Source organism: Talpa occidentalis, unplaced genomic scaffold, assembly GCF_014898055.3.
Source record: "Talpa occidentalis isolate TD23 unplaced genomic scaffold, MPIMG_talOcc4v2.1 talOcc4.13, whole genome shotgun sequence".
NCBI lineage: Eukaryota > Metazoa > Chordata > Mammalia > Eulipotyphla > Talpidae > Talpa > Talpa occidentalis.
The window spans coordinates 32,630,559-32,683,778 of NW_023601322.1; the positions used below are offsets into that span (position 1 = coordinate 32,630,559).

The following is a 53,220-nucleotide window of genomic DNA, read 5'->3' on the forward strand; positions in this document are numbered from 1 at the left end:
CTCGCAGACCTCTCCTGCTGCCTGCTCCTCCCCTCAGCAGTGTATTTCAGTCAGTCTGCCAGTTCTGTTCCCTGCTCTGGCTCTGGTGGATTCTCTCACCCTTCCGCGCTTCTGAATGTACCCAGTGCTTGTATAAATAAATAAATAAATCTTAAAAAAAAAAAGGCAGAAATTTTTAAAATGGGTATGAAAGTAAAACACGTATTTATGTAACTATATATATATATATAACCTTTTATCTATAATTAGCATATTCTTTAAATGTATCAATAGGTTGAAAGTATGAAGATGAAAAAGATATACCACACAAACACTGTGCCTAAGAAAGCTAATATGGCAATACTGAGTAAGGTAAAAGATTTCAAGACAAAGAATATAATCAGTGATAAAAAGTGCTAATCTATAATTTGGTTAAAGGGTCAGTTCTTTAGGAAGACACAATAATGCCAAATGTGTTGCGACCTAATAACACAGTAAAAGTTTCAAAATATAGGCCAAAAAAGGAGAATTACAGGGGAAATAGACAAAGCCATAATCAGTTGGAAATGTTAACGTTCCTCTCAGTAATTAGTAGAAAAAGTAGATGAAAAACAATGATCTAGAGGACTTGACCTACACTAAAATAGTGAAATCAAGAAATTTTGGTTTGTTAAGAATTAAGATTTAAATATCAGGTAACAATATAAAATCTCATTTCTAGGTGACACTTGAGATCCTGTTATAACCATTTTGATGTAGTGGCAATTGAAACATCTGTAAAGATTTAACTAAAAGTTGTTGCCATGTGCAATTTGGGGTGAGAGCTTGGGGGCACAGAAATACATGTGTCTTCATGCTTTAGATGCTATAGGAGATCATGATGAGCTGGTGTTGTGAAATATTTATTAATGTGACATTATAATACAGGCAAAACAAACCTTCTCCCTTGTAAACTACAAGCAACTAAAGCAGGATCTCAACCTTGGTGGATTTCATCTCTTTGGGTCTGGTGTCCAAATAGGTCCGACAGGCCAACAGTTTCCTCCAGTGTTACCTTCTGGGTGGCAAGCTCCCACTGGTCCCTAAGGAACAAGTTTGCCACATTTTACAAATTGAAATATGGATTACATAGTCTAATTTGAATTTCAGATAAACAACTTACTACTGGAAATATTTCCCATAAAAACCATTCACACTTTATATGAACTTCCAATTTAGCTGGGCCTTCTCGTACTCTTAGGGAGGGAAATGATGCTCTTCCAAGGAGGCTGCCTGAGGCAGAGATAAGTGTTTTTAATTAAACGATCAAATTCCAACAAACACCTGCTTTCAGAGTGCCCTCTCCCTGTGAACAACCAGTGACACTCCTTTGTAAAACAAGAAGTAATAAAAAGTTATGTGGAAAGGATAGCTCTGAAGGTCATCTTTTTATTTAAATATTTTATGTGATACACATACAAATATAATTTCCCACAGAACACATGTAAAAACTAATACAAATCACCCTCTCAAGGACAGAGAAAACCATTTAGAAAATGTGAATACGCCATATACAGAGTCAGGCTAAGTTTTACGAGCCTGCCCAAGGAGGAAGTTTAAGAACAAGTTTTGTTTGTTTGGAATACAGATGTCATATTTACATTTTCACACAAAAGTGATATTCCTGTTCCATACTTAGTAAAATATTAACTACTATCTATAATGAAAAAGATTGCAACATTTACTAAGTAGTAAGTAAAAAATTTAGATCATCAAAGAGTGATCTTCATCTTGGCCAGATTTATATTGTGTCTGAAAATATTTGCCTTTACCCATCCACTGTCAGTGAGAACAAAGAGTATAAAGCTTTTGTGTAACAAAATTCAACAATGTTTCTAAAAATGTGCTACAATGAATTTTTAAAGATTTTCTTTTTTAGCAAAATAGCTTGGGAAAATCACAAAAATACAGTCTTTAAAATTTATAAAAATTACTTAGCTATGCAGAATATTTACATAAATCATTACTGATATGCATTTATACATCAAAACTTAAAATGTATTAGCTTTTTCAAGGAGCAATAAAAATACAATCAACCTAGGAGCCAAAACACCCCAAAAACTTTTCAAAAGGAAAAGCAAGGATATAATACAAAATTAGGTCAATTCTATATTTAATACTCAGGTAGTAAGTCACAACCACAGTGGCTTTATGACACAGAATAAACACACAATTTCAAATTCATAATTGCAGATACAGGGTCTTTCAATTTTTTTTTTTGGCAATAGAATAGTTTCCAAAATTTCATCTAATTTCCCAACTACTTATTTGATACCCATGTTAGGCACTGAGGATCTAACAGTGTAGTAGGCACAATTCCTATCACAGGAGAGAATGGAGTCTAGTGGGGTGATTTAGCTGTACTATTATAAATAGAAAATAATGCACCCTGAGATTTTTAATATTATTACTATTAAAAAGCAAATTACTATTATTTATGCATTTTGCCCTTGAATTTTCAACTGAATTTGAAGTGTTCAATATCTTCATGACAATTGAGAAAAGGGAAGGCATAATGCTATTTTTAAGGTCATACACGCAAATGTGTACACAAGTGTACACACACCTGCACACTCACAAAGAAACACACAATGCGTGTTTTTACCAAGTTAGTGTTCCAAAACTCAGTCAACTCAAGACAGAGTAAAAGGCCTCTGTCTAAGGAAACAAACAAAACTAGTAGCCCAGATTTTGCATGTTTCTTTAGATAAAAGAGTTGTTGACAATCTGCTAGATGCAGTTAAGTAGAGAATACAGGAAGCAATGTTAAAGTGTATGGAGGTCCAGGAAGCTTCATGGGTGGTTCTGTTGGGTGACTGATGAACTACATACTCTGTAAATTTGGTAAATTCAGAGCAGCCAGTTCTTTCTCTCTGGCTGCTTTTGTGAATACTATATGACTTCAGCTACAGTATCATCACTATGCCCTCAGTAAATCATGGGACAAATCTAAGCACACTCCTGGAAGCTGAGACAGTGAGGTCCTTTGCATATTATGACTCAGAAAAACTTTAAACCCAATGTGATGTGTCTCTTAAGTCTGTAAGGCTCAGGAAAAGGCAGGTCCATTGAAAACATGAACCAGTCACTGCTAGTTAACCTCTAGCTCAGACTGTGCTGACCACGTTTAGGAGTAAGATTGCTGGATGCGGCTATGCTTGGAGACTCTGGTGGAAGACGAGGTGACGGCAGAATGAGAATGGCCAACAGTTGTTAAGCTGGGCCTGGCCAGAGTGGCCTGTACCCCGGAATTGGGGGTGAGGAAGCTCTCTCTTTCCCTCATCATAACATAATCTGCATCTGCCAGATGCTGAGTGTCTTCCAAGGGCCCAGCGAGGCTACCGTTAGGCTGTAGTACTCTCTCGGTAACCATGACATTATCTTCACTAGCATAATGCTGATCTACCAAGGTAGAAGCTGGGGCATACACCCGCTCCGTCACGATCAGGCCCTGAGGCTTTCTAGGGGTCAGAATCACCATGCTTGGAGGCAGAGCAGAGTCAGTAGTGTAGGACGTTTCTGTCACTATAACATTACCGGAAGCCAAGGGATCAGGAAGGGTTGTAGCTACCTTCTGATTCTGCCTAGAAGACACAGGCCTTTCAGTGACTATTTCTTGAGTTACTGTCTCTGCATTTGCTTCATGCAAAGGTTTTGGAACCTGAAAGCTACTACCAGAGGCGTAGGTATTCTGTGAATTGACCCTCGTTTGCTCATAGTGTGAATGGGAGGGTGCCTTCGTGTCTGTTTCTCTGACAGATTTTTGCTCAATTTCCATATCTGTAAGTATTTTTCGACCCAAGCAAACTTCAGCTAAGGTCTTGAATTTAAATCCTAGATCATCTAAGGAGCAGTTATCTAGTTCGTCTTCAATATGACTGCAACAGCCAATGGAACCATGTAGAGAGTTAGTGTCTTCCTGAGCATACACCAGAAGGCAGTCTCTGGCCATGTGGAAGTCATTGTCCTCAGTGAAAGCAGCCGCTTTCTAAAATGGAAACAGACACAGGGTTAGTGACACAACTTCACTTAATAAGACTCTTATCCCAATGCTAAATCATAACCTGAGTCCAGGCAAATGCAATCTGAGAGACATGCTACAAAAAGGTCCATACTGTTAAAAAATATTGAAAACGGAGCCTCCCCAATGGAGCAGCGGTTGAGCGCTCGGCTGCAAAGCTGCCCGCAGCCTCTGCAGCCCCAGTTTGATCCCCGGCAGCCAGGCGAGGTCCCACATGGTGCGCCAACTTCTCCTGCCGCCCGCTGCTCCCCTCAGCAGGGTATTTCATCAGTCTGCCTGTTCTGTTCCCCACTCTGGCTCTGGTGAATTCTCTCACCCTTCTGCGCGTCTGACTGTACCCAGTGCTTGTATAAATAAATAAATCTTTAAAAAAATATTAAAAACGTGAAAAACAAAGAAAGGCAGAGGGACTGCATCAGATTAAAGGAGACTAAAATTTCACGACAACGAAATGGAATGCATGATGCTAGGCTGGTCCTGGGCAAGAAAATCCGTGGCACTGAAAGACTGGCTGAATTGACACATGGGATGCGTCATTCATTGTGAAATTTCGGAATTGTTCACTGTACTGTGGTAATGTAATATTGCATGTGGGGGGCAGAGGAGAAATGGGAAAACAAATAGTAAATGGCAAAATGTTAATAATTGGGTAATCTGGGTAGCATATACAACAGTTCAAAATTCCTTATAAGTTTGAAATGATTTCCAAAGCAAAAGCTGTACATATGAGCATAACCAAGATTTACTGGAGCAGGATTAGAGGAGAGAGGGGGAAATATATCAAAATTAAATAGGACATCATAACAGAGCTTGGCAGTGAGAAAAAAAAGGGCCATGGAGTGGTTTTCTTGACACTGACCACCCCAACACAAGCTAACACTTGGGGTGTGAAGATGGGGTGAATGGGAGGGGAGGAAGGTGGGAAAAGTGGGGAAACACCCCAAGCATTTGCAACCATTTAGAAGATAGGGGGAAGGAATCAAATGGCCTCCATGGAAGCCTGCCCATGGAGTCCTGACAAAACATCCTTCAGATGCTGACAGTCTAACTCTGCCCATCCCCACACTGGGGGCACAGACCTTGTTTTTGAGAAAGGCACCCAGCCCATTTCCACTTCCTAATTGCAGGCATGGGCTTCCTGACTTTGTCCAATCATCTTTCCTGTATCTTGCCTGCAATTTTTTTTTGGGTGTGGAACTCCTTAAAAGTGAAAACAAGTACTCTTATTTAGAAGAGAAAAATCAGTAACAGGTTGTATTTTTTTAGGTCACATACTTGCAACCCTCCTTTTGGGTCCATTCTTATCAAGTTGGCCCCTGCAAAAGGATTCTGCTATCTGACCCACTGGCAGGACTTAGCGCTGTGATTTGCTCCGGTGACGGAAGGAAGGAGCCACTGCCTGGTTCTGTGTTGCTGTTCCCTGCAACCCAACAATGCAGTTGTCCAGGTAAAATCTGCTCTATCTGCATGCGTCTTGGATGAAGACAACATGGTGCAGAGCAGGATGCATCAACTGGCAAAAGCACGAATGGAAGCGAGAAATAAGCCTCTGCAAGAAGATCTGTGAGATCGTCTGTTACCACTGCATAATTTAACTGACTGACTCAATGGCTCACAACTCTCTTTCCTCATTGGCAGAGAGCATGCTCTTAAAAATAGAACAAAGTCCCATTTTGATTCAAGGCAATGATTACCCTAAGACAATACTCGCATAGAAATAGTTTTGTTTCTTCCACATGTAAACACCAATGCTGACCTGAGAGAAATAATTTCTTAAGAATTCCTCGTTCACTGCAACAGTGTTGGCTCGAGCTCCAATGGCTGCAACAGAAGAGGTCATGTCTTTGGAAGCTGCTATGAATTGTGTGTTCATTATGGTTTGAGTGCCCGCCAGGGTTCCGATGGTCTCTGTAACCTGGGCAGCACCACCAGAAGTAAAGTTTCTATGTTCTTCCCATCTCCCATTCATCTCACTCTTGGGCTGCACTTTGCTGAAGGAAGCAGAGCTACTTCCTTTGATGATGGGGACACTGGGTGAGGTACCACCTCCAATTCTATGGCCCAGGTCGACGCTATCGGAGCGATTTGCTGTCAGAAGTGGTGGCATGTCCTGTGAGACCAAACACAGTTGAGAACTGAGTCAGAAGGATGAAGGGTCAGGATGTTTGAAGAATCTGAGCTAAGAAGGCATATTAAAGGAATATGCTTTTTCCAGGAACAAATAAGGAAAAATATTTTGGGTTGAATAACTTCTGCTTAGACTTATTAAAGATCTCCCAATTTTCCCTTCTTGTTTTGTTAGCTGATTATAACCTCAGGCAAGAACTTTAAAATATGATCTCAGCTCATGTATTTTACTGGCACTCAACTTTCCTCTAGAGTTCACTGTCTCCTTCTATGGCTACAGAATCCTCATTTTGTTTTCCTAGCTGGATACAATACAAAATACTGGCTCAAATAAAGACTGTATTTAAATATTTAACCCCCCACTACTACTGATTCTGGTTCACATGATTTTAAGCAGAAATGGCTTATTATGCATTTCTCATAAGTGTTATTAAAAAGCAGTTCTTCACTTCCTCTAACTGCTGGTTAGAATGTGAGGGCAGCTGCTACATCTTGAGCAGGAGGGGAGCAGGGAATGGGGCTCGTACATGTAGGACAAAGGAGAGAGGAGGACCCTGGGGCCACACTGCGAAGGAATCATTACCATGGTCTTGAACTGCCCACTTCTATATTTCAGCCACTGAGTCACTCTCTGACTCCTGATGACAGTTCATTAGCAAGTTACTCTATTACCTAATGCTCATTGCCGATGGCCACGTGACACTGGGGTGAAAAGGCAGTAGAGACAAGGGGAGATGACTGGTAAGTAGGTAGGAGAGGACAGAGACTTTGTAATATTTTCTTTCTGTCATTGGGGTCTGAGCTTTACTTTGCCAGCCATGGCAAAGTCGGTGGAGGGGAAGAGGAGTTGGACCGCCCATTTAACACAAAAATTTCTATCTTAAAGCCCCACACATTCTTCGTTTCTTTAACCTTTATTCTACATTCTGAGTCAGTATATGACTCATATGTTGTTGTCAGACCCCTTTGTGAATGTGTATTGTGCATAACCGCTTCATGCGCGCAAGACCTAGAATGTCAGAGACACTTTCCACGGCCGCTTTAAGATTAGCAAAGAAGACAAATTCCATTGATTTTCTGATTTTCTAACCTTGTCTTCAGGTGGTGCCCCTTCGTTATTCCAAGGATGTAGCATCTCTATAGTGCCAGGAATGGGCGTAAAGCCTTTGATGTCCACTCTACACCGGCACATCAGCAGAAGAAGCGGTACCACTGGACAGAAACAACATTGATTACAGAGAAGGTGAGGCCAGTGTATTTCTATATTTGTACTGCATAATTTTGGAATTTGTATATCACTTCCAGAGTTCACTCTTCATTTATGTACATCCCAAGTTTTCTTTTCCCACCCTATTCCAACCTCACCAAGCTTGTTTGGGGTGAGTTATACCAAAATCTAGAGGCAGGATGAGGAGAATGAGGAAGTCTTATAGATTCGGAGGCTTTGTCCAACACAAGAGGTTGTTTGTGGTTACTGAGTAGTGCACCAAGACTGGATTTGATAGGATCCAAATAATCAATACTGACTTAAAGTTACTTTTTAAAAAACCACTTCAATTTTTAATAGAGGAAAATTCACTACTTAAAAAAAAACATCAAGAGCCCCAAAGGGTAGAAAAAAATTTAACATATTCAAATACTTTAGGACATTGGAACTTCTGAAATATTTCACCCTGGAGTAGAATTTAGCACCAGGCATGGCTCACTGAGGTTTCAATTAACTTTAAAATTAACAAAGTACAACTCTCTAAAACAATTCTACATTGAAAACCCTTAGAATATATGTAACATTACATTTAGAATTCAATAAAATTTCAGGGCTCCCTCCTTTAATCTTATTCTACCTCTAGGAAGAAATGAAGTCAGCATTGGCCCCTTGATGAATGTACTAAAGCATTAAGGGCACTTGCAGCAGGCCACCTCAAATTAGCTTTTATTGCCACTCCCATTCAGCACTTCCAAAGATAAATTGACTCCACCCTAGATTCCTTTTTATGTAAAATAGTTGAAAGCATAGTAACCACAGCTCTGTGTATAATAAAAAGATTGAAATTACCAGGGGCAATTGAGCACCAATTTAACAAATTCCAACAAAAGATATCAGGGGCCTTGTGTCAAGTGCCTCCTTATGCCCTGGGGAATCTGAGACAGAACTTAGTGCATAGAATCCTGGAGTAAAAGATGTCAGTCATCCAAGTTGCCCTACCTACAAATTTGGTAAGCTGAGACAAGTCATTTACCTTGAGTCTATATTTTATGCCATAAGATAGAGAAAATGGTATAAAAGTACATTTTAAACTGCTGAGGTTGTGCTTCAACTGAACATCTCCCACTACTAATTTGATAAGCTCCTCCTCTGTCACTTGAATGGCCCAGGCAGCCTAGAGGCAGCCCTGCCCATGCTCAGCAGTCCATTGGAGCAACATTCCACTTGACTCCTTGACCCTGGGTTGTAGTCCTTTGTCTTCTGTGACAGGAAACCTGAGGTCTGGGGGGCATGCAGGGAAAGCAGGTGGCTGTCAGTGCTGGGAAGCACAGACGTGCTCAGAGGGTCTGGTTACTCTAAGAGCTGGTGAAGCCAAGGAGAAGGTATTGGAAGGAGGAGGAGGCGGGGCTCTGACAAGCTGAATGTGCAAAGCAAGGATCAATAGGAATAAAATGAGTTTGTAGAACAACCCTATATCCATAATCCAAATTCATGCAACCAATCTTTTCTGAATGGTCTAGGCACTGGGGGCACAGCAGTGAAATACAGACAACATGCCCCCCTTAGAGAACTTGTCAAAATGGAAACACCAACATTTTATGCTAAAATGTTGCTGAAGAGCATGCATAATAACCTTGGTGGTTTAAATCAGGAAAAATGGTTTAAATTGTGAAGAATTCTGCAATAGTTTTGCTGCATTTATCAATGATCAATTATCATTAGTCTACTCACTTTTCAAGTGTGGTTAAAGAACAACACTAAAGAAATCAATAATGACCATAGTAACAAAACATTAATCAGTACACTTAAATAACTAACAGAGCTAAAGTGGCTTTTAAATACTTACTTAGCAAGAGCAGAATGGCCAAAATTATGAGGGCAATTGCTTGGGATCCCAGGCCAACAGAGGATTGGAGTATCTCTTTCGTACAGTCACTGCCCTCCCGGCACTGACAGACAGTGAGTTCAAGGATCTGCTTCTCAGGGCAACTGTAGTCCTTAATGTCTGAGATCAGGAACTGAATTTCACTTCTCCCAGGCTTTAGTTCCTTCTGTTGCAGTTGCACACTGGTACCTGTAAAGGTAGGAGGCAACAGGAAATAAAATGAGTGATAACCAAGGAAGGGGCGAGGTTATATTTTGGAAACATTTTTACTTGCTAATAATACCTAGCTCCAGTTCTAAGCTTTTTTCTAGCTTAATGTCTCTATTGAATACCTACCAAGTGCATGTTAAAATTATCCAGATACTGCAAAACAGACAAGTTAATAGTGAAGGGTTGGATATAGGAATATTACTTTTATGACTAATGTGTGTGCCTAGAAAATGCTAGGACTTATCCTATGTACTGGGAACATGGTAACAAACAACTGAGTTAAATGAAAGATCCATTGAACAGCCTTTATTTTATCATTTATTCAATAATGCAACTATTATTGTCATACTTGAAAGTTTTTAGTGGGCACAACTCTGGTTGCTCAGAGCACAGTGAAGCTATCTGCAGCCTCTGCAGCATGAGTTCGATTCCCTTCCGGCCAAGGTGTTACCTACGTGGCACAGCAGATCTCTCCTGTCTCACCTGTTGCTCCCCTCAGCAGTGTATTTTGGTCAGTCTGCCTGTTCTGTTCCCCACTCTGTCTCTGGTGAATCCTCTCACCCACCACACCTTTGGCCTGTACCCCAGTTCTTGTATGCATCAATAAATAAATTTTTTTAAAAAAATCCACCAACAACTACTTCTGGAGTAATATGGAGAACACCCAGCTAGCTTTAAGATGTTAAGATGATTGTCCTTTTCTCCTTCTTCTGTTAATCCAAATAGAGTATTTAGGCAGATGATATACTATAGTTAAGTTCAGAACCTCTTTTCATAACCTCTTTTAAAAAGCTATACTGGAAATATACTTTACAAGAAACACAGCCTATATTACAGAGGCTTTACATATCTATCATGTTTAATATTTAAATACGTCAGCCAGTGATTTTGCTTACTTTCGTAGAGTACTATTTTCCATTGTTCTGCCATTCCAAGTGGTTTGTCAATAACAGAGAAACTGAAGGGAGCACTATTTTGGGGTCCATCCAGATCTTCTGCAGTCACGTTCACATATGGTCTATCATCACAGATAGATTGCACTGGGTTGACCAGTTTGGGACAATTGTCATTGATGTCTTCAACATTGATAGCAACAGTGCCAGTGACAGTTTTCCTAGGGTAATCTTAAAAGTTAAGAAAGAAAAAAAGTGGTATATTCTGGTTATAATGCTGACAACAGTCATAATTTGAATTCTTTTACCAATATTATAAGAAGGAACTAACAAATTGGGATACTTCCTATTTTAGATATGTTTTCATATCCAGATCAAATAATGTCTTTTAATCCACTCAATAAGTAGAAATGTGAAGGTTTAACTAGTAATCTGTTTTTGGGCCTCCCCGGTGGCGCAGCGGGTTGAGCACAGCGCTGTGGAGCTGTCCACAGGGAGATACCCACATGGCGCAGTAGACCTCTACTGTCTCACCCACTGCTCCCCTCAGCAGTGCTTTTGGTCCGTCTGCTTGTTCTGCTCCCCACTCTCTCTGGTGAATCCTCTCACCTTCCAGTGCCTCTGGCCTGTACCCAAGCTCTTGTATAAATAAAATAAAATATCTTTAAGAAAAATACATTTGTTTTATCTATAAAATCAAAAATTCTCCAATGTTGGAAAATAAAATCTGAACATATATAACCAAGAAAAATTTCCATTTAGTAACTTACCTTCTGATACAACCAAAATCTTTACAGTGTATGTACCATTTCGGACATATCTAGATTCAAAATCAGGAATTTTTGCAAGCCTCATTTCAGATGTGACAGAATCTATAGATATCCAATTGTCGATATCTTCCAGTTTTGAATACCTTTTATAAAAGAAACAAAATTAATTGTGAATTCTGGATAAATTGAGACCTCATATATACAACTTTTAAGTTCCAATTTTGCTTTATTATATATGTTCTTTTTACAGGCATTAATGGAGTGTTTTTAGTTTTTAAAACTATCCTAGCAACTGGTTTCTAACACTAAATGATTGAGAGGTAAAGGCCCACACCTTTTTAGAAGTATGTTAGTTAGCACACCATGCCCACTGCCAAAGCCCCAGTAATCCTCAGCACAGCACACTGAGCCTCCTCCTCCCTCTCTGCTTCTCAACCGGCCTTTCCAGTTTGGTAGCCTCCTTTCTGCAATCACATTTGTGGGGCTTGTTTTGATTTAGCTTTGTCTTTTCCTTTTTTTGTTTATATTCCACATGAGTGAAATCATCTCTTGTCTTTCTCTTTCTGATTACTTTCATTTAATATAATCCCTTCCATCTCCATCCATATTGCTGCAAATGAAAAGCCTCTCTTTTTATTGCACGTTACACTTTCTTCCTTACTTGTGTAACACACCCAAGACATACATGCAAAGACAACCATCCCTAGCCTACTAACCTAGGAGGTATGCAAGTTGCTCAGCAATCTGTCTTACAGTTTTTGATCTAATCTCCCTTAAATTTATGATAAATCTTTGGAGAATAACTTAGTTACCCAAGAAGAACTGATATTTATTGGCATGTTATTACCATTTGAAAATGTCAACCTTAAAAAATTACATTTGGATTTTTGCATGTATTTCTGAACTTCATGTTTGGAGTTTTAAAGCTTGGATTTAGTTTCTGTCAATGGTTTTCAATTTCAAACTTACAATAAAGGTGAGTTTTAATACTGAGGATCACAGTTCACAATGGAATATTTTTAATTTCATTTAAGGAATTTTTTAACCATTTTCTGTTGTAAAAACGAGACATTAAGTAGAGTGGCAGCTCACATGTGATGTTAAGTATCATAAATGATGCATATGAATCATCAGTAAAATAGTTATTTATGACAAAGCTAAGAATATAAATCTGTCACCATTGTCAGCACTTCTAAGTAGCAACCACTAAATAGGTGAACATAGGAAAATTATTTAATGTAGCTGTGCTTACCATTCCTTATCTATAAATTAGCAGATCTGAATTGATTTTTAAGATGTTTCTCATTCTCAAATTCTATGATTATAAGTTATTTCAACAAAAGTGAACATAGTTCACTTTCTCTAGACAGAGAAATATTTTTGATATATTCACAGCTCTTAAGAAAAAAAAAAAGTAGCCAAAATTAGTTAGGTGGGGAAATAGAAGTGTCAATACAATAGCTACAGTATTACTGGTCAGAGTTAATTAGGACATATTAGTCTCTCAATGGATAGCAGTGAGAAATTATCTTATGGAATGTTCATTCTGAATTCTGGGGATTCTGGGACTGCCTGGGAAGAATTAGAGGTGTGAAATAAAAATTAGCCTACAAAGCTCAGGAGAAGCATAGCTGGTTTCTGCAGGTAGGATAGGCAAAAAAGGGTCACCAAGACATTGCAGAAAACACAGTAGAAGCTGTCGATATTATTTTGGGAAAAGGTTACTTGCTACTATTGGCTGATGAATCCCATTAAAAGGAGGAGGAAAGATTACTGAAGAGTTCTCTCTACTTTCCCATTTACTATGGTTGCCTGTCATCTAGTACAATCTTTTCTGAAATGCTGGCATGTAGTGACTGACACAGGCATAAGCAGAATCAGCAACCAAATAAATCTGGAGCCAGCAGAGGAAAAGTGTTGTGTCTGTGCGGAAGGCAAAGATTCTTTAAATTCAACTGGAATCACTGTAAAAGAGCTCCATAAATAATAGCTCTTCAGAGTCTTCTTTGCATGGCTTCGCTTTGAGATTTAAGATGTAAACATTTACCTTGAAAATGTAAATGCATCATGCAACCCTAAGGTGTCACTATAGAGTAGGCACAATACAGTCCCTTCTAGCACAGTGGTGGTATCTAGTATGTTCTCAACTACACTAAGACACCTGGTATAGAAGGTCCATCAATTCCTGAACCAAAGCAGACTGCTTTCAATGAAGACTAATTCCCAAAATTTATGTGCAAATAAAACTGCCTTCCTCATACTAAAATACATTATGCAATTATTTTAACCAAACTTGTGTAAAATAGAATCCGCAGTAAATTTTACTTGCTCCTTTTTTTTTTTTTTTTACCTCTGATGTTCATTCTGGATATAAAGAGAGACTTCAGAATGTTTTCCTCTAAACTGTCTCTGTTTCCTTCAGCCTTCTCTAGGCAGAACTGTCTGCACTGGGGGACACAGCCTCAGTCTCATACTAGGCAGATCCTAGGCAGTGCCTTTCAATTGCAGGCTTTCTAGGAAATTTAATTCACAGACCTTTGGGGGTTTGAAGGAGTTTGAAGGAGTTAAGTGTTCAAATTTTATTATAATTTTTGAAAATAGGCACTTAAAGTAATTTAAAATGAGGAAAAATATTCACAACTTTCTCTTACCTTACATGGGCTACCTGTCCAGTATCTTCATCAAAAGCTTCAAATTTTCCAATTACTTTGCTTAGGCTTGATTTATCCATGCCCTCGCTAACTTGAACTGAGACTGTGCTGCTTTTTAAAAGAAAACCTTCTTTCACATTTTTCACCTTTACTTTGATGGGAACGGATACAGGTTTATATTTATTCAAAATTGACTTGTGGAAAGCTGCTTTGTTGGTGACAATAACACTCAAGTCAAGATGCTTAATTTTTTCATAATCTACTTCCTAGAGAGGCAAAATCAAAGAGAGTTATTTCAAAAGAGAGTCGAACACATTGAAAACACATACATGGGGTGGTTTTAATGTTATATATAATTTAACACTTGAGAAATACAGCAGCACTGAGTATTCCAACACTTGATATCATGTAATTTAACAGTCTTTGTCAATTGGATGACTATTTTATGTTTAATTTTTAGAAAACCTGTCAAACTGCATATATCATTTGGTCTCCACCAGTTCCATTTTCTCTATATTCTTGCCTTTATTTGTTACTGTTAGACTGTTGATTATGGCCCTATCTAATAGGTATGCAGTGGTATCTCATGTAGCTTTAATTTGCATTTTCTCTAATAACTAAGGGTGTTGGGTATCTTCTTCTGAATTTGCTATTTGTATATCTTTTTTGTCTTTCTTTCAGTGAAATCTGATTACTGCCCTTATAATTTGGAAGAATTCTTTACAGAATCAAGGGAGTAAGTTTATAAGTTTCTTAATCTGTAGCTTTCATTGTGATACTAATTTTACTAATTTTTTTCCCCAAAGCTGTGCAAGTTTACTTCCATATTATTTCACTCTGAGCTACAGAAAATAATCCTCATTCTACTCTCTACTTACGTGTAGCAATTTACAGTGGTATGATGTGCCCCTTAAAAGTTTTTATTTTTTTTAATTAATTAATTTAAATATTTTATTTTATATAATTCTTACATCTTTTTTCATCTTTGCACAATGTATGCATTTTCATTTTGGTTATATTCCCCATACAATTGCACCTCCCCTTATTTTGACTCTAGTCCTTCCTTTCCCCACCCCTCCCCCCAAGTGTGTCTCTGGTTTATAGTTGCTTGTTGATTTTGATTTTTACTTTGTATTGATTAGTCTTTTTCCTGGTCTCTTATTTAGTTTAGGTTTTCTACATTCCTGCTATGAGCGAGACCATAATTTTACTAATTTTTGTCCATGTCCCTCTTGGTAGAAAAAAAGTGCATCCTTTTTTGGGTGCTGCCATGGCACACTGAGACTACTTCAACAGTGTGTCTGTCAGTCATCATTTAATGACTGTTTCTGCTTATGTAGTTACTGGATTTATATTTAAAGTTTCATAGCAGGATTGAACCTATAATCAATGACTAAACACAGTTAACCTTTCTTTAATGTGTTATGCATTTATATTATCATTATTCCTCTTTCTGCTGTTAAGATTTCACTTACTCTGCCACATATAATAGGTTTTTTGTAAAAATTTGGAAATCACTTTTGGTTTGTGTGTAACTTAATGGAATAGTATTTTGAAAGCTGTTATTTTCCATTTTACTTAAAATCTGACAAGTCAATTTTATCATAAACCTTTTAAAAATAGATTGATGGTCTTCCTTACTTTGTCAGGTAAAAAAATCTATCAAGTGATATTTGTTTAAAGCATTCTGTGGTGCTTATGAGTTCCAATGTATAAGAACCATATGCTTAATAAGACAATTTAACTAAACTTCTTCACAGATTTAACTAAGCAGAAGCAATTAAAATGCTGCATTTCCAAAAGCCACCCTTATAGTACTTACATAAGAATTACAGTGCATTTTTGTTATAAAGGCAAGTTCCTGAGCCAAATCCAATCAGAATGATTGATGATGGGGCCCCAGGAATCTGCATTTTGGCATGTAGCCATTCCAGGCATTTCTTAGGTACACTTAAGCTTGAGAATAATTGAATTAAAGCTTTATCATGCTTTTATAGTTTTAGTTTTAAGATTTTTTTAAAAAGATTTTATTTATTTATTACTGAACTGGGGTGTAGGCCAGAGGTCAGGAGGTGGGTGGAGAGCAGAACAGGTGGATCTACTGAAATATACTGCTGAGGGGAGCAGTGGGCAAGACAGGAGAGGCCTGTTGCACCATATATGGGTTAGCTCCCTGACTGGGGATAAAACTCAGGCCTTGGAGGTGGTAGTGCTGAGACTTAACCGCTAGGCCACCAGAGAGGCCCTTTAAATGTTTTCAGTGAGTTTTAGCTTTACTGTTACATCGATCCATTAGGTGGTAGTAAGTTGAGGAATACTCAGGAGAGGCAAGAGGTCATGATGTGGGGACACTGAAGTCAGACACAGGTCAAAGCAAGACTGAAAGTATGCCACGCAATAATGATGCTGTTGTCTGCTGTCTGGCTAGGCTTAGCGGCCCTGACCTGAATTTGAACTATAGTGTGAGCACTAACTAGCCACAGAACTCAGGTCTGTCTCCTACCTGAAACAATTATGGTGCCAGTAAACTGAGTATGTAAAGTTCTTGCAAATATTTGGAGCTAAAATATATCAGTTTCCTCCTCTACTAACTTCTTCTATTCCAGTTTTGAACAGAAGCACTTACCTTAATAAGGGTCACAATTCCTTCATTAGTTTCAGCATCAGTTTCTATGTGGAAATAACCCCCTTCATTTCCTGACACAAATGTAAAATTTGCTAACCAATTATCAGAGCCAATTTCATCTGCATCAAACACTTTTATGCGTATAACTTCTACATTGGCTTGATTTTCTTCAACTTCCCCTTCAAACTGTAAAACACAAGCACACAGATATTTATTTTAATGTAACACAAACAAAAGTGATATATTACTAGTTAGGACTAAAATACGAACAAGTAGATAACTTGTTATAAAAGTAATAGTTACCACTTCATTTTGTACCACAGGTATATTGTCATTGACATCCAAAATACGAATCTGAACTTTAGCTTGTTTTGCTGGTCTATCCGTTATTTGTACATTCTCGTTTCTTGCATCTACTGTCAAACTGTAGCTGCTGTGTTCCTGCAGAGCAATAAAAAATAGCCACCTGGGGTGAAAATGAATCACTTTTAAATCTGTTTTCCTGATTGTAGTCCACTTTATCACCAAAGGAATTAACCAAAGTATATTTTACTCATAAATGTTTCATGATCTGCTGTTGTTTGCGTAAAGTTGTTGTTTATTTGCATTCAGAGCTTTTCCAGATGGACAGAAAACATTAGCAGAAGTTGTTAATGGCCAAATTCTTAAATATGTTATTGGTGATGTTATTAGGAGCGAGTCTCTTCTTAAAACTGTCTGTGCACAAGACTGCTGTTCAGTATGTACTTTTCTGTAGGAGGAATTGCCTCTCTGCCCCACACTACATTTTCAACAAAAGTCAAAGTGTGAAAATATTATTTCCAAGAAAATTTGGCCAATAAAGATAAAACTTGGTGAACTTTGTCTAGACATCCCGTTAGATATGATTCTTAGAAAATTATGTTCTAAAAATGACATTTTAGGACAGCCAAAAAAAAGGTTTCAGATATTACTGCCAAGGGAACCCTTAGTTTCTGCATGATCCCCTTATAATGGCCCCGTTCAATGTACCTAGAATTTAGGGGGCTAAGCAGCCAGTTCCTGTGCATAGGGGTCTTGTGTGGGGATGAACTGCTCAGGGAAAGGCAGGTCAGCCCAGGCTCTGGAGCCAGCTGGCTCTTTCAATCCCAGCTTTGTCACTCACTGGCCATTTTGAACATACATGTAATCCCTCTGACGTTCAGTTTCCTTTTGTATAAAAAAGGAATAATAATTGGCTTTGCCTTAAGGGTTTCTAGGTGGATTACATGGATTAATTATGTAAAAGGTAAGAATAATATATGAGGGCCTCCCCGTGGCACAGTGGTTGAGCGCTGGGTTGCGAAGCTGCCCGCAGCCTCTGCAGCAACGGTTTGATCACTGGCCGCCGGGCGAGGGTCCCAAATGGCGCGCAGACCTCTCCTGACGCCCTCCCGCTGCTCCCCTCAGGAGTGTACTTTGTCCATCTGCCTGTTCTGCTCCTTGCTCTGGTGGATTCTCTCACCCTCCCGCGCTTCTCACTGTACCGAGTGCTTGTATAAATAAATAAATAAATCTTAAAAAAAAAAGAATAATATATGACATGAGGTGAATGTCCAGTAATAACAGCCATTACTATTGGCTAATTTTTTCATACTTCAGAGACAGCAGCTTGTTAAAAAAATTATGCTATGCATTCAAAATACTAAATTTTATGTGAAAAGGTACAGAGCAAAATTTTAAAAGTAACAGTACTCCTGATTTTACAAAGATGCCAGTAGAAATGTTAGGCACAATCTGGGCGGAGTCAATCATTTTTCCAAATAATACAAATTCACTGCCTGCACTGGATGATGATTTATATGTGGTGACAATGTTCTTGAATCATCAACATTCCACTCATTGTTATGCATGTATGTAGCAAACGTGAAAATACACATATGGAAAAATCTTCTCTCTTCCTTTTTCATTTAAAACTTCCCCTTGGAGTTAGAAATAAAAAGTGAAATGCTTGCGAGAACAGCCTTTCTAGGAAACCTACTCAAATTTTCCTCTAATATGAGGTTTACAATAATTCTTTCCTTTCCAAATAATTCTATTACCCTAAGTACGACTCCTATTTCCATTTTCCCCCTCTCTCTATTATAGTAGAAAGGACTCCTGATGTTTTACTATATAACCCCAAATTAAGGAACATTGCTTTAGAACGCTGTAGCAAACAGAAACCTGACTGGAGAGGCCTTAGAACAATGCTGTCTTTGCGTAATTTTAAATTTTCTAGCATTTAAAAGGTAAAAAGAACAGATGATACTAGTTTTAAACAAATATGTTTAACCCACAGTGTCCAAAATATTATTTCAACATATAATCAAAAAAAATTATTAAGGTGATAGTTTGTGTTCTTTTTTCCTCATACTAACTCTTGTCATCCTGGTGACTATTTTATACTTACAGCGTATCTCGATCTGGACTAATCACATTTCCTGTGCTCAATGGCTACATATGACTAATAGCTGCCATACAAAACAGCATAAACCGATGAGAGGATAATTCCAAAAGTCATTCTATGAATGAGGAACATAGAACAAAGTCGGAAAAATAAAAAAAGAAATAGAGAGGAGAAACTGGAAAGAAATGAAGAGAATTTAAAAGATGAGCAACACAAAATGTTATTTTACCTCTCTGTCCAAGTTACTAATGATTGTATAAATCTCTCCTGTATCTTTATCCAAGTGGAATGCAGCAGCAGGTTGCTGAGATATGATTCTATAAGAAATTTTAGAATTTCGAGTATTGGGCTCATCTGCATCAGTTGCGTTGATTTTCATCACAAGGGTATCTGATATTAGAAACAGGGGTGTCCAGTTGAAACTCAACTTTCAGCATATTTGTATTTATCGTGTCATTATTTTATTTATAATTTTAGCTTGTTCAAAAGGAATTTCATGTATTTGTCAAAACCCCAGTTACCAAGATCAAAAACATTAACCAAATGAGGAAATAAGTGTAAATGGAATATAGTAGCTGGAAAAACAGGATGAGGGCAAGGCCTTTGTTATTACATTACAATTCTTAGGGTGAAATCCTAAAAATGTGCTATAGAGGGCTAAAAATTTGTTTGTAATAGGTCTAATAACCAACACAAAGAGAAGAACAAATAGCTACAAACACATGCTTATTAAAATACAAACAATTTAGGAGACATAATAGTTTTTTATTTTATGATCAAAGAGAAATCTCTCCTGCAAGTCTTGATAAAGAGCACTATATTGAACAATATTGTCAATAAACCTGATAGCAGAAATAATATGTCAAAGATCAGCAAACTGAACTGACTTGGCTAAAGTCAACCAGTCACCTGCTTTTGTAAATAAAGTTTTATTGGAACACACTCACACCTATTTGCTTAAATATCATCTATGGCAGCTTTCCTGCTATAGGGCAGAATTCAGTGGTTGTCAGAGGGACCCATTCTATCGCATTAATCTGTCCTATTTGTTCTTAAGGTAAAAAAAAACAAAGCAAAACCACATATGTCTCTGGAACTCATCACAAAAAAAGCAGTTCCAAACCCACAGCAATAGTTATTACTGTTTGTTCTGTGGGTAATACCTAGATGTCATTAAGACGCAGGATTTAGTGTTCAGTTACATAATGGGGATAAAATGACCTGGGCATTCATTCAAAAAAATACTAAGACTCTTACGTGCTGCACTCGATTCTTCAACAGACCCAACAAAGACCTCCTGTGTGAATACTGGTTCGTTGTCATTGATATCAAGAACTTTAATGCGGAGTTCTAATGGTTCTTCCAGGCTTTCTCCTTGTTCATTGAAAGCATAACCAGTGAGCTGAAATTGTGACATGAATAACAGAAGGAATTGAAGTTAAGGTTATTAAACTACCATAGTATCCAAACAAGAAAGCAATCATAACTGTTACCCCCAAAAGCTACAAACCAATAAATGTAATATATCATTCTTCTTACCAGAAAATAAGGTGTTTCTTCTCGATCAAGAATCCTGGTAATGTTCAAATCTCCAGTGTCTTTATTAAAGACAAATATACCAAAAGGTGGCTCTGTAATCCCTTTTCCAGTATATCTGTATGTGATTTTTATGAGTTGTTCTTCTGCAATATCAGAATGTATCTAACATAAAAAACAACAGAGGAATATTTAAGTTAAAACTGTAACTTTCAAGAAATCATTTTTAATGGGAAATTTCCCTCCAAAGCTATGAATCCCATGGGCTAAAACCCTCAGGGAGCTTGCACTCTGAGGAGGGAGCCAGACAAGCAAGTAGCATCCAACATAATGTCCTGGAGTAGAATGTGTTACCAAACAAGCTGAAAGGGGATCGAGAGAGATGGGATGAGCCATGAAAGGAGTGACACTGGAGCAGAGGCTTGAGGCTATGGAGTACTGCAAAGATCTGTGGGAAGGGGATTCTAGGTAGATGGAAAGGCAAGTGCCTATCTATCTATCTATCTATCTATCTATCTATCTAAAATATATAAATATATAAATTAAATCTATAAACATATATTTTATATATAAACTAAATTAACATATATATGTTAAATTTGCCAATGACACTCCATCTTCCAGAATGGGAAAGAAGATGTTCATGTTGGTACCTTCTGCTAAAAATTAAGTTGACGTTCAAAGTTATCTGGAATATCAAAGACTCACTAAGTCCACAGTATAATTTTCCTTAAGCTTAAAGAGAACATAAATGTTCTCTCACACCATATTTTAGTAACATGCACATATTTCCTATTGGCACCTTGGCAATTGGGTTCTTTCTGGACAGATCCTCTCCCTCCCGAAGATTCACAGGTGCAGTGATCCAGGCACGCTTCTGCCGCACTAAGTGAGTGTGTCTAGGAAGCAGCTTATTTTCATTTCTTGTGTTCAAGACCTATAACAATAAAATATTGCCAAAAAATTATTAAGTATCCTAAAGCAGTAGACAGTAAATTATAATTTACTAAAATTTGAAACAGTTATATGAAGTGCATTTCATATTTCTTTAAGGTTTCTTTTTCAAAAAGGACATGCATATATGCTAGCAAACTGTATAGGCATTCAGAGATTGTCTCCAAGCCAGTAAAGCAGTAGAGTTTTGTTATTACTAGTAAGCAAAGATTTCCCAGCGTAAAGGTTAAAAAGGCTAAAGAGTATTCATTGACCTCACAAATGGAGAATTTAAAAATAACATATACCATGCCTATTAATTTTGTTCTTTTAATTGAAAATGTCATTTCATTTTAAGGAAAATTAAGGCTAAATCTTTTTTAAGATTTTAAAAGGCTAAATCTTAACCTGATGATATCAAATTGTCAGGAAATGAATTTATTGTTTTAAAGATTAGCAAAGGACTAAATTGTCTATTTTTTGCTTTTAGAACCTTTTAAGTGGAAAACTATAAATTATCAGTTGGCTAATAGATAAGTATGGATTTTATCCAAGAAAGTCTCAGTATAGATTTTCTATTGTGTTAATAACTAGTACCTTACATTTATCATTTTACTCATTTTGTTCGTTAATCTATATACCATGTATGTTATTTCAAAATATTTACAATGATTAGTATCAGGTCATTGATTTTCTTTCTTTGTTTTTAGTTGATAAATAAATTTCTATAACTTAAAACTTTCTAAAACTTGAATCATGTAACAAATTAAAATAGCACTAAAGTTTATAAGTAAAATGCAAAGTATTATTTTTTCACCCAAACTTTACTGTTAACAGCTTGATGAATATCTTTTATTACTCTTTCTTATGACCACACAGTTCCACATGTATAAAGAAGGTCTTTTTCCATAAAAATGTAATTACAGTATACATTTCATTCTGCCTCTTGATTTTTTCATTCAGGATCTCGTTATGGACATGCTTCTATGTGCCATAAATTGTTTTACCATTCCCTAGAGATGGGCATTTATATCGTCAAAACATGTTTCACTCAACATCTTTGGATATATGTTCCTGTGCACTGCTTGATGGGAATAACAGGGTCCAAGAGAGTTCTATTTTTAATTTGGTAAGGCACGAATTGTTTTCTATGAAATTTAGCTTTTCATTCCAAAAGACAGAAATGATCCCCCTGGGTTCCTTACCTCTAAATGGAGTCCACTTCCAAAGGCAAAACAGATCTGGAAAACAAAATTATTTGTTGTTTTATAGACTTTATCACTCAATTCAATTTAGATATTTTGTTAATGAAACACCTACCACCTAGGAGATAACAGACAGTAGAAAAAAAAGTTTAACCACCAGTACTATCTTTTTTTGCTAAAAGGAAGCAAATTTTAATTTTCTCCTTTGCTTCCCACTGACAACCACGGCCAGAGGAATGAAGCTAAGTTCTACGGGGGGATGAATTTACCAAGCTAGTAATGGCTTGAGATCTGTATCTCATGTATCCCAAAGCAGTGCTTTCAATATTTATTTTCAAAGGGAGAATGGTATGAAAAAGAAGTGAATGCAATGCTGAAGGGATAATCTCTCTTTGTGTGTTCTCTAGGGGAAAACTTTTTTTTAAAAGATTTATTTATTTATGCATACAAGAACTGGGGTACAGGCCAGAGGTGTGGGAGGTGAGAGGATTTACCAGAGACAGAGTGGGGAACAGAACAGGCAGACTGACTGAAATACACTGCTGAGGGAAGCAGCGGGTGAGACAGGGGAGGTCTGCAGTCCGACGTGGGCGGCTCCCTGGCTGGCCGGGGATCGAACCCGTGCTGCAGTGGCTGCGGACTGCCTCACAGGCGCTCAACCCCTTGCGCCACCAGGCAGGCACTGAAATTTGAATTTATTCATGCCTTCAATTTCCCAAGCTCCTACAACATGCAAAGTAGCAGGATGCTATTTTCCTCTTGGATACTTACATGTTGGGGAGGACAAAGACAGGTTGTGATAAGAGTTGTAAAGGCAACTGAAGAGTGGTAGAGAGTGGTTTAGGACTGAGGGTACAGGGAGTCATTCAAGAGACATTATAGCTGCACAAAGACTGGAATGGAAAGAGGAAGCACTTCAGGCAGAGTCCTGCAAAGGGAAGAGCCAGACCACGAGGTAGGAATGGTAGTAGGAGAGCAAGGTTCAAGGCTGCTGTGGCTAGAGGGGAGTCAATGGATATGAGATTGGTTTTCGTGTACTTGTAATCTTATTTTTTGATCTGGTTGCTGGTTACATGGTCTATCCAGGTTCTGAAAATTCAGTGCACTTACATTGTCTGCACTTTTCTGTATGTGCTATACTAAAAATAAAAATTTTTGTGCATCTTAAAGCAGAGGGTTTCTTGGTATCTAACAGTTCTGCCACCTGCATATTCACAGCACCTTCTGTATTAATCTGTTTTCAGACACTTAATAAGTCATGATGAAATGAAATATTTGTTCCATAATCACTGTACAAAAAGCCCAAGAGAATTGTTCCAACACTTTGTTCATTGTGAAATTGTTTATTTGACTAAGGAAACAGTTAAGATCTTAACTACTCCTTGAAAGTAGTAATTTGGATGTTTCCTTGGGACTCTATCTCAGCATATTCTTAATTTAGAGCAGTGGCTTTCCACTAAGAGAGAATGTTTGCACACACCCCTCACCGACACTGGGGTCTCACGGAATATTCGGTAATGTCTGAGACATTTGTGGTTGTCAAATGAAGGTGGCGGTGGTGAGTGGAGCTCAGAGGGGTGAGTGCTCGCAACATCTAGAGATGCTGCTCACTATCCTAAAGTGCTCACAAGCAGCCCCTGCAACAAAACATCACCTGGCCCAAAGTGCCCAGGTTGAGAAACACTGATTTACACCACACTTCTCTGCAAGTTACTGTAAAAGGTCAAGGTCATGGTCAAGGGTCAAGGTCATGCAAGTTCCAGAGAACCAAAGATTCATGTAAATTTGCAAATCAGTAGCATACTGCAGTCAATGTAAATGGGAAAATTGACACTTCTGTCTTCTGGCCTCCATTCCCACTGCATCCCACTTTACTTTGAACATTTCCATTGATCTTTGAACATTTGTGTGATCTTATATGGGAATGTTGGTAAAAGGTTCCAAACATTGGAAGACGACCTACACACGAGCGATGACCATTTTGGTTTTTCCCATCTATGAAACTGGAAACATTTTTTCCTCACAAAAACCTTGGTAATAGAAAAATGTCATGTGACATGTCTTCACTTTCCTGAAGAGGAAATGTGAACTTCCAGTCTATTCAAAGAACTAGTGTCTTTAGATGAAACAGATAATCTTTCAAACACTTTCCCGATTTACTAAAGTTTAACAAAATTCTTTTATTTCTATCATGGGATCTTAGGCATCTTGTAAAAACTGGCCTTCTGGGCAACTGGCACGAAAATAAAAAATATATATATATATTTGGCTGATGCACCAGGGAAGGCTAAAATCACCGCAAAAATACAAGCAATCAATGTAATCTTTGTTCTCAAGGTCAGCACACCTTAAGAAAAGACTTCCTGTTCTGAATCACCTCACTGAGTTTAATAAGCAGAGTCCAGGCCTCTGAGTCACCAAATAGCTCCTTCTGGCCGGCAGGTTCTCAGTCTGAAGTAGACAACTTTGAACCTTTCTCCTGTGTTTCAGTGAGTCCATGGCTGATGAGATCCTCTAAACTTCCATACATCAGACTAACAGGTAGCTTATTACAGATGAGATATAGAGGAATACAAAATAGTTTAAAACAGTATTTTAACTTCGCTCATTGTCTCCATTAAGCTGGAAGGACTTCATCGAGGGTTGGCAGTATGATTTTCTGGTGTTCTTGAAGCTCACGCCACTTCTAGACAATCACAGAAACACCTGTGCTCCTTTTCTGACCCACCCTTGGAACTAGGCAGGATGTTTTACAATTCTTTGTTTCCCTTTTTACTGTACAGAAGGCAAAACCAGACACTGCCTTGAGGGTCCTTGGCTTATTGCCAGCCTGCTCTTAAAGAATTTTCAGCTTTGGCTGAAGTAATAGAAAGGAAAGAAAATGATGTAGAGGTCATGGCTGCCAGCTGTTTCTTTCCTCTAACCACATATACTGATTTTTCAATTTGTATAGAAAGAGTTAGAGGTCTGTCCCTTAGCAGCCTTAGTAGCTCCAAGAAGGGGGGACTCATGTAAAGGCAAAAACTTCCACATTCAGAGTAGGTCCAGTGGCCTAAGGCAGAAGGGATGGATTGGTCATGCTGGAGAGCTACTGGGATGACCCTGATATTGGCCAGATTTATGTTAGAGCTCTACCATCATACTTTCCCCTTCACGCTTCTTTTTAAAGTTTTATTTATTCATTTACACAAGAACTGGGGTACAGGCCAGATGCATGGGAGGGTGAGAGGATTCCCCAGAGACAAGCGGGGAACAGAACAGGCAGGCTGACGAAGTATACTGCTGAAGGGAGCAGCGGGCACAACAGGAGAGGTCAGCTGCACCATGTGGGACCCTCGCCGGCCGGCCAGAGGCGCTGCAGAGGCTGCTGACAGCTTCACAGCACTGTGCTCAACCACCTGAGTCACCAGAGGAGGCCCTTCTTTTTTTTTTTAAAGGATTATTTATGCATACAAGAACTGGGATACAGGCCAGAGATGCAGGGGGTGAGAGGACTCACCAGAGACTGAGTGGGGAACATAACAGGCAGATTGACTGAAATACACTGCTGAGGGGAGCAGAGGGCGAGACAGGAGAGGTCTGCTTTGCCATGTGTGTTAGCTCCCTGGCTGGGGATCAAATTCGTGCTGCAGGATCTGAGGACAGCTTCACAGTGCTGTGCTTATCCCCTTGTACCACCAGGGAGGCCCTCACTCTTCTTTTGTGGGGAGGGGAAGAGAGGTTGTCTTCAGAAAATTATTTTATGGCTAAACATTGGCACTCGTTTAGAAAAGTCCCAAATTAAAGAACCAACTTATAAATGACTCATTCACACAATTCCTTTACAAAGGAATACATAATAACAGTACAAAACACAACAAAGCAAAAAAGGACAATTATAAATCAGAGACATCCTGCAGGGGAGGAGGAGGGAGAGGGATCAGAGGGAGGCAGGGAGGAGCACAGGGGACTGAGGTGATGGTGCACGGGTGCATTGGTGAAGGAAACTCTATGGGGACTACACCTGAAGGGGTTGGGGGGAAGCAAATATTGTTTAAAAATGAACAATGATGTAAAAAATAAAAAAAATAATATTAATACAAAGGAATACAGGTGCAACTCCTAAAGAAGTCTCACTCATCACCTGATTTAAATATACAATTACATGTTTTCACTCAACAGCCAAGAAAAGCAAAATTTTGAACTTTAAGTTTCAAACGCTGACTTTGAATTTTAGATAGGAAAATTACATGCAGAAAAGTCTATTATAAATTATATGATTTATTATAATCTTTTGCCTGCTCTTCAGATATTGGGGTTAATCTTAATGTAACAAATATAACTTTGGATGAGTCATACTGGAGTCAGTTTCAAAGAGGAAGACATTTTCTTTGGAAACATTATTGCCCCAAAGAATTTTAAAATACGGATTCAGCAATGCTGGGCTATACTTGAGGTATAGAGCATGTCGTGAATTTTTTGTTTCAAGTTAGTTTTGTGTAACCACAGACAACTATTTTTCCTTTGGTTTCCAACAAGGGAAGGTCCAGAAAATTCAACATTATAGTGTTTATTTATATCGACATCACAGTGTCAGTTATATAGCATCAATTTCCTTGGTCCCCAAAACATTTCTGCAAAACTTAGAGTAGCTAACAAAGAGATATAAGAAGTCTTGAATATTTAATATTCTTTTTTACTCCCAATTATTTTCTAATAGGGATGTTAGCAGTGGGCCTCAAACTCCAGTGGCATCAGAATCACCTAGTTCAAACAGACTGTGGAATCCCACCTGCGAGTTTCTGATTCAGCAGGTCTGGAGTAGGGTACAAGAATCTGTATTTCTATCAAGTTTCCTGATAATGCTGATGCTGCCAGTCTTCAGGGGTCACACTTTTGAAAACTATTGGGTAAAGTCACAGAGTAGCAAGGGAAAGAGAAAGAGAGCCTGTATAATTCATAAACTGATAATGCACCCTTAATTATAGAGATGTGTGAAATGACAGATTCTAAATCAGGAAATTCTGTAATGAGTTATTCCTACCACTAGAAGATTTTTCACTTTAAAAGTATAATTGACTACTATAGGATTAATTTAAAGTGCCTTCCCCTGGTTCATGTTTCTTGTTCGAGTTTAAGTTTTACTGATGGTGAGTAATTATTATTTTTTTGAAATATTTTACCATTTACTGGCATATGTCATTGGATTCAGGTAAAATATAGGTAAATCTTTACTAACGTATTTCACGTAATTTGAGAGATGAAAAACTACAGGCTTTTTCTATTTTTTTTGTTGCAATATAGTCCTGAAAATTAAATTAAAAATTAGAATGAAGATACACAGATGTTCCCCACCCAAGAAATCAAGAGCTTTAGACTATCCTTTTTCACCATTAGATGGCACTGGTCTATCATGAAGGCACCCTTCAAAATGGGGAGAAACTTGCCAACAGCTGACTCCAAGGTTCAAAGTGGAAATCAGGCACTTCCATGGGCCTCAAGTAAGTGGACTGGCAAAATTGCAAACAGTGAAAATAGGACTTCAGAAAGTTGTATGAACACTTTGACAAGACCATTAGCTTGTCAAATCAATATATATTCTTTTTTTTCCTTTCTAGAATGACTCTAACTTGTAATGAAACTAATCCAATCACTTAGTTCTAGACATTCAGACCTTAGTTCTAATTTGGAATGAAACTAAGCCTATTACTGAGTTCTAGAAGTTCAGACTTTATTGATGATTACTGTAGAAAATTGCTATAAAGTGGGCGATGTCTCTGATTAACAGAGAGGCAAACAGGGTCAGGAACTTGGGATCTAGCTGACTGTGCCCATTAATGACATCCACTCAATCAGTGACTGGCATGCAATAGGGGATCAAAAAAGTCTAACTCTTTTACCTATAACCCTCCTCCCCCACCTGTAAGCTCCTTGATGGTGGGACAGTTCACAAGCACCTAGAAGATGCTCTGATAAATAATAGCAGCAGTTAGTGATGTGTTAAAGCCAAATAAAAATTTACCTCTCAACCTATCAGGGCATTAAATATTTCTTCTAAACAAATGAAACTCATATTATGAATCCCCCCTTTTCTAAACTCAGAAAGATTTAGCTTTTAGCTTTTTAAAGAATACTTTAGTGTCCGAAGCATTTAGCTTTAAAGATTAATGACATGTAGATCCTATTCTGAAGAAGAGGACAATTTAGAAATTGTGCATGAATTACTAGGAGGTAGAGAAGCTTAATTGTGTGAATGACAACTGCAAAAACAAAAACAAAAAACCCAAACAGTTCTAGAGAGCTCAAAAAAGACAGAAACTACTTCCTATTGGGGAATTTAGGGGAGGTTTGGGGCAGGCAATGGAATGGGCTTGGCCTTGAGGGGTGCAGAATCTGTACAGATAGGAGACAGAAGGAAATGATCTTTCTCAGCGAAAGCATTGTGGCAACATGGAGATGGACGACAAAGAACAAGAAGTCATGTTGTCTGGCACCTTGGCTATGTGAAGGCAAGTAGAAAATATGAACAAAAAGTTCTGTTAAGGATCTTCTCTGATCTTATAAAGAGCAGAAAATCATTGACATCTTCTGATTAGGGATACTATGACCCTAGGGTTACAGAAAGATTTTCTGGCATTACCGTGCAAGATGAAAGGCAGGAGATGATGTGAAGATTATAGCAAATGGCCAGAGAAGATGTCATAAGGACAGCACTGGGGTAATGGTCCTCAATAGAGTAATGACACAGGACTGCATGAGTAGAAGCAAGAATCTTCATGGGGTCACAACTAGTCCTTGGCAAATCCAGCACTGACAGAACAGAAGAATAGGTCAGAGGGGACCAAAATTTGAAGTCTGAGTGGCTAGAGGCTTGCAGAAATGTTAAGCTTAGCTGCCATATGAGTATTGGGGAAAGATAAAAGACAACAAGGAGTAGGGTGCTGTGGCTCAAAGGTAGGCAGGGGCCAATACCAAGGTGGAGGACTTCAAGACATTTACACTCACACTGTTGTAAGGGCATCACCCTCAGCCATCACTGCTGCTGCCCACTTTCCACCTCCCCTGCCTCTGACCCATATCTGATATCTCCTGGTGATGCTCAAACAGCATTTCCCCCAGCTGTAGTGGTCTGGAAAAGCGGGTGAAGAAGGACTGCAGCTTCTGGGGGTAAAAGGACCCCCAGCACAGTACTTTGGAAGCAAAGGAAGGAGATATTTAAAAGAAGAGACTGTTGATATTGATAAAAGAAAATGATGACTGAGCTTGGTCCTTTGCCCAATTTTTCTTTTAGCACTTTTGGGATCTAGGGAGATTGTATCTCTTAAAATAAGATGGTGCGTATGGGTGATTAATTTTACTTTTATTGTTCTTTTAGTTTGTGTTGCAGGGAATCTGAAAGAGTAATGGGCTGCAGGCATTTTCAATAGAGGGAAATCTGAATTCTGTTATCTCCATCCAAACCAGCCTTCTCATTCCCCAATTAGCCAGGCATCAACTGCTTGACTGATGAAAGTAATTTCATTCAAGTTATGATTTTGATGCAAGACCTAGAAAAGTGGCTGTCAACAGCAGGTAGTCAATAATACTTGTTGAATAAATTAATGTATCGAGGTTTAGCCAACTGGAGAGATACTTGCATTTTTTCTTTAAAAGATTTATTTATTTATACAAGAGCTGGGGTACAGGTCAGAGATGCGGGAGGGTGAGAGGATTCACCAGAGGTAGAGCAGGGAGTAGAACAGGCAGACAGACAGAAAACACTGCTGAGGGGAGCAGCGGGTGTGACAGGAGAGGTCTGTCACACTATGTGGGTTTCTCCCTGGCCTGCCGGGAACCGAACCTGTGCTACAGAGGCTGCGGACAACTTCACAGTGCTGTGCTCAACCAGCTGCACCACTGGGGAGGAGACTTGCATTTTTTTTTAAAGATTTATTTTTATTTATTTATACAAGCACTGGGTACAGTCAGAAGCGCGGGAGAGTGAGAGAATTCACCAGAGCCAGAGCGGGGAACAGTGGGCGAGGCAGGAGAGGTCTTCGTGCCATGTGGGACCCTCGCTGTCGGTCAGGGATCGAACTGGCACTGCAGAAGCAGTCGGTACCTTTGCAGCCCAGTGCTCAACCGCTGAGCCACCAGGGCAGGCCCAGGAGACTTGCATTTTTAAGAGAGGACAGCAATAGGATGAATCCCTAACGAGAATTTCTTGCTTTTTACCTATTTCCATTTCCTAGTGGGGGTGTTATTGACATTTTCAGCAGAAAAATCTACAAGTGGCCAATTCTTGAAAGTTCTAAAGATTGCTGGAAGTTTAGCAGCCCTGGATTTGGACTACTAAATACCAGTAGTATCCCTGACCTCGTGACAACAAAAGGCCCCTTCCACATCTTACCCCCGCCAGGCCCTGACACTGCCCTGAGAACACTTATTCCCTAATCACCCTCCTGCCAGCTGCATCCTCCCTCCTTTGTACTTTCTGGGCATGTCTTTGATGCCCTTTTTAAATAGGAGGCAAAAATATACACAGTCACCTACTGTCTTTTTTCTCATCTCTTTCTGACCAACTCAACTTTCTTAATGATTTGAGCACCTTTCTATAAACACTCACTTATCAATTAGACTTTCATGGCTTCTCTTCATATCAAGAAGGCTGGAGACTCAACTTACTTTCTTTCCTTCTTTTTTTTTTTTTAAAGATTTATTCATTTATGCATACAAGAACTGGGGTACAGGCCAGAGGTACAGGGTGAGGTGAGAGGATTCACCAGAGACAGAGTGGGGATCAGAACAGTCAGACTGACTGAAATACACTGCTGAGGGGAGCAGTGGGAGAAACAGGAGACTCAACTTTCTACATGATGTTCTGCCTTACATTCTGTTTCAGCTCTTTCATTTCTTCCAAGAAACCATGTGCTCCTCTCTTTAAGCCTTTACATAGGTTCTTCTCTCAGCTGAGAACATTCACTTCCCTCCTTCTCTTCATATCATCTCACTAATTTATAATACTTCCCAGATCTTGGCTGGGATCTCAGAGGCTATCTCTTGGTAGGCTCCATGGTATGATGTATCCTTTTATCATTACTCTTCTACCATCATTTTACCCATTTGTTAATTAGCTATGTACATATTTACTAAACTGTAAGCACCACAAGAACAGAACATACCTAATGTTTTCATGGTTTCCTACACTTTCCTATACTGGAGAGGTACTTGCATTTTTTTAGCATCAAGCAGGGATTCATTGCACAGCGATCACATTTAATTGTAGATAGGGGTCATATATTTTCTACATTTTTTTTTAAGACATTTTTCATCTTATCATTACACTCTGATATAAATCCTGATGTTCCAGCTTCCTTCACCCTAACCACAAAACTTTGCATATGGTAAAATCGTGATAATTTTTAAAAAAGATTTATTTATTTATACAAGGACTGGGGTACAGGCCAGATGCGTGGTTGGGTGAGAGGATTCACCAGAGACAGAGCGGGGAACAGAACAGGCAGATGGACAAAATACACTGCTGAGGGGAGCAGCGGGCGAGACAGGAGAGCTCTGCAGTGCCATGTGGGACCCGCGCTATGTGAACCCGCGCTGGCCGGCTGGCCGGGATCGAACCGGCACTGCAGAGGCTGTGGACAGCTTCACAGAGCTGCGATCAACTGCCTGCACCATCAGGGGAGGCCCTCAACAATTTTTATAAAATTAACCAAAACAGTGCAGTGTCCTATGTGGTACACTCCTGATACCTTAAGATAAATCAAACTTAGAAAAACAATACTTCATTGCATGTGGACTGTATGAGAGATGTTATCAGTCATTAAAATATGTGGCATATTGAAAGACAGAAATAAAAGCTGAGATTGAGAATGGCATGGGTGGCAGTGACACCCACAAATAAAGGATAGGGCTAGGGGATACAGCAGGAGTGGATGGAGCTGGCAGCATGGTTGAGTCATGATCAGTGGCCTTGGTCTAAGTGATTGGGCTTTGGTCTGGAAAGGATACAAGATGACCCATGAGGAACCTCTTTGCCAAGCAGTTCTACTACAGACTTCAAAGTTATGGTAGGAGATGAGTTAATACTAAGATGGAAATAATATGAAGCACATGTGCAAGGTTTGGATGGCACAAATCTCAACTCTAATGAGGTAACTGGTCTATGGGAGTGTAAAGAAAACTTAAAGGGAGTCTGCATGCAGGGATAATTCTTGTGATGTGACTAGCCTGGGAGCAAAGCAAGTGTGCTCTACTCAGAGCCAGTTCCTTCAGCAAGCTCAACAGCCGACCTGCTGAGATCAACAATAGTAGACCCAGTGATCAACCTGTTTTTCTTTCAAATAAAAGGTGAACTGAAACAGACCAAGGACAACCTGGAACAAGCCCCAAATGAACTGAGTGCCTGGAAGTTTATGCCTGACAGAAGCCTGATGTCATCAGACTATTCTGAGGAAGTGGCCATCTCTGAAAAATTCTCCTTCTAGAATGTGTAGACCATTGAGAACTGTTTAAAGGAAACAGATGAGGAAACAGAAGCCTTAAGTCTCTAGCATGCTACATTGTCAGGCTGTTTGGAGGAATGAAAACCTACAGATTTAAAATGCCGAACTGAATAGGAAAATTTCAGTAAAATGTAAAAATCAAACACGTATTACTCTTGACCTAGAGCACGGTGACTTAGAGACGCTGTATATCAGTTTTGCTAATAAGACTGGACTTCATAATTGGTGTTAAACATATAGATCAAAACTCAAGTGTGGTGAATTTCACCATTAAAAGTTTATTTACTGGGCCTCTCTGGTGGCATAGGGGTTAAAGACAGCGCTGTGAAGCTATCACCAGCTACTGCAGCATGAGTTCGATCCCCCACTGGCCCGGAACAACACACATGGCGCAGCAGACCTCTCCTGACTCACCCACCCGTTGCTCCCCTCAGCAGTGTAATTCAGTAGATCGGCCTGATTTGCTCCCCACTCTGTCTCTGGTGAATCCTCTCACCCCCCACACCTCTGGCCTGTACCCCAGTTCTTGTACGCATAAATAAATGAATCTTTTAAAAAATAAAGGTTTATTTACTAAGAATCAACTTCATGGTCATGAGAGAATCAAATAACAGATGTCAGTAGAAGTAGTTGATATAGTTAACCATTTAGTTTGGGGCTCTCTTAATTAAACCTAAAATCAATGTGGTTTTAAACAAAGGTATGTTCTTTGAATGGTTACAAATACTGTAGAGAATCTCATTGAGCACATTACAAACATGAAGGTATGTGGCACCAGATCTGAGGCTCAAAGTATTTGCAGCATTATAAACATTCACTTCACAACCCGATTGCATATGGATATTAGCTGTGAAAGGGCTCACTCCTTCTTTCCTTCTGTAGTGAACTTTATTAAATCTCTATTCCATTCATGTGTGGTCGCTATGAGGATGACATTCAGCATCTCCTTCCAGTAGTCTCCCTCAACTACAGAGGAAAATTAAAGTCAACCTATGAGAGTCCCGTGCAGCTAAGGTTCTTAAGGTAATTTAATTCAATGAATTTAGCATTTATATGAGATTTGACAGAAGTGTAGCAGAGTTATACATTATTATGGTTCTAATGTCCATCGCTGGATTTATGGGTTCCAAGAGGGGGGTGCTGGTAACTTTAGCCAATATGCATTCTTGCAAATGTGGCATGGCAGCTGGCAGCAAAATTAGCATCCTGACCATGGTAGTTTCCAGAGTATGGGAGTGACAGTGCGTTCTTAAGACTTTGAGTTCTGCTGTGTGGCTTTGAAGTCATTATTGACAGTTCAACTTAAGCTGTATGTTTCCTCAATCCTTCCTATCCATGCAATCAGTCTAATGCCCTTAAGTAAATCTCTCTTTGCTTTAACTAGCTAGAGTGAATTCTGTTATCTGCAACTGAACTCTGACCCATCCTAAATACAACTTATATTTCCTTCTATAAAAGACCTCAAGTAATTCCTTAAGAATTACTTCTGTTAGGTAAGTTGCTTTCTACTCTTTTTTTTTTTTAAGATTTATATATTTATGCATACAAGAACTGGGGTACAGGCCAGTGGTGCTGGGAGCGGGGTGAGAGGATTCACCAGAGACAGAGTGGGGAATAGAACAGGCAGACTGACTGAAATACACTGCTGAGGGGATCAGCAGGAGAGACAGGAGAGGTCTGCTGTGCCATGTGGGTAGCTCCCTGGCCCGTAGATTGAACTCATGCTGCAGAGGCTGCAGAGAGCTTCACAGTGCAGTGTTGTGCTGTGCTTAACCCCTTGCACCATCAAGGAGGCCCTGCTTTCTACTTTTTACTAAAGACTATACTTCTAACTTTAAACACATTGGGGTCAAAATTATATCACAAAATGTATTATAGAAAATAAAACAGTCCCAAAATTATGCTCAGGTTTAGTTAGTTATATAGTCACTTTTTAAAGGTGAAATTATTGTCCAATGAAGTAAAATATCAAATTGCAAAAATTAAAAAAAAGCCTAAATTATTGACCTATTTCTCTGTAAATGAAGTGGTCTGTTTGTTACACCATTTAAAGATAAAGGTAATTTCTTTTCTTATATGGAAGGAATTTAATATTTATCCCTCCAAGTGAGTCAGCTGCTATGTTAGCTTGGTATTGTCTTAGCCAGAAAGTTATCATCAATAAAGGAAATAGTTGCTTTGTTATTCTGGAGGCCAAAATCAAAACCCAAAATATGTCTTAGGGGAGGTTCAGTAACAAAATAAACTTGAACTGAAAATAATCTCCATGACTTGGGCAAAATGAAATGGGTGATTTAAGCATGAAATTGAACTGGTGTGCCAAAGGTCCTAACTATAATGCTATTGGGAAGGATTCACGGAAATCCCTATATTGGATTAGTCATGCTTTATATGTATGTATGTATTTTTCTCTGCTCCAAACGCAATTCTGGAATAGAGAGAAAATAGTCTTTTGGAAGTTATAACTTTTAATATAGGAAATGTAACTAAATTTTAAATTTTCACTACTATGTAAGAAAACGGAGTATGATTTTGTATCTAATCTCTCTGAATAAATATTTGTTAAATCTCTGGATGGTGAATCCACGCATATCTTAGTAGGTTAACTTTATCCAGACCAATTTAGCAAGCCCCCCAGACGCCAGATACATTTCTGAACTATGTGCACTTCCTTTAACAAGCAGAAAGAAAACAAATTGAGTATACAATCCTATTGAAGCATAGAAACCCAGCATAAGAAGCGTAACTCTACAGACTAACACTGCTTTCCAGTGGCTGAAGCCCCTTTCTTTAAGAAAACCTCTGAAAACCCCATGTGACGGTGGCTCTATACTACTTTCTGTACCTCTGTAAGTGTGTGTGGGGGGCGATCTTACACATGTTCATGATCTTTAATATTAGAATATTGTGTTAAAACACCAACTTTGTGGACTGTAAATTAGAACTACTTTTATGTTGGCGATCTGAACAGTAGGAATACGCTTTAGCAAAAAAAAAAAATAAACTTTGTAAAATACATTTAAAAACAACCAGCTTTAGGCACCCCTCCTTCCCCTTTTTGGCAAAGTAACAATACAGGTAATTCCCTGGCTTCCCAGATCCGGACGTGCAGGTGGCTACAGCACCTGGGGGAGCGCGCACAACTCCAGCGCACTCCATGTTTCGCACAACTCCAGCGCACTCCATGCCCCATAGCCTCCATGTTTCGCGCCGGAGAAGCTGCCAAACAAAGCCCCTGATCTCCGGCAAAGACCCCCTGATCGCCCCTTCAGGGCTCATGACACCCCCCAGGGCTCATGACACCCACAGATCACAGACAGAAAAAGGCGCTGGGGCGCTTGGGTGGGGCGCCAAGGAAAAGAGAACTTCAGACAGGTTCCAACGCATCCGGCTCCCGCCAGCGGAGTTTTTCCGAAGCCGCAGGGTCCGAGTTCGCCGAAGCCTGCCCGGCCCTTCCCTACCTCCCGGCGCAAGCGGGAGCGCCCGGCTGGCGGCCGCTTCCCGGGCGGAGGCGGGCAGGTCGGGGCGCGGGCGGGTGCCCCGGCCTGCCCCGGGCCGCGCGTCTCGGCTCCCGCACTTACCAGGACCAGCAGCAGCGCACCCTCCGCGCTCCGCGCCATCCCCTCGCCTCGGGCAGCTCGCCCAGCTCCGCGCCGCCGGCTCCCCGGTGCCCCCGCGAGCGCGCCCTCGCCCCTCCCCGGAGCCTCCGCCCCCGTCCCCGCCCGAGGGCACCTCCCGGGCGCGGCCCCGAGGTGCCGCTCCAGGTGTGGCCGCCGTGAGAAAATGGAGCCCGGGGCCCGCTCCAGCTGCCCGCCGCGGTGGGAGGCGCACCGTGGACTCCCGCCCCTGGGACGCGCACCTGGGACCGTGACGTCCGGGGCTTGGGGACTGGAGGTGGCAGGCCCCGCCCCGCCCGCCTCCCCTCCTCCCTGGAGAGTGGCCGGGCGGAGGGGGCTTCCGGGCCACCAGGCAAGCGCCAGGCCTGGGCAGTGCAGGTGGCAGGGCCCGCTGGGCACCGACCAGAGGACCCATCGTGGTCTGTCGAGTGGAGACCTGCGGGGTCCCGCTTGCGACCCGGCAGCGGCGGGGCCGGCCACCGAAGGTCATCGGAAGGTGAATGTGCCTTTGGTCCAGAGAGCGGGTGGTGCGGGAAGACCCATGACACCAGGACACCGCCGCCAGGGAGCTGGGCCCGGCTGGAAGGAGCCGGGGTCTGGAACAGGATGTCAGGTGGCTGTCTCCGCGAAAGCGTCTAGCCTCTTGTTCCCTCAATGTTTGCAGGTTGCAGGTTTACTCCTTGTTAGCAAAACTCGAACTAGGAGAAATTTCTAAGCGTGTGAAGGGAAATATATATTCTTCGCTACCATTAATAAATTCTTTTTCACAGAGTACAGTGCAGATCAGAGTGCCCAGCCTAATAGTCATAAGCCATGTGACGTGGACCACCTCTGGGTGCTTCAATTTTCAGATCTGTCAAATAGCATCCAAATACATAAAACAGATGTGAAGATTTAATAATAATAATGATAACAATAATAAAATCTATGTGAAGCATCTAGCTGTTTAGCACACAGGGTCCAAGTAAATGGTAGTTGTCATAACTATCATTAACATTTGCATGAATAAATGTTAAGTTGAACTCCTTGAAAAACACAAACTTAGTATGGGTGTCCCAACACTAGAATCAGCACCAGATTGGGCCATTTCCATTAAAGGTTAGCTATTGTTGGAGTAATGGAAGAACGTTGATTTGCTCCTAGAAAGAGAAGGCTGGCATTAAGTTTGGCCAAAATAGCAGAATGACAATTGCCTTCCCCTCCTTCCCCCATTATCTCCTTCTCCCCGCTCCCCAGGTGTAATTTTCCCAATTTTCCAGGATAATGATCATCTTCTCTTCTCCCCTGTTCCCAACTGCCAAAGACCACCCCCTCTTTGAGTGGAGAGAAGCATATTCTCCTATTGTTTTATGGCTTAATTGCTGAGTGAGTGAACTTTTCTCATACTGTTTAGTGGCAGTGCTTAAGTTGGTTGAAAACTAGGTTATCTAGAAGAGTGTCTCCTTAGTTTAGCAGTTTCCAGTGCCCAGAACAGTGCTGAGTATCATAGGAGACCAATGTTTACAAACTGTTACAGACTGTAAACATTGGTTACATATTAAACTAGGAGGGAAGTATGTCTTATAGTTTCTCCTCCTTTCTCTTGAGCCAGATGTGGATGTTAGCACACATGGTGATAATTCTCATTCCCCAGAGGTATACGAGTTGGGAAAAAAATTCTCATTTCCCATCAGGCTGGGAAAGCTCCTAATTAAACAGGGCAGGCTCTATCAAAACACATCCTAAATTATTCCCGCAAACTATACATAAGTCTTACCTAAAATTAGGGCTCTTGCAATTGAGTCCTATAGGCAAGTATTTATACCTCATTATCAAGACTTTGGTCTCTGTTTAGTAATGAAGATAATTATAGCTTCCAGAATGAGAAATAGGTAATGCAAATTTTATTTCTGTTGAATTATTTAGTCTCTGCTGGAGACTGTCAAAATCAGTTTCAGGGTAGTATTCCTCTGTAAGTCATTAATTTCAAGTGTTTGAAAGTAGGTGTCATAATGCACTCCTTAAAGTCATAGTGTGTCATTCTTGAGTTTGTTCCACTTTAAACATTCTGAAACTTATGACTCAGTGAGGTTAATCCTCAGCTACTTCTCTAGCTTTACCTTCTCCTTTTGTCTGGGATGAAAGTAAATCTATTTGCACAAAAATAAATGTGGTCATTGCTAAAGAAGCACAGATTGCTTTAAAGTGAATTAAGTGTTAGCAAGATGTGAAAGATTGTACTTACAGGTTTATTCCACTTAGTTGAACATAATTGTTAGTGTACTTTTCTTAAGATGTGCATTTATAATGCACATGTTCAGAATATACTTTGCACAAATAATTAACTTTAACATCTAGATATATCCAAAATATTTACCTAAGCTATATTTTCTATAATACTTTGCTTCACATTTACATACAGGTGAGTATAGGTGTCAAGTTATTAGCTTATCAGAATCATCTCTTACCATTATCTAAAATATTTTTATTTAAAAAGTTTTATAAAGATCAATAAGAAGTAATGTGTCCCTTTTCTACCATCACTATCTCCTAACTTCCAACACTTTCCAGCATTAAAGATCACTTTAGAAAGCACTTGGTTAATGGCTTGACAGATGGCGGACCATTTCATTTCAGTGAAAATCCCAGTGACTATATGATTTAGAATTTATTGTTGAAGAGGTGAGAGCTCAATCTTCTTGCTATCTTATGTAACACCTTCAAAGCAAATCATAGGGATGTGGGCTGTTATATCATAAATGGTTACCCTGGTCAGGAGACTTACTCATAGAATGTAAGTTAGATACAGGATGTGGAAAAAACATGAAATTTCTCTGTGTAATGGAAGACAATAAAAAGTTATATGTTGTTTAGCTTCACATCATTTCTTCATTAGGTTAACATTTAATTTGTCTCTGTTCAACAAACATTTCATTTGCATTTATTGGCGATGCAAGATAAATAAGTATTCCTTTATCCAAAGAAATAAAACCAGACACTTATGAAATAATATAACTATACCTACTTATAAACTATTGTAAATGCAGTGGTAGACCTATGTGCAGAATATGATGAGAGCAGTACAGACACTCCCTAATTCACACTTTGGACCATAGATTAGAGAAGACTTACTTGCATTGGGTGGGTGGTGTGGTGAGCTGATTCTGAGAGGATGAGTAGTTGGGAAGAATCTGCTAGAACAGAGTAACTCAAAGCATAGACACTGTTGGAGAAGAGTCAGGAGCTTCAGATTTATCTGTGAAGAAAACACTACTTTGATCACATTGACACAAACAGGGGAGTCAGAAGGAAAAGCTTTTTGCTTGGTGAAATATGTTGAATTTGAACTATTAGAGCAATAACCAACTAGACAAGTTTAGAAGTAGTTAGTGATGAGGAAGCTACACCTGCAGGTAAGATTTAGGAGGCAGAAACAGTCATCTAATTTTTTTATCTTCCTGGCTGTTCTTTCTCAATGCATTTCTCATTCTCTGTCTACCTGTTAAATGCTTAAGGTCTTCTGAATTCCTTCCTTCTTAAAAAGCATGGTTCTGTAGCCATTCCCATTGTGCAAACAGATCACAGCTTTCTTACCTGAGAAACATGGGATATAACATTTGAGTATTTCACAGGGACCTCAAACTGCCATAATAATTTTGTAGGAATAGCAAACTCAGCATACTGACAAAAATGTTTCCCCCTTCTCTCTACACCTCTCCAGCTCAAGCTTGCTACTTCCTTATATGACTAACTCATATGTCTGTCAACTTGGCTACTTAAGCCAGGAACCTGAGAGCCATCCTTGCTTCTTTTTCCATACTTTCCTTGTCTAGTTGCTGGCCTTTCTCCTATTCTCTGTGGCTCTGTTCAAAATGAGTCACATAACCTGCAGAGCAGCAGCCGCCTTGTGGTTTATGGTTATTTCATCCCTATCTGCTACCCCACCCACCCTTCTTTCTTAAGGTTGTTAGTTTCTTGACAACCAGCAGGCCCAGTCCCTCATAGTCACTACATATTAAATAATCAATAAAGATTTGTTGAACCAAGCTCACATACTAGGAGGAACTAATTACAAATAGAATGTAGTATTGTAGTGGCAGATTATTGGACTATCCACTGTGACTGGGCTAATAGTGGGTCTGGTTAGGAAACAGTCTGAGGAATGTGTGTGTGTGTGTGTTGGTTTGTGTCTGCATGCTTTCCCACACCACACCTCAGTCCAGCAGCAGAAGGCTAGCAGATGTGGATATGAGTCAGGGTTGAAAAGGACTTGATTGATAGTGAAGAGATATAAGAATATACATGCTGTTGAGTGTGACAGGAGGGGAATGGACAAGATGAAGTGAGAACTCAGGGCCCTGTTGAGAACAGACAGTTCATTACACTGGATGTGGAGAAATGGGAGAGGAGTGTCTTCTCTTTATTCCTGGAGTAGAAACCCTGGTTTGTTTTCACAGAAGCCAAGGCATGAGTGACTTCATAGACCCTGGGAGTCAGGATGTTGAGATTCTCATGGACTTTCTGGTTAATTGGGCCAAGAGCTGCTTCAAGCTTAGCAGTGAGGGAGAATTGGCCCACTTGGGGATGGGGGATAGTTAATAACAGGGTGGGAAAAGCTTTGTTGCCTTTCTGAGCTATAACTTACAGAGTAATAATCAAAGCCTAGTGGGCAGCAAACCCTGTGCTGTAACACAAGGAAGGTAACAATAGTCAGTCTTTAGAGCACAGCCACAGACCCAATACCCCTGGAGAGGGAGGGAGCCCCTTGCAGTGACTCATGGTGTCTAACTGAGCTGCTCCCACAGACTCCTTCTTGTGAGTCAACATATAAGGACTGATTGCTTGGATGCAAAGTCCCTGAATCAAAAATGCTTTAAGGAAATAGTTAACACTTTTCTTGGGATTTGGGAAATAGCAGAAGGTACTATAGTTGCAAAATAGGTTTGATTTAGTGGAGTAAATAAAATCATCTATTCTTGTGTTTAAGTAGAGTGCTGATGATATCAAGAGATTTTTTTTTTGGAAACATCATCCTAGTTTTAAAATGTGATAAGTCTATAAAAATGCTGGCTTGAGGCATGTTCAAAATGACAGTTGTCTAGGAAACCTCAACCAGGACTTGATATCCATCAGAATGCCTCTCCACTAAAGTCTGAAATCTTTAACTGAAGTTTCCCTCAGGCTGTTACCTGCTGGGAGGGCACTGTCTCTTATCAGTTATTGACTTGGTAACATGATGCCACAAATGTACTCCGAGCACGCTCCACCTCAGAGCCTTTGCATTCCCCATTCCTTTTCCCTGGAAGGGTCTGCTCCAGACGGGTACAAGGATTACTCTTTCACTCATTTCCCTTAATATCACCCCATCGGTGATACCTTTTCAGACTACCCTTTTAAAAATTGCAGTATCATCCCTAGTGTACCCCAGGCCCTCTCCCTGCTTCATATTTATTTTTGGCATCTCACAATCTGAAATTCTCTGCATTTTTTTTTATGTATTATCTGTACAGTTTACTAGAATGCAAACTTCATGAGGACAAGGATTTTTCTCTGCGAACTGCCATATATTCAGTACCTAAACAATTCCTGACCCAGGTAGGTTTTCTATAACCTAGTTGATTATGTGAATGAGTGAACAAATGTATACATTTTTAAAGTTACTTTGGAGGCTAGGCTGTGTGTGTGTGTGTGTATGTGTGTGTGTGTGTGTGTGTGTGTGTAAAATGAAGGTAAAGGGGAAAAGAGAAACTTAAATTCCTAGAAGGGTGTGAATCAATGTCACTAAATTGAGTGGGGGTGTGCTGGGAGGTGTGGTTGGTTTGTTAGGGGGAAAGGCTGTCCTAAAGCTAATTCCAACAGGCTTTGTGGACTCCACCCCCACCCAGGCCAAAGCCAAAGACACTGGGAACTCCAAATCCCATCACCACCAAAGGGAAGGTGGCTGGGACCTAAGGGTGGGGTTAAGCAGTCAGGTTGGTATGAAGCCAGACACGTGGGCTTTGGAGGGGTCCCCCATTTTGGTTCTCCGCCAGCTCGCAGCATCCGGCCAGCTCTGAGAGTGCCTTTGGATTTCCAGGTCGGTGGATCGGGTAGGACGCATTAAAGACTTTATTTCCCTATTTTCTCCCTGAGTTGTACATTTTCCTTATTTCCTTTTCCCTTGTAAATAAACCTTTTATTAACCTTTTGTGTGTGCCTGTAGTGGAGTATTAATAAGTCCCTTTTAAGCGCCAGTGAGGACCCACAGCCAGGCAACCCGTTCAATATCGGGACTGTCCTATAACAGGTTCACTGTGAACAAAATCCCCTCACCTCAAGGTCGGGCCTTGCTTCAGCTGCCTGAACAGTGTACATTGGAGGAGTTCAGAGGCCAGTGGAGAACATTTTTGTGTTCTTCTCTCCTTCAAGATCCTTCCCTTATGGGCAAACAGAGTGAGAAAATATAAACCATGTGGGAAGTCCCTTTTCTCTCTGGAGCTGAGCAAAGTACCCATCCATTGCCAAATGTGACACTTGGGAATGTAGGTTTTATTTACCCAACTCCATTTTCTGGAAAAAAAAAACCAAAAAAACTTCGGAATAACCCTCTGACTTTGGTTTCACCTAGGATTTGTTTATGAGCTTCTTGGTAAGATAAGGGAAATACTAGTGACTGGGGAAGTGAAGGGAGTAGTGTTTGGTTGCTAACAGCAGCCCTGCACTGGAATCCATCATCTGCTTGTCAGGACTTGCTGGCTACCAGCAGGCAGTGTTTACTGAGAATGGCAGACAGAAAGCAGCACGCTGACCCAATGTAGCTAATGAACCCAGAGAAATGCACAGGAAAACCTTCAGAAGATAGAAAAGAATATTGGTTTCTTGCAGTTATTTCATTCATTTGCAGATCAGTGATATTCTTATGTATAATGAAATAGGAGTGAAACTGTAGATTTGGAGAGTAAAGCTGTAAATACATAGCTTTAAAGCACTTTCAGAATGACCTGGAATGGTGAGTAGAAATACTTTAATAGAAGAAGCACACTCTCTAAAATAAATAACAATTTCAACTTTAAAGAGAAAACATGGATTCAAAGGAATTAAATTACTTATTTTAATATACTTTTAAAATTATCTTACTTTTTTTTTTTTTTAATTTCAGTACCATACCAGTTGATATAGCAGTTTGTTAATTATAAAATTCTGGATGACTTATTCATTAAAATGACTAAAGTACATTTATACTTATTCAATATTGATGTACTTACATTTGACATCCCCTTCTGGTGGAGAAAGAGGGTGGATTCCAGCTGGGGAGGTAAATGGAGCCTCAGGGTGAACTTGTCCAGGAGAGGGTGTGAGCTTATGAATATCATCTGTCACACGTGTCATGCAGAAGAGATATTGAGAACTATTACTTTGGAGGACATGCACAATGAGCTGTGTTGATCAAAAGTTATTGTTATTTTTGAATCTCAAATATTGTGAATGATAAATTATTCGTAGATAGTAACTTTACTTTTGTAACAAAAGTAATTGAGGGGACTCCCTGGTGGTACAAGGGGTTAAGCACCACACTACGAAGCAATCCATAGCCTCTGCAGCATGAGTTCTATCCCTAGCCGGCCAGGGAGCAACCCAAATGGCGAGGCAGACCTCTCCTGTCTTGCCAGCTGGTCCCCTCAGCAGTGTATTTCAGTCAGTCTGCCTTTTCTGTACCCCACTCTGTCTCTGGGGAATCCTCTTACCCCCTGCATCTCTGGCTTGTACCCCAGCTCCTGTATGCATAAATAAATAAATATTTTTTTTAAAGGTAATTGAAAATCTCTTAACATGATAAATAACAAGCTCAGCTATACATATATATATATATGTCATAGCTATACATAGGCAGGAACTGGAGAGCTGAAGTAGTCTTTCTGATAGCATCAGAAATTAAAAAAAAAACACTAAAATCTGTTTTAGTGTTTAAGCATTTCAGGAAATCATTTTTAAACCTATTTTATTTGAGCTGTATTTTTTGCTACTTCCCCCCCCCCCAGTGGAATTAACTCAAGGGTTATTACCTCTTCTTTTTCCTACTTCATGCAGAAGATTTTGAGAAATATGTCCAAACACTGAACAAACCAGTTAGGTAAAATTTTCTATAAAGAAGACAATGAGAAAAAATTGCTCTTGAAAATTTAGTTTTCATGATTACAGGGACCCTTACCAGCGTGCCTGGGAACATTAGTGGCTGAAGATGTTTTAAATCGTAATGTTTATCCTGAATAGCACTATATACCTTGAAAGCTGATCTCTTATTTTACTAGTTAATTGTAGTTAATTTTTCCAAGTGGACCTGGCTTAATTTCTATTGAAACAATATCTGAATGAGATCATATCTGGACAGAGTTACACCATTTCATGCAGAATCAACTACCATAAAAGGAGTCAGTCAACAAAGACTTCTTATGACTAATTCTTCTATGGATATGAAAGAGAAAGAAAGTGTATCATTGTACTTCTTTCTTACCATTAGGATTAGAACATTTATCTGAAGTAATCTGTAAACTTGATGACAGATCAACAATTTAAGCAAAGCAGTATTACAGGGAAGACTTAGAGTTGAACAAAGCAAAAGACACATGAAAGCTCCTGTGAAGAATTGCTTTATAGTTCAAAAAAGTGCCATTGTAGGTTTCCATTGTTTGGCTCTGTGGAATAATCGTTCTGTATCTTGGAATTTTCAATAATTGGGATCCTAAGTCTTTGGTTAATTGTCCTTTATATTTTATTCTTGAAAGTATAAAGATTTTCACTTTAGAAGTATGAAAAAGTCATCTGAAACAAACAAAAATTTAGAGGAAGATGTGACTCCTAGACTTTAAGGAATAACAAGATGATAGAACTTCTATAGAACATTGTATTTACTTACATTTCCTAGAAACTATGTCAACTAGGTCAGTTGGTCAGAATGTGAAATCTGAGGTCCAGGCATGCTCCATACAGATGGGGGACTGCCACAGGCAGAGACCAAATTTGAGGGACACTGGAAAGTGTCTGTACATAAAACACTCCGCCTCCTGACCTGTGTCCTACTGATAATGAAATTTCCCTTCTCTTCCTGAGTCAATAGATATTCTAAATATTGAAGATACAGCCTTCATGTAATAAAGTCCTTTCTGTGATTTATGGCTCTCTATGAATTAATATGCTAGAAATAAGAAAAAAACATGCAAATGAAATTTAAATTTAACTTCCTTTCATTTAATGTTGGGTCAACTACTTTTTGCAAATAAAACCTTCCATTTGGCCAGCCACTTGGCTCTAAGCATTACATAGAAACTAATGTAAAATCTGGTCATTTTTTTGGCCCTGTAATTGCTCTTCTATTGACATTTCCTAACATATGTATCCTACTGGAGGCTGGGTCAATAACATAATTCCTTTCATTCTAATTTTCAGTTAGATGTGAAAAATTAGAAATATTTCTAATTTTTTCCCTCCAGAATCATTTGCTTGGAGGAGATGCCATAAAACAGACTCTCAGGTAAGAAGCTTCCCACTCTGCCCATACTTTGTTGCCAACAGAGCACAACAGGACAGAAATAACTCACATTGTCCTCACACACTAAATGATATGCATCTCGACAAGTAATTCAAGACATCCATGTTGAACCTATATGTACTTTTCCTAGGAAGTTTAACTGAAAAGTTGTAATCGATTGGTGATTCTCATCAGTTTGGTCATATAATATGAGAATTTGATGTGAATTGATTAACCTCTATTTTCCTGTGTTCAGAGGAATTTTCAATGTAGAGTTGATCAGGTAGGGCAAATCTTGTGGCTAAAACAAGAGATTAGTGAAAAGAAATATTATCACCATACTTCAGAGTAGCACACAGAAAATTAGACTAGTTAATTTCCAACTCTACCTCTCATCAACAAACTACTTTCAGCCTGTTTGAATATCTGTAAAACGAGAGTTTGGATCAGATATATAGATATTTTGAAATTCTATGGTTTTAGTTTGTGTGTCAGCACTCTTTGAGTTGAGTTAATTTTGAAGGTTTTAATAATAACAAAAGAGCATCTCTTCATGAGCACTCACTGTGGTCCAAGTGCATTCTTGTAATTTCTTTACAGAAACCACATGAGGTAGGGACTGTTATTATCTCCATGTGTCCAGAGAGGCTAAGTAACTTGCCCAAAACCACACAGCTTAGTGAGTGGTGAAGCAAGGATTTGAACTCCTGTAGTTTGTCTCCAAAGCCAGAAATCTTAACCATTAACTTAAAATACACAATTATAAAAGCAAGACAAAACAAAACAAAAACCTTTCACGTTTATCTTTCGATAAGCCTTAAAATAATAACATGGTTAATTGTGATTAATAGAGGTTTTAAAATTTTCTTGTAGGTCCTCCAGTTGGTTTTGATTTTCTACAAATTGTTTTTTTTTAAACATGTATTCATTCATTCATTCATTCATTTATGCATACAAGAACTGGGGTACAGGCCAGAGGTGTGGGGGGTGAGAGGATTCACCAGAGACAGAGTGGGGAACAGAACAGGCAGAATGACTGTTGAGGGGAGTAGCAGGTGAGTTGGGAGAGTTGGGAGAGTTCTGCTGCACCATTTGGGTGGCTCCCTGGCTGGGGATCAAACTCTTGCTTCAGTGGCTGCAGATAGCTTCATAGGTTGAGTCTTAACCTCCTGAGCCACCAGGGAGGCCCTTCTACAAATTGTTAACAGGTTTTCTATACCTGACAACTCACTGTTTCCTATCATAACATTCAACAGCATCTCCAGGCTTGTTCTTTCAATGGAGATCACCTTTTCTAGCCCAAATTGGCAAAGATAGCAATCACATGTATTAGCTTGTGAGGCCCTGAGAGAGCCTTTGTTGCCTTATCTGCCTTATCTTGGCAGCATATGCCTTTTTTGTTGATTTGCCTCTGGAAGAATATTCAAAGACCAGTACAAAAGAGGACAGTGCCAGCATCCAAGAAACTATATATAGAAAGAAAGGCATTCTAGAAAAATACCAACTTATTATCAACATTTAGCAATTATAAAATATTTTCTGGAAAAAAAAAAACCCATGGCAATTTTTAACAACTGAGAGGAAGAGAGATGAAGAAAAATAGATATTGTCAGAATTTATTAGATAAGGATTTATTGCACATAAAATTTTTTGACATGCAAAAATGTGTACATAATTAATTCACACAACTTGATGAGTTTGGAGTTAAGTATATACCCTTGAAACCATCACCTCAATCTAAGACATAAACCTATTCATAATCTTCAGGTTTCTGCCTTATTATTATTAATTTTATTGTGATAAGAACAGTTCTCTAAGATCTACCCTGTTAGCAAATTTTAAGTTTACAGTGCAGTATTGTTAACTATAGGCTCTTATGTCTATCCAGTAGATATCTAGAACTTGTTTATTTTGTATCACCATGAATTTGGACCCTTTGAATAATATTTCCCTGTTGCCTATTACACAGCTTTTACTAAGCAGAAGCTGAGGATGTCAGTCCCATATGAGGGTAATTAAAACTTTGATCAAATAAGGTATCTTCATTGTGCCTTACCTAAAGACAGCTAGGTAGACTTTCTAGGTGATTCTCATTTTTTTTCTTTTTTAATAATAAATCTAGAGAGCAGACTCCTTGCATGTAGAAACTTTGTATCTGCAACATGCACTGTCATCTTGTGACTTATAAGAAATATATTTGGTTATTCATCCACAGTTCCTGGCTCAAAACATGTAAAAACCTTGTAATTTCCTATATACTGAGAGTCACAGTGGTGTCTTTGCTTTCTTAATGAACATAGTTTTTTGAAAACACCCAAAGATGAGGGTTTGTTGTCTGGAGAACCCTATGTGATTAGAGGTGGGGCTGAGTTCCATTGCCAATAGCTGGTCATACCTATGTAATGAAGCCTCCATAAAATTCCAGAGGATTTCTTTGTTGGTGAGCACATGGAGATTTGGGGAGAACAACATGCCAGGAGAATATAAGGAAGCTCTAAGCCCTTCTCCCATACCTTGCCCTATGCATCTCTTTCAACTGACTCTTCCTAAATAATATCCTTTGTAATATGTCAGTGTTCTAGTGAATAAATGGGTTCCCTGAGTTTCCTGAGCCACTCTGGTCCAATTGAAACTGAGGAGGGGATTGTGGGAACCTGACTTATGGCCAGTTGTGCTGCAGCACAAGTAACAGCCTGCCCTTACATCCGGTGTTTCAAGAAGAGGGCAGTCTTAGAAGACTGAATCCTTAGCCTGTGGTTTCTGATGCTTTCTACAGGTACATATTATCAGAGTTGAGGTGAATTCTTAGACACCTGGGCTGTGTCTCAGAATTGCTTATTGGTGTGGGGAAGCGTACATATATACTCAGGTTAGAATTGAATCCAGGAACACTTTTCACACACTGAACATATTAATTAATGTCTGCCACATGGGTCTGATGATGGAAAGACTGCTTCAGCTATGCCTAGCTATTTGCTTATCTGAGGCACATATGTGTGGTTGCATATGTGTGTGTTTTATGTTGTGTGGTGTGTCTGTGTATTTTACACCTTAGGATAATATAAATATTATTAACAATACTAGTCAGTTGGGCATGGGAAGACATGACTGAAATTAATCTCACATTTTTGAGGTTAAATACTCATTTTTGGCTTAGTAACAGTGCCTCCTTGCAGGAGGGGAAACCATGTTATTATGCCATTTAGGTAAATACCGGATTACCTGACTCTTTGCTGCTTTGTAATTAAGAAAGCTCTTTTGCTTTTTTGATTATGACAGAATATAAATACTTGCCCTGCATTTTGAGGAAATGAGAGCATACATATTTTTCTGATATCATTTTGCTTGTATTATCAGAATTTGACGTTTTGTGTTTTCACACAAAATTTACTGTTTATTAAATTTATTATGAGTAATTGGGCACACAGAAACCAGGATGTTCTAAGGCATACAATTAAAACCACCACAGTCCCATTTGCTTCATTAAAACAGAGGTAGAAATGGAGGTGGTCTTAAGGAGTAAAATAGTTACAGCTGTTAAAATATATGCATTGTTTCCACAAATCATGGAAGGACTGAGCAGGAAGGACCCATTTAAAATGATCTAGACGGGGCCTCCCTGGTGGCGCAGCGGTTGAGCGCTGGGTTGCGAAGCTGCCCGCAGCCTCTGCAGGGCCGGTTCGATCCCCGGCTGCTCCCCGGCCACTGGAGGAGGGTCCCACATGGCGCGCAGACCTCTCCTGCCGCCCACTGCTCCCCTCAGCAGTGTACTTCAGTCCTTCTGCCTGCTCTGCTCCCCGCTCTGGCTCTGGTGAATTCTCTCACCCTCCCGCGCTTCTGACTGTACCCAGTGCTTGTATGTATGTATGTATAAATCAATCAATCAATCAATCAATAAATCTTTAAAAAAAAAAAATAAATAAAATGATCTAGACACTTGTCATATAACCTATTCTAAATAGCATCTATCAAAGTACTTTAAAAGGAGTTGGCCAAAAAAGAGATTCCAGGCCTTCCAAGTAGCTTGTCTCTGCTATTAAATGTGTAGGACAACTGGTCCTTGTGCCCTGAAAAATAATTTCACATAAACTTCAAAATAGCAGCAAGTCATGTGTTTGCATCCTTTCTATCTCTCTTTCTATCACAGAGATATACCTCAAGAGAAACATAGATTTTTTTCTTTCTCTCTTTATTTATACATTGACCTATAGTGTACTGCTTCTTTAACTTTTAGAATTATATTTCAATTTATTATCTTTTTCATAATTTTCTTTCAATTTCATCATATTCTACTCAAGTCTCAGATTTAAAAATAAACAGTTTATTACTGGAGCATAATTATAGATAAATTTTTACATTTGCGTCACTTTATGTGAGACTTTGAGGAAGTTATTTTACTTCTCTGACTCTGCTTCTTTTGTAAGCTTAGACTTATTGTAATAATTAAATGTGAATATATAAATGTTTTTGGCTATTTGGTAGCCCTCAACACACTGTTTTTTTTTTCTGCACTGGTAACTGCATCTACCTGGAATTGATATTTCAGACCATCATTTTCTTGAGTTTTAACTACAGAGTATCTAGATTATTTTGTTTTGTATTTCTTAAAAAAATCAACTTATGGAAGAAAAAGAAACTAAAGACAGCAACATAGCATGGCCAATGTATTGCTATGGAGGAAATATCAATTCATTCTGGATCCGGGAAATGTGTTATTTCTGGCACCTGGAATTAAATGATTGTTTTCTTTCTTATCAATTATCCTCTTCATGTAAAGCAGTCTCAGACTATGTTGTTCAACAAGTGTTAAGTAACATAGTCTCTGGTTCAGAATTACTCTTTGTAGACCCAATAATGGAGCTGAGAAAATGCTGAATTGTTCTGAACAAGAAGGAAAGATCTTTCACTGGCATTTCTTTCTTTTTTACTCTTACTTGATAACATTAAGTTAAACTGGTTTTGCTGCATTTATTTCTAGAACATTTTATGAATAGGAAAAACTGGTGATATTTTTGGAATTTACCTACATGGCTTTCATTTTCCATGAGTTGATTTGGGACATCCAAGCCAAGTCAACTGCATATCTTCACTCTACATCCACGCTAATCCAGTTTCTGTACCGCATACCTCCGCTCCATGTTGAATTGCCTGCATTTAAGAATGAGGAAGGTCAATCAGAAACAAAAGTCAACAGTCTGAGGGACTTATTTGATGACATATGTTTAAAAAGAAGACCTTAAAATAATGATTTTAAAAGTCGTCATTTACTTGGAGACTAACCCACAGCTGGGGCTGATCGCTGTGCCCAGAGTCATTTTTTTTTTTAAAAGATTTTTTATTTATTTATACAAGAACGGGGGTGCAGGCCAGATGTGCGGGAGGGTGAGAGGATTCACCAGAGACAGAGTGAGGAGCAGAACAGGCAGACGGACCGAAAGCACTGCTGAGGTGAGCAGCAGGAGAGACAGGAGAGGTCTGCCGCACCATGTGGGTATCTCCCTGGCTGGCCAGGAATCGAACTGGTGCTGCAGAGGCTGTGGACAGCTTCACAGCGCTGCACTCAACTGCCTGCATCACCAGGGCGGCCCCTAGAGTCATTCTTATTTATCATCTTGGGCCAGAAAACTTACCTTCTCTTTACTCCAGCTTTTCTCTTTGACATCATAAAATGTCAAAACTTTTGCCTGAGAGGCCATTCCAAATTATCAAACACTATAGGAGATAACACATCCAGTTATCCAAGTCTGCCCTTGACCTTAGTTAGCAGCTCATTCTGCACAATGTCCACCTGAGGAAGAAATCCTGGGTCCCCAGGTACTTCTTTCCTGCCTGGGAGGATGCAGAAAAAGTTATCAACTAGAAAAAAAAAAGCAAAAAGTGATAAGATACATAAGTAACTTTCTACATTTCTTAATAACTATTAATTACAGAGTAGTTCATTTTTTATAGTTAAGGACTTACTCATAAGTTTGTTGCCAAACAGTTTTATTATAACAATGTTTTGCAGTTAAAGATTTAACATATAGTGTTAAAACTTGTAATACATCAAACAAAAAGTTAAAAAACTTTGCTCAAAACAATTTTATTTTTGGTGAAAAATATAGATACATTTTTGCTTTGATTTCAATTTTACATGGTGAATCAATTTTAGGTCCCTCTAGAGAACATTGACATATTTCTATTTTAAAATACATTTACTTTCAAGTTTCCTCTTATCTAACCTTTAATACTATGGCATAGTTTCTTCCGCAGTTTTACCATAGAGCAAAATTCCCATTTTATGAGAAATTGGATTTTAAGAGGCAGAGTTAAAATACTTTGAATATATTTTTGCACTTGGAATAAGGGTGCATATGATTATTAACATAACCCTTGAGTATAAACAGAGACACAAATGAATTTTGTGTGGTCTAGGTGTCAGGGCAGGGTTTTCTTGAAAAGAGGCACCCCAGTGCCAATAGCAATTTACCATCTTCAGGACTGTTCCCTACAGTCCAGTTCTCCTCACCTTGAGGCCAGCACTCCCAGGCATTGTTGCAGCAGCAGCCTTGTCGTGGGTGAACAGGCTGCCTGTGATGCTCAGACTATTCTAGAAATGCCTTCCCGGTAGCAGTCATGGCACCAGGGAGAGGGAAGAACACTATGTGCAGGGATATTTAAAGGGTCCCCCCAGTATCCTCAGGATTGCATCCTTTAATTGCAAATTTTATTACTTTACATTTAGAAAAAAACATAGTTTTTGAATGTGGCAAAAAAAAAGAAAGGAGAATTTTATATATGATTGATGATAATAGGGTTAGACAATGACTAGTAAAGACTCAGTTAAAATAATAACGTTGGCGAGCCAGTAGGGCGCTTTCTATGGGTTAAAGGTGAAGATCTATAAAGAGCAGAAATGACTGGAAGAACTGTATTGCCATCACAATAACAGAAGTGAAACAATATTTTCTAAACTTTCATTCACTTAACATTGTTACAGTCAAAACAAACTGTTGTGGCTGTTTAATGAAAAAGGAGTAAAGCTTAAAAAAAATGGAGATTACTGCTAATCTCTTTCCATATCACATTTTAACCTGAAATGCTGCATATAGTACATATTCCCAAATTTCACCATGTGTTATTCTAGTTGCCCCCTTTGTTAAAGAGAAAAGC

The 53,220-nt window shown here is 39.2% G+C and overlaps 1 protein-coding gene and 1 pseudogene across 1 annotated transcript; one reads left to right on the plus strand and one right to left on the minus strand.

The window, feature by feature from the left end:
* Positions 1 to 1,385: 1,385 nt before the first annotated feature.
* Positions 1,386 to 36,616, minus strand: DSG2 (desmoglein 2). The gene is made up of 15 exons (XM_037508696.2): positions 36,549 to 36,616; positions 22,490 to 22,525; positions 21,154 to 21,288; positions 20,355 to 20,516; positions 20,073 to 20,217; positions 19,045 to 19,205; positions 16,712 to 16,849; positions 16,409 to 16,594; positions 13,783 to 14,048; positions 11,132 to 11,274; positions 10,365 to 10,592; positions 9,220 to 9,447; positions 7,257 to 7,378; positions 5,796 to 6,149; positions 1,386 to 4,006 (listed from the first exon to the last, which is right to left on the minus strand). Exons 1-15 carry the CDS (start codon positions 36,585 to 36,587, stop codon positions 3,146 to 3,148), a joined length of 3,204 nt encoding a protein of 1,067 aa, XP_037364593.1. The 5' UTR covers positions 36,588 to 36,616; the 3' UTR covers positions 1,386 to 3,145.
* On the plus strand, positions 27,882 to 32,949 carry LOC119243710 (pre-mRNA-splicing regulator WTAP-like; annotated as a pseudogene).
* Positions 36,617 to 53,220: the final 16,604 nt, after the last annotated feature.

Excerpts from the sequence above, each read along its gene's own strand:
- DSG2 (XM_037508696.2), bottom strand. The coding sequence starts at position 36,587 with ATGGCGCGGAGCGCGGAGGGTGCGCTGCTGCTGGTCCTG. Across the intron at positions 10,593-11,131 it reads GATTTTGGTTGTATCAGAAG|ATTACCCTAGGAAAACTGTC; the intron begins GTAAGTTACTAA and ends TTAACTTTTAAG. Across the intron at positions 4,007-5,795 it reads TAAGAAATTATTTCTCTCAG|AAAGCGGCTGCTTTCACTGA; the intron begins GTCAGCATTGGT and ends TTTCCATTTTAG.